This window comes from Papaver somniferum, chromosome 5 (assembly GCF_003573695.1).
Source record: "Papaver somniferum cultivar HN1 chromosome 5, ASM357369v1, whole genome shotgun sequence".
NCBI lineage: Eukaryota > Viridiplantae > Streptophyta > Magnoliopsida > Ranunculales > Papaveraceae > Papaver > Papaver somniferum.
In genome coordinates this window covers 143,563,549-143,635,637 of record NC_039362.1, presented here as the reverse complement: position 1 = coordinate 143,635,637, position 72,089 = coordinate 143,563,549, and the positions used below count along the sequence as shown (strand labels likewise).

General features: G+C 37.5%; 3 protein-coding genes and 1 pseudogene across 3 annotated transcripts; 1 reads left to right on the top strand and 3 right to left on the bottom strand.

Moving 5' to 3' along the window:
• Window positions 1–22,174: 22,174 nt before the first annotated feature.
• Window positions 22,175–23,501, bottom strand: LOC113277922 (annotated as a pseudogene).
• A 1,746-nt stretch (window positions 23,502–25,247) lies between these two features.
• LOC113279778 lies at window positions 25,248–29,471 on the bottom strand. Its single transcript, XM_026528445.1, has 8 exons — window positions 29,434–29,471; window positions 28,504–29,174; window positions 27,420–28,422; window positions 27,233–27,329; window positions 26,654–27,147; window positions 26,455–26,545; window positions 25,594–26,370; window positions 25,248–25,517 (listed from the first exon to the last, which is right to left on the bottom strand). The coding sequence occupies exons 1-7, from the start codon at window positions 29,469–29,471 to the stop codon at window positions 25,840–25,842; spliced, it is 2,925 nt and encodes a 974-aa protein (XP_026384230.1). The 3' UTR covers window positions 25,248–25,517; window positions 25,594–25,839.
• A 927-nt stretch (window positions 29,472–30,398) lies between these two features.
• On the top strand, window positions 30,399–33,657 carry LOC113283034 (aspartic proteinase Asp1-like). Its single transcript, XM_026532170.1, has 9 exons — window positions 30,399–30,828; window positions 31,223–31,340; window positions 31,674–31,903; window positions 31,981–32,211; window positions 32,428–32,569; window positions 32,668–32,865; window positions 32,985–33,057; window positions 33,144–33,231; window positions 33,330–33,657. Exons 1-9 carry the CDS (start codon window positions 30,611–30,613, stop codon window positions 33,466–33,468), a joined length of 1,437 nt encoding a protein of 478 aa, XP_026387955.1. The 5' UTR covers window positions 30,399–30,610; the 3' UTR covers window positions 33,469–33,657.
• On the bottom strand, window positions 33,478–47,904 carry LOC113283033 (kinesin-like protein KIN-7E, chloroplastic). The gene is made up of 26 exons (XM_026532169.1): window positions 47,578–47,904; window positions 47,360–47,457; window positions 46,686–46,775; window positions 46,258–46,310; window positions 45,207–45,272; window positions 45,065–45,118; window positions 44,029–44,088; window positions 42,897–42,975; window positions 41,518–41,585; window positions 41,348–41,410; window positions 41,098–41,202; window positions 40,834–40,938; window positions 40,523–40,630; window positions 40,294–40,440; window positions 39,371–39,553; window positions 39,004–39,174; window positions 38,271–38,486; window positions 37,486–37,626; window positions 37,272–37,397; window positions 37,036–37,086; window positions 36,898–36,945; window positions 36,575–36,808; window positions 35,717–36,406; window positions 35,407–35,496; window positions 34,768–34,831; window positions 33,478–33,800 (listed from the first exon to the last, which is right to left on the bottom strand). Exons 1-25 carry the CDS (start codon window positions 47,811–47,813, stop codon window positions 34,811–34,813), a joined length of 3,303 nt encoding a protein of 1,100 aa, XP_026387954.1. The 5' UTR covers window positions 47,814–47,904; the 3' UTR covers window positions 33,478–33,800; window positions 34,768–34,810.
• Window positions 47,905–72,089: the final 24,185 nt, after the last annotated feature.

Sequence of the window (72,089 nt, the reverse complement as noted above, 5' to 3'; positions counted from 1 at the left end):
GAAAGATAACAGTAAGTGCGCGTGTCATCCATGGTGTACATGCCAAGACCACCATCTTTGATGGGAAGAGTAGCCAATCTCTGTTAAAAAGGCCCAAAACCAGCTCCATCTCATGTGATTAAAAGCCTCAAATATTGGAACAAGTGGTCATCAAAGAGGTCAGAGGATTTTTGCAGAGCTTCCGGGTTAGTAGTACGCATAGCAAAATAGAGCCTGAAAACACTGATACAATTTCGGAGTAACAACATCTCACTCTGGGGATCCTTGAGCTTTTTGATAGCAAACATTAGCTGGATAGTCTTATTCACCCTATTAAGTGTCATGTCACTCATAAAATCCAAATCCAAACTCATAGGTCCACCCAAAAGCTTAACTCCCTTGCTAGGCCTACCAATATCCGGGGGGAAAACACCCACCTCAATGCTGCGTGGATCAAGTGTAGGCCAAAAGACCTCAGTTTTCTTGATATTAATATGAAGACCCCTGCTCAGTCCTTCGGATTCAATAATACTCAAGACTCTAGCAACCTCCATCGTATCACCAATGATAGTGACATCATCGAGGTATCAGGCGTGCATATAGATCTTACACCGCGAAGCAATGGACTTCACAAGAGGGTGAAGTGTCAAAGCAAACAAAAGAGGACCGAGTGGGTCACCTTGTTGAACACCGAGGGCTGAAGACTTGATGTATTGGTCATAGTAAAGTTTAGCAGGCCTGGAATAACAAAATTCTACCCAACGAGAAATACTCGGACAATTAATGAATCCGAACCTCTCTAATAAGATAAGAGCTATTCACCATGTTGAACGCATTCGAAAAATCAATAAGAAACATTGAAATACTATCTGGATGACCCTTCAATTCCAACAGACTATTGAAAGCATGGAGAATACTTTCTCCCCCCATCGGAACTCCAACACCAAATTGATAATCCCCCAAGTATGATTGCATGTCCTTGCCAACTGAAAAGGCGACCACCTTAGAGACCAAATGGAGCCAAATAGTACCAACTGCAATTGTCCTAAGACCACCTCCGAGCTTGAGTAAAGGTGTAAGGGGTTCACTAGCGATGAGATCTCCTAAAATCTTAGGACACTTACCTTCCAACCAAAGGTTGACAACCCCAGTAATCGAAGCCACCTAACCGTCAGCTACTGGTGCTGCTGCTTCACCATTTATGGCATCGATTAAATTTTGAGCTCGCAGGCCATCACGACCACAAGAAGTACCTCTAGGAAAACTCTTAATTGCACCAACGACATCCCTTGAGTCAACCATTATTGGGTCACCAATTGCAACATCATCCGGAATAGAGGGTGGAGGAGCTGCAGGGTGTTTATATTGTAACTCAGTCAAGGTAATCTCGTTGCGAGGAGATAACCCATTTGAAGACAAGGCGCGGATAGCAGCTGTAAAGTGCCTATAACCAATCTTATTTCGACAAGCACTTAAATTAGCCAATTCAGGCTTCTTTTTGCTGTCTTTTTTAGTTGAATATTGCTGGCATAGGAGGCGTAGAAGCTTAGTGATCAGCATGAAGCATCCCATAGGTTCTTTCCAGGTGAGTAAAGCCTATTGGGTGGTTGCAATTTGAATCCGCTTCCTGTTGGAAGACTTCTCTTCAGCATATCTAGTGGGTCTATACAGATGGGAAGCAACAATAGGCGGATCCAAGCAGACAACTCAGTCGGTCTAGAAATCACATTATCAAGGCAAGTCTTCAAAGCTCTTGAGAAACCTAACCTGCACTGAAGTGGTATGTTGGAGACCGTGGTAAAACGACGCTGGAAAACAGCGTTGAGCAGGTCAGGCGACAGCGAGAAGGACTCATCCAGAACCGGTTGCAGAGAAGCAACAACCTCGGCAAACTCAATTGGATCAACACTTTCAACACTCCTAGCTACAGATTCACTAACACCAACAGTATCGATCAAAGCAAAAACATCATTCAAAGCTCCACCGTCAGGTATAGCAATGTCGTGTATGACTGCAGAAGTTCCAGGGCCAGCAATGGCAGCGTGACGAGCACCTTCTACACCCTTGCAGGTGGTTCTCCAGGCACGCAAGGTCATGCACTGACTGCAAAGCCACATACGAGTCTGATGAAGAACATTTTCCCATGCAAAAGTGTGTTTGTTTTTGAAATATATTTTATAATTAGTATTATCATGTTATAGGGGTATATAGTTTATTAAAAGAATAAAAAAGTTATTTGACTGATATCATATTCTAATCAATTTTATCAATTAACATCACAATAATCATAAGGTTTCACTATATATATGCTTAAATATCATTCATGAGTTACATATAACGTAACTTATCAACTAAGTCACATCTCATGAATATTACAAGGAATAAGTAAGTTTGAAACCCCGGTAACAAGAGTCATAAACATGTACTTGGTTTGTGGATGGATTTTAGAATCAAAGATATCAATGGAATCACGATGGAAATGAAGAACACGCCCTATGAATATCTTCTCTGTCTTTTTTTTTCCCACTTGATTGTTACCCATTTTAGAAGAAAAGAGTAAAACTATACATGTTAGTTATTTTGTTTTGTCAATCGAATTTTACTTTGTTTATGTTTCATTTTGTAAGTTTGAGGTTTGCAACTTAATAGAGTTGTTAAAAAATTCTCTGAAATATATTTCGAAATTTATCAAGTACGAGCTTGAACTCGAATATTTCCTTTTTGCAATTTTCACCATATATTGAAGCATACGACATTTTTTCAGTAGGATTGGATTGTGGATAATATGAATAAACAGAATAGTCATATTGGACTTTGTCTTGGGATTTGCGTACGTAGGACAGATTAGTTATAAGCGCAAAGATACTGAAGGAACTGAGTAATAAAAGAGTGTTTACTTGGTCTTAACTATACGAAATTGTTAGTCAATTTGCACAGTTTCTTAATTCTGAGAATATTAAAAACTGGACTAGGTCCCGAAATTTTCTTGCCATGCAGCTTAGCCCGATAAAAAAATATTATATGTCGTGCCATTATTTTACTTTCCATTTGTTATAGTTATAATTAAGTAATTACACTTATATACGTTAATCAACTTGGTAACAATCACATGGTTAGTTCGGTTCGCACTCTAATTATTTACCAAGTACACCTTATTGAAATAATATTTTGGCCATTATTGAATCAGTAAGGTTATGTCAGTGTTTTTGCATAGGTTTATATCGAAAAGATTGTGGTGTACTCGGTACCATCGTCATTTCAGAAGTTGTTGTAGTCAATGTAAATGACAAGAAACCCTTAAACCATTAATTTATTCTTTCACTATGGGAGTATGAAGCCTTAACGGTATTGAATTAGACACATGAAGGAGACACGCCATCATTGATATATAGGTTTCAGTTCAAGTGAATCTCATTCAATGATAGACGCATTTATGTGTCTAATTCGATATCAATTTTCTATGTTGTTAGTACCCATTTTTGTACTTATTTTGGTATTTTATGTCTTTGTAGATATTTTTGGAGAAATAAGCAGTTGTGAAGAAATTTTCTCTAAAAGTGGCATTTATACCTGCGGAGAAAAGTACTAAGACACCCCAACTCTGGCTAAGGGCTTCCTTGAAATGTGTTAAAAATGCCCCAGGAGGAGTGTTGAAAAACACACAAGGAATTTGCTAAAGACACCCAAAAAAATTCTACGGGGTACCTAATTACTAAGGGGAACCCCACTTACTATCGGCACCGCAGCGGGTTGGATAAGGGGTATCCTTATTCCTTGTTTGAATTCTGGAATTTGGCGGGGAAAACTGGTTTCAAAACTGTCAAACCTAGGGTTTGGATTTTGGAGGTCTTATACTGAGACTAAATCGCTGAAACTTGGTGGGATTTATCTAAGGGGTTAAACAGGGCTGTTAATGAGTTTGGATATGTTAGAAATTGGTTGGAAATTCGGCAAGAAGATAACAGAAGTCACGGGATATTTCTGTTTGAAATTGAATGTGAATCAGAGAGACTAAAGTGATGATATTAATTGGGTTTGATCTAATGGACTAAAAAGGGATGGTAATGGTGTTCGTTTTGATTAGATCGACGATTGGGAGGAAAATAGGATTTTGTTCGGGATTGTTCATGTTCTCCGGCGAAGTCACCTGGTTATGATTTAAGGTACATTATTTATATGTCCCTAGTTTTAGAACCCAACAAATATACCCTTCCCCAAAATAAATATATCCTACCAATTTTAGGAATTAAAATCAGGAATTATTAGATTACTGAAATGCCCTCCCTATATATTTCACTTAATACTAGATCGGACACATTAAATCTTCATTTTCAGTTTCTCTGGTTCGCCGTCTTCTCTCACTCACTCTCGATCTGCAATAATCCACTAGCCGTTGCAGATAAATCGATCCACTAGCCGTTGAAACTGAAAATCAACCATATAACTACGTTTCTTCTCTCTCTGATAACAGACCACGATCTGAAAAACTGAAAAAGAAACTGAAAATCGACCATATAAATTAGGTTTCATCAGAAAACCTAACCGATTTCATTTTCGTTTCATCATCAACGTTTCATCATCAAAAACTTAATTGAACGATTTGAAGATTGCAAAATTGAACAGGTAAAACCTAATTTTTGATATCAGATTTAATTGATGCATGTATGTTTTGGTCTTGATTTTGTTAAATGATTATATGCTTCTATTTGCAAGATTATTACACTGCGATTTACTGATGGGTTTGATTTTGGTCTTGTTTAGTTAGTTTTGAGTTTTGGTTAATGTTCTTGGGAGGAAATGATTTCTCGTAAAATCTGAGTATTTTGAGTGTGACTAAAACAAGCATAATTTGGTGATTTTAAATATTTGCTAGTTATGTTGATATTTCTCTTCAAACTTTTAGTATTATTTTTCTCAGATGCAAATTTGTTCAACTTGTGAATGTAAGAATGTTTGAAAAATGTTATTATGGAGGTTTAGATATTTTTGTTCAATTTAGGGGATCAACAGCAGTATTTGATCCAAATAAAAATTGGATCAACAGTAGGAGTTGATCCAATTTAGGGGATAAACAATAGCATTTGATCCAAATAAAAATAGGATAAACAATACAGGTTGATCCATTGTATGCAAATTTGTTCTATTGTTAATGGGTGAAAATGTGTTTCTGAATGATTTTTAGATATTTTTGTATCAACAGTTGTAGTTGATCCAAAATGAAAGGGATCAACAGTAGAAGATGATCCAATCTAGGGGATAAACAACTACAATTGATCCAAATAAAAATAGGATAAACAATAGAAGTTGATACATTGTATGCGAATTTGTTCTACTGGTAATGTGTTTCTGAATGATTTTTAGATATTTTTGTATCAACAGTTGTAGTTGATCCAGAATGAAAGGGATCAACAGTAGAAGTTGATCCAATCTAGGGGAAAAACAACTACAGTTGATCCAAATAAAAGTAGGATAAACAATAGAAGTTGATACATTGTATGTGAATTTGTACTACTGGTAATGTGTTTCTGAATGATTTTTAACTATTTTTGTATCAGTAGCAGTAGTTGATCCATAAAACTTAAATGGTTGCTAGTTATGTACTTTTCTACTATGAAAATATGAATGCTAACTATAATAGTTGTTGAACTCAGGTTGAGAAGACATAATGCATAGGAGATCACCAAGGATAATAAAGAAGAATCAAGATGAGAAGGGAACGCAAGAGATTAAGCAAGAGAAAGAACCAAAACGAAATGCAAAGAACAAGAAGATAATTGAAGAAGAGGAAACAAGAAAGAGGAAGAACATGAATACAAATGAAGAACAACAACGAAAGGTGAAACAAAAGAAGAAAGTTGAGGAAGAACCAGAAAAATCAGAATCCAAAGAAGAGGAAGAGCAAGAAGAATCATATGATCGAGAGTCGGAAGAAGAGGAAGATAAATATCAACAAGAAGCAGAAAAGGGAAAACTGAAGAAAGTCGTCAAAGGTAAAAACATAGATTGTATATTTGTGTTGTTATATCTAACTATGTTCTTTCATATATTAAAAACAAAATGAAAATGATTGAGCTTCATGTATGCAGGCGGCTCAAGGGATAAAGCAAAACCACAACAAAAGGAGAAAAACAAGAAGGTAATTGAGGAAGAATCGGAATCAGAATCCGATGAAGAAGAGCAACAACAATCAGATGAAGAGAATGAAGGATCGGAAGAAGAGGAAGTGGCAGAAGAGAGCAAACCAGAGACAAAGCTCAATGGTAAAAATATTGACTGGTATATGAAATATGTTGTTTAAAAATCGAAAATGAAAATGAAAATTATTTGAGTTTCATATATGCAGGCAAGTCAAGAGCCAAATAAAAGAAATTCAAAGCAGATCTCCAACCATTGGTTGAAATGGGGAATTTTCTATGCAAACTATTTGAAGTAGAATGTGCAAATGATGAGCAGAAACTTATGCTTGCACGAGCACCGAAGGAATCTCCTTTTTGGGACTTAATAAGCCCATTCTACGTAACAGACATAACTGAAATTATAAGTGATAACTGGTTGAAGAAGATTAATCTTGCAATGCAGCTGCTGATGGGTGCATTTAATAAAGAAACCAGAAAGTTCAAATTTGGAGAATCCGAAGAGTACTCTCTGGAAAAAAGAGATTTCGCTTTGATATTCAAGATGAGAAGACTGATAGAGAGTGAAGATTTGAGGCAGAAACTGAAACCGAAGAAAGGACTTGACTACAACGAATTCTTAAATAAAAAGTTCAGACCAGAAAGACCAGCAGATTATCCAGATGCAATATTGAAGAATGAAGTTGTAAGCAAACTGAAAAGGGCAGTAGCACATGAGTCCGATCCGGAGCATTTTGTGAGACTTTTCACTATGTGGTTATGTACGGTTTTCTTATTCCCCAAATGCTGGAATGACAACCTTCCCAAAGAAATTGTTGCCTCATATCTTACTGATGGACATAGTGTCATGGACAGATCACGTGGTGGAACATTTGATTTCAAACTTGAAGAAAAAGAAATCGGACCAATTAACTATCGCTGGTTGCACAACTCTCCTAGTAGTAAGAAAAAACATTAATTTTGAGAAAGTAAAATGTTATAGAGAGTGAAATGCATACAATTGGATAAACCTAACCTTGTTGTTTATATTATGCAGTGTTGGTTCTGCGAACATACCGATAAGTACATCGACGAAAGGAAGAATTTTGAAAATGCAACTCCGAGATTCCTGCGATGGAACCAGCACAAGTTGTTCAAGAAGCTTGTAAATGATTTTTGCAAAAAAATCAACAAGAAGGCAATCGATATGACTTGGTTCAACCGTCCGGTAATTTTTTTTACTATATTTATCTTTACTATTACAAATGTACCACTTTTTTGTGGATCAACAATGGAAGTTGATCCAAGTGAATGGGGCCAACAACCAATGTTGATCCAGTTTTAGTATCAGTTTTTTGTGGATAAACAATGGAAGTTGATCCATGTGAATGGAATCAACAACCAATGTTGCTCCAGTTTCAGTGTCTACACTATTTTGATTTCCTCCAATTATCAGTTTTTTGTGGATCAACAATGGAAGTTGATCCAAATGAATGGGGTCAACAGCCAATGTTGATCTAGTTTTAGTATCAGTTTTTTGTGGATCAACAATGGAAGTTGATCCATGTGAATGGGATCAACAATCAATGTTGATCCAGTTTTAGTATCAGTTTTTTGTGGATCAACAATGGAAGTTTATCCATGTGAATGAGATCAACAACCAGTGTTGATCCAGTTTCAGTGTCTACACTATTTTGATTTGTGTTGATCATACTTCACAGTTTCATCAAGACTTTGTTGATCCAGTGTCTGCTGAGGAGAACTATTTAATTGACCTATCGGCACCTGCAAGAGATCTGGAAGAAGAGAGGCATAAGATAAAGGAACTAGAGGAAGAAAACATCCTTCTTGATTTTTACAACCATGAGATTCATTACATGGGGAAGGCTCAAATTAAAATGTTTTTCCACAGCACGATATTCTTGAGAGAGCTGTATGAGAGGAACAAGGACAAACTAGAGTTGCAAGCTGGAGAACCGGAGCAACTTGCTGATATTGACAAGAACATAAAGGAATGGAAGGAAGAGGAAAGGATTTTTCAGGAATCACTGAATAGAAATAAACCACCGTATACAGGGAAGGAATTTGAAGGTTTGGAAGTGGAAGATTTGTTCACACGGCAACAACAAGGAGAATCATCTGGAAAAGGAAATCAACATGAAATGAACTCTGCGGTGAATAATAAACCAACAGATGGGAATGAAACGAGAGTAAACATGGAAGTCGAAGATTTTGTGGCTGTGAACAATGAAGACACTCAAGAAATGAACGATTCGTTGGGAACCGAAGATGGAACTCAAAGTACTTTGGGAACTCAAGACACTTTTGGAACTTAAGATAAGTTTTGGCAGAAGGGTTTTGAAAGTGGAATGAAATATTCGAAAAAACCAACAAGTAGAAAATCTGAGGAGAGTTGAAAGAACGGCTTTCATGTATCTAGAGAACTAAGGAAAGCTGATGACTTAGAGCTCAATATTGTGGTCGAAAACGTTGCATAGCTTGATTCAGTGGTCGAAAACATTGCAATATCTGATGGAATAGTAGAAGAGAAAGGTGACACACAAATGGAAGAGAAGAGTTCGTCTGTTGAGAATAAAAATGATGACATACAAATGGAAGTGGTTGTTTTTGACATTCCTCCACTTTCAACCATAAATCCTGATGAAATTTCTGGGTATGTGCATACAGGTACCACACCGAGTTTCGGTGCAATAATGAGTGAGGTAGATCGTAAGGCAACACAAGAAACACAAGAGGTTTAAGAGCAAACTGAAGATGCTGACAATACATCAGGAGCTGCAATACGCGTAGGGTTGAAGCAATTGTTTAATTTGGATGCAGTTGAGGAGAAAACTGAAGAGGAAACCGAATCATAGGAACAATTCGATGATACAAAAGCATCAGAAAAACAGCAGGTCAGTTCTCTTGTGAAACGGGTGAAGAAGGGAGAAAGGCCAAAGAGAAAGACGTATAAACTTCGAAGTCAAACACCTCATGCTAAGCGTAAAAGGGGACAAAGGAAAGGTGGAAAAGGAAAAAAGAAGCAAGAGGGGGAGAAAATAGAAATAATTGATGTCGACAGTCAAATTGACCTCACACCAGCGGAACCCAAAAGACTGATGAAGCCAAAAAAACTAAAATTGTGGAAAAAATGCAATGACAACGAAAAAGAACTCATCGAGCCATTCTTTGAGAATGCAACTGAATGGTATGTACTTCAACTTAGTTTACATAGTTTGTTTTTGGGTTATGCTAACTCTTTTTAATAACATATTCATTTGTTGTTTATTTTGTTGTTGAAAATGCAGCGAGAAAGCTTACAGTTTTTATTTCTGCAATCATGATTTGGAAGTATTCATATTGGGAAGTACATACAGTGTCTACTAAATAATCAAAACATTCACGGTGAGATTGTTGATTACTACATCAACATGCTGAATTCAAAGATGGAATCGCCGGATAAACCAGATTACAAGAACCACGTCATTATCTCAACAAATGATTATGTAAGTAACCGAAAAATCTTGGTTTGTTCAAATGCATTGTCCAATTGATTGTAGTTTTTGTTTATAATGTAGATGATCCATAATATGCCAAACTAATATATTTGAAAAAATATTGATACAGCCGATATTGGGGATCACAATAGCCATGAAAAATATGGCAAAGGTAGAGAGATGTGGGATTCCGGAAAAGCTGAGGAACAGTTACACATGGAATGTTGAAGACACATATCTCATTATACCAATGTGCTTGACTGACAAGGACGGTGTTGAATACCATTGAGTGGTGATGGCGTTGGTAAAAGGAAAATGGACAGTGTACAACTCTGCAAGCGCAACCCGGCTTACAATTGGCAATATCTTGTGATGATAGTACCACTGACTAAATGGCTAAATGAAATGGGCCACAGAGAACCAGAGACAGGTGGTGATATCGAGACAAGATTTTCATATTACACTGTACCAGCACAAGACGGATGCGACTGTACATTGCACACTTACATCTACATGAAGAATTTGGTGAAGCGCGAAAACTGTGAACACCTATCTGAAATCGCTAACTTAGATGAGAAGTTGAACAAGAAACGAGTGAAGATTGCAGCAAGAATCTTGTCAGAATTGGGTTCATGGAAGAAACCGGAACAACTTCCTGATTCAGCTACTGACTCTATTCAAGAAATAATCCAATTGCAAGACTCAGTTGAACCAGTAGTTGATCCAGTAGATGAACCATTAGCTGAACCGTTAGAGTGAGATTGATGTTATAGTCTGTTCATGGTCTGTAAAGAAAATCTAACTGTAGTTTTAAAAATACTTATGTTAGTAAGTAAATCTTATTGTAGGTCTGTTTGAATTATTATGAACCATTATGAATGAATTAGTATGGATGTATTTGTTGTCTGATTATGAATGAATGTTACAGGTATGTATAGCTTGAGGAGTTTAGTAGCAAATATAGATAAAACCATGCAAATTTTTTATTTGTTCTATTTGTGAACAAACATTGTTGATCCAATTATGTTGGATCAACAACCATTGTTGATACAATTAAGTTGGATCAACAACCATTATTGATCCAATTAAGTTGGTCTGATTATGAATGAATGTTACAGGTATGTATAGCTTGAGGAGTTTCCTAGCAAATGCAGATAGAACCATGCAAATATTTTGTTTGTTTTGTGTGTCAACAACTATTGTTGATCCAAAACTGTTGGATCAACAACCATTGTTGATCCAGATATGTTGGATAAACAACCATTGTTGATCCATTTGAGTTGAATCAACAATGGAAGTTGATCCACAAAAAAAGGATCAACAAATGCAGTTGATACCATTTATATAAGAAACAATAAACCTGTAAAATCAATAAACCTGGAACCTGCCAACTGACATATATTTGAGAAAGAAAAGAATAAAATTTATAACAACGGTATGTCATTAAAAAAAAATAACAAGTGCAAACCAAAAAATCATAAAAAAAGAAAAAGAAACACCAAACTGGTAAGAAACCTAAAACAAGTTTGTTCAGAATACGAAAACACCACAAAAACTTCAGAACAACATCCTCTTCAAGAAGTTGATAATCCTGGAATGAGACTCCTTACGAAATGTTGGTGCACGAGGAGACAAAGGAGCTCTGCGACATGTTCGACGGTTGTGAAAGGTCAGCATCCCACACTGGCCACACTTCCTCTTCTTGCGCACCTTTTCACGAGAACCCATGTACCTAACACATTTAGGTCTTCCAGCTTGTTCTCGACCACCAGTGGGAGGAAAAATATACCCCTTTTCATTAATTCCAGGTGGCTTCTCAGAGTCAGGAATAGGATATATGGGTCGAGAGTACAACCTTCTATAGTAATCAGAAGTATAGTAAGGGATAATGTAGTTGTACGGTTCATCATTTCCAATCTGCAACATTGTTTTCATTGCATGAGTGCAAGGAAAGCTATGTTTTTGCCACCATTTGCAGCTGCAAGTTCTAGAATCCAAGTCAACAGTATGCTTCCCTGTTGGAGAAATGATCTCAAATACCTTCTCACATGCTCTCCGAAACTTGTATGAACGGCAGTCGTTTATCCTCTTGTTAAATCTTGCTTGAATACGAGGAGTGAGCCTTGTAGTCCACTTGTTAGACTCCACTAACGTCTTTTAATTCTGCTCCATTACCTCAGCACGAATAACATCAACAAGCTCAAGTCCTGGAAGCGGCTTATCATGCTTAATGACATTGTTAAAACTCTCAGCAATATTAGATGTGTTCTCACCCAAACTTTCTCCTAGAAATGCATGAGCAGCCCAATTCTCGAATGGAATATTCATCATCCAAGCAACCACTGAATCCAACTTTAGATTACTCATACTCTTCGCAGCAGCATAAAAAATTTTCCTTTGTTAACGCAGTGTAACACTCTTCGAATAACTTGACCGCAGTTTGTCTACTCCTTCCCTTTGGAACAGGAATATTTCCTTTCATATGGTACAAACAAAACGAATGGAAAGCATTTGGGAAGACTTCAGGCACACGCTTCAAAAGGCCGATTCCACGATCTAATATGATGGTCACTAGACGATCTTCACGAATAATACTCTTCAAATTGGTTAAGAACCATTGCCAGCTCTCACAATTTTCACTTTCTATAATTCCAAATGCAACTGGATAGATTTCTACAAAAACCAAAAAACAAAAATAAGTGACCAAAAACAAAAATAAATGATCAGTAACTAGTGTCAACAAACAAAGTTGATCCATTTAAAATGGATCAACTTCCACTGTTGATCCAATAAAATATGTGTAAGCAATCATAGTTTTGGATCAACACTCACAGTTGATACAATAAATATGTGTAAACAATCACAATTGATCCAATAAATCTGTGTAAAATATCACATTTGACCCAATAAGAGGTAGCTAAAGCATGAATTTCAATGCAAACCAAAAAGAAAGCAGTCTAAACTAACCTAAGCTACATATAGTATAACGTCGCACCTCACGAGGGGGTCAATGTAGAATGTGAGAAACCTAAAATAAAAGTTACATTTATCAAAAAAATGAATGCATAATAATGGATCAACAGTAAAAAGTTTAAACATTCATGGATACAAAATGAAAAAAAGTAAAAAGTTAAAAATCACACCTTGGTTATCAGTTTTTCCGCAAGCAATCATAAGACCACCTTTGAACTTCCCAGTGAGAAAGGTACAATCGATAAATAGCATCGGACTGCAGTAATTGTTGAAACCAGTTATAGAAGCTTCAAAATCCACGAAAAACCTTTTGAACCGACGCGTCACACCATCATACTCAAAATTCAGGACGCTTCCAGGATTGTAATGTTCAGTGGCATCTTTATACCAAACAAAATCTGAATAAGACTTGATGTCATCACCCAAAAGAAATTGCTTGGTGAATTTTAAACCGTGGTATGCCTGACTATACGTGAGGTCAACTCCATATTCCATTCGGAGTAAATCCATAACATCAGAAGCAGTCTTCTTCTTCTTAGATGCTCGTAAATCATCTGCCAATATATCCTTCATAAACGATTTTCTCATCCTAACTTTTGATGGGTCTGAACAAGCTAAACTACATGAATGCTCTCCAATGTATCTCTTGCACTGAAATACACCTTTTGTATTTGCAAGGAGAGAGGCGTGAAACCTCCAGCGATAATTTTCCTCCTTTTTGAACTTGCACTCCACAGTGTATCGTACAAGGTCACTCTTCTTCAATTTGTATTTGCGACCACTATTTATTTCATACTTTGTAACACAATCCTTAACTTCTTTAATACCACCTTCAAACAACTGCCCTAATCCAGTTAAGATGTTGACCCAAGCATCAGACTTCTACAGGACCTTTTTGATCAAACACGCATCATCAGTGACGTCTTCCACTACAACTACCTCATCGCTTGAAATACAACTTGATGATGATGAAGAAGTAGGAGCAGGAGCAAAAGAAGATGATGAAGAAGTATAATCAACACAAGTCCTTAACTGGATTTCAAACTTCAACAAGTCAATCCCTTGTGAGCTGCAGTAGTGAATGAAAAACCTCAAGTCCAAATCGTGATTGATGACATTTGAAATCCCTTCTACAGTGTAACCAAAAAGAATGAGGTCTTCAGGAACATAAAGCCACTTTTGTTTCACCACACTTATCATATCCTTGACAGTAGTTGATCCAGAAACAGGATGCGAGACAATCTGATTGCAAAATTTGAACTCTGCAACAACCATCTTTGGACTGCAACAAACCATAACAGATAGTGGTATGCAGATAATATGGATCAATAATCACAGTTGATCCAATAAATACGGATCAACAATCACAGTTTTGGATCAACAATCACAATTGATCCAATAAATTTGAATCAACAAATACAGTTTTGGATCAACAATCACAGTTGATCCAATAAAACTGTGTAAGCAATCATAGTTTTGGATCAACAGTCATAGTTGATCCAATAAATCTGTGTAAACAATCACAGTTGATCCAATAAATCTGTGTAAAATATCACAGTTGATCCAAAAAGAGGTAGTTAAAACATGAATTTCAATGCAAACCAAAAAGAAATCAGTCTAAAACACCCTAAGCTACATATAGTATTACGTCGCACCTCACTCGTGGGGTACGCCCCCTCATAAAAATTAAATTCAATGTAGAATGTGAGAAACCTAAAATATAATCTACATTATCAACAAAATGAATGCATAATGATTAACTGCAATCTACCGAAGAAATAAAAACACAAAATACAAACATTTTGTGTTCAGAAATTTGGATCAACAACAACAGTTGATCCAAAATAAACTAAAAATCATCTTATTTTTGTATCAACAGTCAAGGTTGATCCAAAATAATATCAACATCTCATCAAAAACATAATCAGTAGTGTCTAAATTTCATCACAAACAAGATTCTTCAAACATTTCAGCATAAACATAAAACCAAAGTTGATGAACAGATCTAAGAAAAAAAAATCAAAAATCAAAAAATCAAAACGTACATGTTTAAGAGATGAATAAGGATCTCGAGATCAAACTATATCAATATCACCCAATCAAATCTAACAGAATAATCACGAAATCAATCTTCCCACATAAATCACGATCTCTGCAACATCAACAAAAAACTGAAATCAAAATTAAGGACATATAAATCTATGAAACGAACATGCAATCATCAAAACAACTTTATTAATCTTCAAATAAACATCAACATTACCAATTTGTTTCAGGAAAACAGATCTAGTGGTTTATGTTGATTAATAATAATTGAAAAACGGAATGAGAATCTCTGATTCTGTCAATTAAGATGAAGAATATGAACGAGGAGAAGAAGAATTCCAATATCTGTTTGCATCTCTCTTCGATTCAGTGAAAAAAATTCAAATTTTTTTCACGATTTTCAGCTCCCATCTCATCTGAAACTCTCTCTCTCTCTCAATTAGTTTTAATTCCCGTTTATAACTGAAATTTGATTTTCTAATTGAATTATATAGTAGGGGTATATTTGGAAGGCACTAATTCGTTATTGGGCCCCTGATGGGCTTGTACAAGGAGAGGGACATATTTATTATGTGATAAGGATATTTGTATAACCCATCATAAGAGGGACAATTATTCAATTACCACTATGATTTGGACGAGTTTTATATTGGACTTTCTCATGGTTTCGGGTTGGTTTAGGCCTGTTTCGATCAAACAGGCTTGGTAATGGAATTTGAATCGAAGAGACAAAGTTTTCCACGTATTTAAGTAAAACAAGGAAGAAGAGTTTTACCGGGTATGATATTCTAAACTTGAGAAGATTACGTGTGGCTGGAGGAATTAAACACGGCTTGGAAGGTGATGGCAATATGTTGGGGTAATTCTATGTACAACAGATGCATGGAGTAGGAATAGAAGTAAAGAATTTCCCGTAAAGAGTAAGAAAATACTCCCGAGATGATCATCATTATTGTAAGAAGATACGACATTAAATCGATAGTTTTCTCACATGTTTGGTATATAAAGGCCTAGGGGATGTCAGAATATGGGGACAGAGAGTTTTGGATAAAACAGGGAGCTACAAACGAAGAAATCAAGCTCTGCAGCAATTTTGCTGCTGCTTCCATTGAAGAAAAGAAGAGCGAAGAACATTGACTCTCAAAAACAGTCGCAGAAGGCAGTCATATTCAACAACAAGCAATATCTATCGTTTACCGATCCACTCGCAAATCGCAATAGAGTTTTGGCAACTGTACTTCCTTGGTCACTGAAGGTCAAAATCGTTGTAAGCAATTTTCATTATTTTTAATACAATGATTAGTCGATTTTCTTCCATATCTCTTCATATGAGTAGCTAAATTAATTTCTAGGGTTTTGGAGGAAGCTATTTCTCTATGAGTAATTCTTAATAATTATTTTCTTTGGAATATTTACTCCATTTAAAGTTTTTAATTGCATAAAAATTTTCTCTTCTTGTATGCTTCATAATAACTGTTTTTGATCGTCTTCGGCGGTCGATCTTTTATAAGTGAAGGAAAATTAGACTTTAGATTAACGACGAAAGTCATAAATTGATGAGATTGTAATTTTATATTCACCAAAGCATAAGATTGGGTTCGAAACTGCTTTGATATAATTAGGAGTATTATGTCCAAGTATATTTATTGAGCTTACATCATAAGAAGTAGTGGAATCCAAACCCTAGATTCATCTCTCCTTGGTAACGAAAATCAAAATTCATTAGTTTTTCTTTTATTAATCTTAAACCAAATCTCTATAAAAAGTCCGAGCAACGAATCATTTTCTTAACACTTGTAAAACTGCATCATTCAACATGTTTACTTATCCGATAAACCTTTTAAATGTTCTACATCTGGTTGATCAACCCTGTCTAAGTCGTATGAGTGAATAACCTCCCCATGTAATACTTCAGTGAATTTAATAAAAAAATATCTTTAGTAACAATACCTCTACATCAAGACTCTCAGCTGACTGGTAAACGCCTTCTTGATCAACATCAAGGGTGGATACCCCTCCCTTGTTATTGCTACTTACTTTGTCAACATCATCAATTCCATTATAAAGAAACTCTACATTGAGGTTGAAGTTCCTAGGTGACCCACCAAGTCCTTCCATTCTTATAGAAATCATTAGTTGATAGTTTTCATGGTTATAACACTCATCACAGCTATTACTAATGTCATAACATCGCTCAGTCAAACTCATAAGTGTTGGTAGATCAAGCTTGTTGTCATATTTAGTTGATCAAAACTACAACTTAATTTATAGTCTACTAGATTTAGTCTCAGACTTGGAATAAATCATGGTAGTTGAATATCAGAATTCCACCAATCGACTTTGAAGATTGAAGAATTGTGAACAATAGCGTCAACGGAAACTTAATCAACAAATGTATCGAAAGGCTGACTATCTGATTCGCTCAAATTATTCTAACATTATATCTACCGAGACATGTCATATAACTTTATTATTATGATGAACGTTGCAAAGAATAATTAAAAAAATATAGAACTTGTTGCATGATGGACGGAGAATAATTCATTAAAGAAGATTGGAATCCTTCGGGTTCTGAGGAGTATGTTCCCAAATCTTAACTTGAATATTAGGTCAAATACAGTGTAGCCTTTTTTCTTTTCTTTTTCTTGTTTTACAAAATGTACCCCGTTTTTGTTTTTTTTTTGAAATTTACAAATTTAATCTTGTTTTGACTTTCTTTCTTTTTTGTTGAAAAAATGGTAAACGACAAGTTATCCTCCACGTGGACAGTTAAACATACCTAAAAGGACTGTTTAGTTGTCGTAGTTTTATTGGACTTAAAGAAAACTTTTATCGAACATGTTATTTGCAGACTAATGGTGAGCAAGATATAAGTCTTTGTTGATGTCTTAAGGCTCTTTATTTTTCCAATTTTCCCTGCAAATACGAACAAGATACAAATCCAACAATTATAAACATATACAAACTCTACAAAACCACCTATCTAAGACATCCATCTCACAAAATTAACGGCAATAGCTCCTCTTTGAACTGTTTTTTTAGCTTAAAAATGAAAACTAAAAAAAGGAAATAAAAAAAGAAAAACTCATCAATAACTCACCAAAAAGAAAAAGTAGATTTGAGAAACTTGTTTTGTAGTTGAGAGTGGATTCAAGACCGATCCTAAGTATATGACCGATCACATGTGAGGACAAATCCCAGGACCAATCCGGACTAAGTGAAATCCAATTCTATATTTTCGATAGGTTTGATATCTTCAGGTTTCTGCAAACATCAGAATGTACACGTATTGAACTTGGAATGTTCGTAACATGTCGACCAGGTGATTTGAACATGTGTTAAACTCATATATCTTAATGTTCAAGTATTTTATTTGATACTCAGGGGAAAATTTTGGACTTAATTTTCAATATTTTTTAGATATCAAAAAATATATGCTTACCATATCCCAAATGTTTGCATATCTCTAGTTACTAATATCCCAAATATTTGCCTATCTCTAGTCACTATATTGGTAAAGTATATCATGTATGCTACTTAATATTAGTTGTCAACTAAGAGGGACATCAGTTTATTAGTTGAAGTACAATTATTATTATTTTCAGTTCGGAAATAATATTCTTTGCATATCTTTAGAAATTTTCGGAATTAATTATACTTTCCTTTCCAAACAATATTTTGTCATAATATTGTAAACAATGAAGTCTTGTATTCTTACAAAATCATCCATTGAACACACTACTTAATTAATTGTATGGCAAACCAACTCATTGATAGAGAAGAGTAATCTAATTAAATTAAATCTCTTGCATTGCCTTCATTTAAAGTATTTTTTGGGGATCAAGAATCTTTTAGTAGTACTGTTGGTGGGAAATGAAAATCGTATTTTTACATTAGTTTTCGATTGATTGATTTGATTGACTAACGGTGTAATTATCCTTGATATATCAAACTTGTATATTCTATTATCCTTCTCTTCTGATATAAGTAACTCAAGTTTTTTTGAGGATTGACTATTACAGATATAGCGATTCAAGATTTGTAGATAGAATTTTTGATCAATCAATATTAACATAGTTCATTCTGTGTTTGGTGTACATCGGTTACTTTGAAGATTGAAGACTTTTGTTTTTCTGGGTTCAAATCTTATGTATGTTGATAATTAGTATGAATTAAGTTTGTGCAACGGTTACTTTGAAGACTTTCATTTTTCTGGTTTCTGATCTTTGTAATTTTTCTTGTACTTGATTATTTGGGATCCTAACAAGTAGTTTATCTCAATAGACTTAAGATTTGTTATAAAGATTGAAAAATTGTCTAATTGTTTCCCCTCGTATAGTTGATTGGATAGAGCTTGTTTACTGCGATAGATTATTTCGATAATCATTGTCTTGGTTTGATTTTTGACCAAACAAGTTTATATTGAATAAACGGAAGATCCTTTACTCTACATAAATCTGTGACCAAATTGTGATTTAGAAGATTCATAAATGAGTTTGTTACTGAAACATATTTATTCCTTTGATGTTTCTGAAAATGAGAGGGTGCCAAGTACACCACCAATTTTTTTGTTCGACAACCTGTATGGACAAAATCTAATACAATTGCAAGCACACCAACATAATGATCCTTGACAATATATGTATATAAAGTTTATATCTCTATATATTCTCATTCAATATGTATATACAAAGGAGTCCATGAACCTGATTGTTAATAAGAGTACTTAGACGATCCCAAAAACCAATATCCAAGATCAATCTAGTCGTATCCAAATAATCCAATCGGAATTCTACCAAGTAATTCAAATTCTACAAGAAACAAGTCTCGTAATCGATTAAGATTGTATGAACATATATACTAAGATAGAATACGTACTTCTTGCGTAAAATTTATTATAATGATAAAAAACATAATGCGGAAAAGGAAAAACACAAGACACCAAAAGTTTTGTTAACAAGGAAACCGCAAGTGCAGAAAAACTCCGGGACCTCGTCTATATTTGAACACCAAACTGTATTAAGCCGCTACAGACACTAGCACATTATCAGACTTCGGACTGGAATGTAGTTGAGACTGAATTTACGTCTCTTGAACCTCACAAGGCTCAACACAATTGATTCACTTAGCTGACGTCATTGACAGCCTAAGAGTTGCTTCTACCTCAGTGAAGACTTTTGATGCCAGTCTTCCACTAATAGGTAAGCTTATTTAACTTTCCTTTAAATCAAAGATTAAGGCTTGGAAATATGTTTGCGATAGACAAGTATAGCAAACCTAACAATCTGGAACACTTAAAATCACTTAGATGAGAAACCTGGATCTTTTACCACCTATCAAGAACAATCTTCAAAAAATCACTTAAGAACAATCTTCAGATATCTATCTTGAGGAATCACAAAGTCTGGACTAAGAGAACTTTGCGGTTTCTATATATCTTTCCTGAAAGATATTACAAGAACCTCGATAACAGAAAAGCAAGATCTGGATACATGAACTATCAAGGTAAAGATACTCGGACCTGGATTCACGAATCCCCAAAGCGAAGTCTTTCAGTCGTAAACCTAATTATTTTTCTCAAAGGAAACCTAGGTTTATAGAGGACGACTCTAGCTATCAACTAGGATACAAAGTGTCAGGTATGGAATTTCCCAGTTGAAAGAGCATCTGTATATACAGTGGTCTTGATTCAAGAAAACACTTTTGGTCTTGAAAATACAATAAAAGAATATATACAGTGGTCTGGTTCTGGAACCGTGTTTAATGACTGTTCGGTTTGGCAAGTATGCCATTGAACAATAAGCAAATTGATGTTCATTAAAACACCTAAGAGTATAATCATGATGCACACACATAAGTATTTAAGTGATCAATGAAGTCTTGGAAGTGTTTAAGAGAGTCATAGCAATGCTAAACATATTTAAAAAATAATTCTTAATTTGAGCATCTGCTAAATTCTGTTGGGACCATTAGTGAAACGGTTCGTGAACTGTAAGGCTAACTTTCACGAATGGAAACAACATTCTTCTTCTGCAGTAGAATAAGCCACAAAATTCTGCAACTTGTTATTTTACGCTCTGTGACCTCCCCAATCACCTCTGTTAGGCCCCCAAACTCTTTTATATACTCGCAAGACCCCAAAATCTCTTCAGTAAAAGCGAATAATCCTCTCAATCAATTATGCCATTCTCGGGAAATATTTTTCTTAATTATTTTCTCCACGTGTCTGCAGCAGCTGAGAATCATCCAGTCACGTTACATACACGTTCAGAACCTGTTAAACACACTCTATCCTCAAGCAACTCCCAAATATATCACAACCAAATTCTGATAATCTCTCTAACTATGTTTTCTTGCAAACCACATAATGATCCCTTTTAATCGAAATAAAACTCACTACCATCCCTAGCTCGGTGAAACAGGTTGATACGAGTCCAAGTCCAATCAAAAGACCACAAAAAAATCGTTCAGAATCAAATCAAATATTTCTGCATTTAAAAAAGACTTTCCCGCCAAAAACAGTTTGAACCTGTGAAGAAGGATGTTCCCCTATCTAGTCTTGGTGTGCCTACAACAATAGGGGTGCCCTCATCCATTTTTGGGTGCCTTTATCAATTTCTTCGGGTGCCTTTATAACTTTTCCTGGGGGTGTAAACATCACATTTTGCAAATCCTTAAAATTTGCAATATATACAATTGTATTCCAACTCGTTTCACTCATAGTATGGCAACTAAGATTAGCTATCATACATCCATGTACTTGACTTATATGTAGAAATTATAGATACCCAAAACTTTGGGATTTGTTAAGCATATAATTTGATACCAAAATTAGTATTGAAAAATCGGTTTCCAGTTCTTTGAGTATCATGAATATACCTGAACAATACGATATTTGAGTTTAACACATGTTCAAACATTATGTCGACACTTATGAATATTCTTGGTCTAATTTGTGTGCATGTCGATGTATGCAGAAACCCGAAAACAACAATAGACTAGTCGAAATTGTAGAATTGAATCAGACATAGTCATGATCGGGATCAATGCTTGCCACAAAGATCAGTTCTATCCAGGAATCGGTCCTGAATATTTTTCAGATCCTCCCCAAAATTAGCAAGGGTCCCCATTTTTAGATGAGTTGCCTCCCAACATATGTGAGGATGGGGTTTTTGTGTGGTTTAAAACCTCGATTTGCTTAGAATTTTTATATAAAATTTATGTTATAATTGAATGATGGAAAACATCAACATATTGACCCTGTTTTGAGGTTCCATTATACTGTGTGTAGTAAATTAAAGGAGTATTACAAAATACTTTTCTATTTTGAAGGGAAAAAAGGCTACTACTAATAGATTACCTCTTCAAATTGAGATTCGACGAAACAGGTGAAAGGAGAACCAGCATCGCACCATCCAGTAACATTCTCATGTATCAGACTGACACAAAGTAGGTGCTACAGAAATTACACTTTTAGGTACAGCAACAAATTTCTTCCAAGTTTAACGAAATTTCCTTAATTCTTCGCACAAGAAAATAGATACTCCATGGAATATCACTGGCCACTGGGCCTTTCGAGGGATATGCCAAATAGTTGGGGATTTGAGCCAGGATTACCACAAAGTTGTGGGAGACTGCATTTGCCACAGGAGTTTTATTATTATTTTAATTGCCATAGGAGTATTCACAAAATCAAAACATTACATAACAACGAAACATCCAGAGGAGGTCTAATTGTTCAAAGTAAAAAAAACATTTCCCTTAAAATACCGTGTCTTCCAGGGCGCATTCCTCCGCAGTGAGTGGAGGGAGTTGCCTTGTCTTTCGCCTCACATTACACTTGTGCCATTCGCTCTTGAAGTGTTCCCGGTATTGCTTGATGTCTCCTAATATGAACACATGGCACGTATTGCATTTGTTCAGCTTCACCTCGACCACTTCAGCGTTTAGCTTCTTCTCAGCAGCACCATCATTAACCGTGGAAATAGACTGTTTTTGTAATCTCTCACTCAATTTGATGACATCCAACTCTGCTGTGTGATGACATGGTTCAACGACGTCCTCATTACCATCGTAGTAATCAACATTGGCATCCTTCTCAAAGTGCACTGACACTGCAAGTATTTCCACCCTACCATGATAATTCCTAACCAAAGCATCACAATCCCGGAATAAACTAGGTGCAATCTCACAAACCAATGCCACCAGCTGATTTCCATACTCATCTTGCGAAACAATTTCTGCATTCCATGCATTGAGCTTTTCCATCAGAAAAGGCAAACTCTCTTCAGGTACGACGAGCTTTAACCTCATTGGTGTTCTTTTAATGGGATAGTGCTTCTGAAGCTCACGGATAACTTGTATGGCCTGTTTCTTTGGTTTGTCATGCGGATCAACAGAAAAATGGATTTCGCGCATAAGCCGCTCAATCATACCAACACTATACGGACGTTTTGTCTCTGAATTAATCGTTTTCCCCATGACTATGGTTGCAATATTCCGGAACTGAGTTGATAATTGAGTATCTCTTTCCATCCCTCCGACTTGAAGCTCTCCTTTCAGCAAAATCTCCATGCAAATCGCTGATATGTCGTCTGTTCCAAAATCCCACGACAAATAACTCGAGTTAGCTATTACTCCTTTTAGACAGTATGCGACTGCAATACTTCATCTACATCTTTTTCTGCTCCAGAACGCCATGAGAGGACTTTGTTCTTGAAACAAGCAACCTCGAATCGCTTATAATTCTTCGTGTAACGAACAACCGCAATGTTTGTCAGTTTCTTTTGGCCTGCTGGTTTTATACTATTTCCCTTTCCTCGTTTAGACATTTTGTCTGTAAGAAAGAGTGCAATAACAAATAGCTAACAATTGAGCAAATATCTTCAGTTGATCTTCCTCTGCTCCCATATTAGACCCCTCTTTATATAGACTCCAATTGTATCTGGAAGTACTAGATTAGGAAAAGGAAATCATCTGAGAGTTAGGAAACCAATTAAGTCTGGGATAAGGAAATCCTAAATTACCATAAACCCAAAAATAGAAAACTGTTTAGGCCTTTAGGGTTTTAATTCTGTAGAAGATGGTAGTGGACCGGTCGGTTGGACTGGCAAACTAGTAAATTCTTTTAGAAAATTTGAACAGAGTAACTCGTCCGGTCTGACCAGTGAGTCGATACCGATTGATCCAAGTGAGTTTTAAGTCGGTTTGAACTTTGAACCAGTAATCCATTTTTCTTCTAAAATTGGGTCCAAGAGCGTATCTTAGTGGTATCCCATCAACTCCAGTAAGGAGGAAGTCAGGAATCCGATCCCCACACTAGATAATTTAGTTGTACAGAGGGGTTTGACGTGGTTAGGTATAACAGTGGGGCTAGTCTAGCTGGCTGGATTTGGCCTTGTCATTTAGCTGCCAAGTTTGGTTTTCCAAACATCAAATTACACTTTGTTTGTTTGGATTGGACTTTACTAGTTAAATCCGACTTATCGTGGGATGTCATTTATTTTTTCATTATTCTGATGTTGACTCATTGTTTAACTCGTCTCATATATCTAACTCGCAAAATAGAGAATCATCAAGCGGTATGATGGTTTTTATGTTCCCGTCCACTGTGGAGGTAGGGGTATGAACCCCATAATTGCCGGTATCCACCCCAATTTAAGGAGTTTGAAAGTAGTCTATGGACCACTAGTCTGAGTTAAATACCAGTGATGCTAGGAATGCAAAAACCCTTACATGGTGTAGGAACTAATAAAATTAACATCGATGCTTCTTATTGTCACTTTTCTCATAATAGAGGATATGGTCTAATATTTAGGGATTTTGCAGGTGCGCACTTAGTCTCGAGGTGTGTGGTCTTCAATGGAGCTTCTGGGTCTGAACATCTGGAATGCTTTGCAGTCTTAGCGTCTATCAAACCGGCGCTCAGTTGGACTTTAAGAAGATTATTATAGAGGCAGATTGTCAGGCTCTTATCAAGTGATCCATGGAGAAGAAGCAGATGTTCTATGGGAGTACAGAGGCATAGTTGAGGATATTTCTTTTCATTTAGCTTTGTTTGAGAGTTGGTCTTGTTTGCACATAAATAGGTTAGCTAATAAGTGTGTCTATGAATTAGCAAAATATGCTCGTAAAGAAGGTATCTCAAACACCTAGTTAAGGGATCATCCTAACTTCTTGTTAAACCTTATTCAACATGGCAGTGCTTAAGCAATATATTGTTGGGCTTTTTAATAAAGTAACCACCTTTTTGAACCATATTTAAGAAACTGGCCGTTTTTTTGAAAAAACGGATTTAGGTAGTTAACTGGCTACGTGGCAGTTAACCTGCTAGGTAAAAGACGACTTAACCCTCGTCTGAGTTCGTAACCAAACCAGTATCGAGTCAACTCGGTGACTCATTGCAACGGTCGGATTTGTAACGATTGGATTTGTAACGGTCAGATTTAGCTTCATTCATATAAATTAGGCCCTGCAGAGAAGAACCATAGTATTTGTCATACTCAACAGATCAAAAAAATAAAAATAAATAAGACATGAGACAAAATGAAGTAAACTCTCCAGGCAGCAGTAGCAGCAGCAAGGTAAGATTAAGATTAAAACAACCCCTAATTTCATGTTCTATCTGTGCATAGGGAATTCATGATCCAAAGGTATGTCCTTGGATTTATTCCAGGTGCAAATATATACCATGTAATGGTATAAGGCAACTATTGTGTTCAAAAGCAAAAGAAACAAACGAAAAAATGTTTTTGAAGTGTTCAATTCCAACCTGTCAGTACTTTGAATGGTTTGACGATGCCATCGATCCTGTCAAATGCAAGATGGTGAAATTACCAGTAGAGAATGGTTGTTACGCTTGCGGAGAATCTGGTCATTGCTTCAAAAACTGCCCACTGCAAAATCAAACCTGCAGCAAATATCACTGCAAATCAAAAATGGAGATGAAATTTTGCAAGAATGAACACAACAAGAACATAGCATACCTCACTTGTACAGATTGTGACGGTTTTAAATGGGTCTCAGATGAAGTCTTCATTGCTGCAAAAAACAGAATTATGCATTCAAGTTTACAACTTAATGCTATATGTAAGGAACTCAACAATCTGAAAATGTAACCTGCAAATGTACTAATAAACAACCATCCACTTTTGATTCAGCATTAATTCAAGTCTACAAAAGAAAAAAATATTGTCTTCTTAAACACAAAAAATCAGAAAACGGATCTCAAATCATTTCTTCTTAGCCTTTCCATTTCCCCTTCCCTTTCCTTGTTTTATATTCTGAGATACAGATCCAATGCCAAAGAAGTTCTGATAAAGGTTATTTATTGTAGAGGGTGGAGTAGAAGATGGTGCTATAGATGGCAGACTCATAGGTGTTGTGGAAGCTGGAGTAGAAGATGGTGTTGCCAAAGGCTGACTGCCAGGCCCTGTAAAACATTCACCAACAAATGATGCCGTTCTCTTCTTCTTGTTTGACTTAGCTGCACCCCTAACTCCGGTGGTCTGACTTGGCTCTATGTTGCTGAAGGTGAAGCTTTGTGCATCACATTCAGTCCTTTGCCTCTTTGCAGTTGGATTAGATCCCACTTCACCACCAGCACATGTTCTTTTGTTGTGGTTAGTAACATTTCCACATTTCCCACACCTCCTTTTTGTCTTCTCAACACGAGGTTCATCATAACTTCTTACCCTCTTGCTCTTGGGTCTTCCTGGTTTCCTACTGTGAGGAGGGTTCAAGATCTTCTTGTTCATGTTTGGCTGCAAGAAAACAAATGCACTTATATTAATGTAGTTGAGAATATAAATAGGGCATATAGTTACAAATTTAAGAAGAAAAAGTACCTGGACCCATTCACTTTTATCATCTAGTGGTGCAAAAGTTGGTGCATATGTGGCCTTATAGTTCTCCACTGAATAGTAATCACTGCAGTACCTGCTCAAGCAGAGTATGTAAAGGTTAGTGCTAGATACATTTAAGGCCTAGAAATTGCATAAATAAGTTCTGAGACAAGGTACAGATTTAAAAAAAGAGAAATCTTACTTTCTCCATTGTGGCCTTATGCTATGCAATGCACTCACTGCATGCATACAGGGGAACCCCCTCAACTGCCACTGCAAACAAGAGCAAGTCTTGGCAAGTATGTTCACTGTGAACACAGAATTCTTTGGACTAGTCACCATATATAACTCTCCAGCCACACAAGGGTCAACACCATAGTCAGTCACAAATTCCAACATTTTCTTAATCAATGTAACAGCAGTAGGAACCAAATTACCATCTACCCATGATGCAGATTCAGTCCTCCTATTGTACCATGTACCCATCACTAAGTTAGCATACATTATTCCTATCATTATAATTGGTTTATTTCTCATCTTGTTGATCATATTGTTAAAAGACTCTGAAAAATTGTTGTTCATATGTTCACAACAGTGAATAGGGTTAAAAAAGGCCCTGGACCATGTAGCAGGATCTTCTCTACTGAGATAAGCACCAGCTGCAGCACTCTGTTTCACAATATTGTCAAAATGTTCCTGCACAGCCAATCAAAAACTAGCTAACTTGACTGTCAAATAGTGCATAAAACCAATAACAAAGAACTGTTGTGAACTGTCAAACCTGAAAATGCTTTTCTTTGTATGCTTTTGCTGCATTCCATAAAGAACTGTATAATTCAAGACCCTTGTAATCCTTCTTGAAATTTTTGTATAAATGTCTGCATTTTAACACATTGCAATTAACATAAGGACTTTATCTGATCTGACAAACAAAAGAAACAAGAAACAAAGTTAGACAAGAAAGTTACCTCCAACAGTATCTGTGGTGATGGCCAGGGAACACTATACCAACAGCTTCCAATAAACCTTTTTGCCTATCTGAAATGAAAGCCACTTTCACTGGATGTGCTAATATTGCATCCTTCAAATGCTTCAAAAAAATGATCCAATTTTCCTTTGTTTCAGCTCTGCATACCATAATTCCTAACATTACTAACCCATTCTGTCCATCAAGTGCAGTTGCAGCCATCAATACTCCCCCATATTCCCCTGTTAGATGGCAGGCATCAAGCCCTATAACTCCCCTGCATGCTTTTCGCCAACCCCTCATTGCAGGTTCAAATGAGAGTGTCATGCTTTCAAAGGTGTTATTCACTGTGTCAAAAGTGAACTTAGCAACAGACCCATCATTGCATTTTGTAAACATCTTGCAGAATGCTGGTACTTCATTGTAACTTTCTTTATAGTTCCCATATAATGACTCTAAAACTAGATTCCTAGCCTTCCATGCACACTGATATGGTATATTTACTCTCTTTTCAGCTAAGAAGTCTTCCTTGATTTTATAAGGGTCTGGAACAACTTTTTTAGGCTTATTCTTCATCTGATCAAGAACAAAATCCTTTACAAAATGAGGATCAGCAGATCTATTCCTATTTTGGGGATCCCCTTCACACTTATGTTCCAAATTCACTTTCCTAAGAACAAAAGTCTTCTCACCCTCTTTCTTGCTAGCATACACAAACCAAGGACAATCATGTTCTGTTTTAAACCTACACTCAGCCTTAATTCTAGAGGGAGCACTTCTATCCAAAATATATTGACACTTATTAAGAACACAATAACCCTTGAGATGTTTCTTAAATGCTTCCTTATTTGCAAATCTAGTTTTTACCTCCATTTTGCTAGGATCTACTGGAGTAAAAACTTCTTCTTCAGGGAAAAGATCTACATCATGCTCACCCTTCATGTACTGACCAAAATCATCATCAAAGTCATCCATGTAAGCAGGTCTTTCATCCACATCCTTACCTTCACATTCAAGATCAACATCAGTACCATATAATAAGTTACAAATTATAATAAATGAAATCAGTTATAAATGAAATATACCTTTTTCTTTGCCTTCTTTTTCTCCTTCTTCTTCTTCTTCTTCTTTCTCTTCTTGTTCTTCTTCATCTGACCCATACTCAATGTCTTCATCACTGGCATATACTGGAGGAGCTTCTGGATTCTCAATTGGGTGACATTCATCTTCTTTGGTGTTTTCCAGCTGAATATTGTCCACATCTTCAACAAACTTAACTTCATTTGTAGCTTTTGACTGACTGCAACCACTGCTACTAGCCTGAGAATGTTTGGACATGGGCACATCCATGAAACTCAGCTTTCTTGATGCACCTTCAACTGATTTATCCACACTATTTAGCCTTGGGGATCTTCTAGGGGTGGTTCCCTTACTAACTGTCTTCTTCTTTGGTGTAGTCTTTGGAGTCCCAAACACTGTGTCTTTCATCCCCATCCACAAACATATACATCCATCCTCATTTACAAAAGAATCCTCCCAAAAATTATCAAAATCATCATTGTTTAACAATGGCAGTGGCAGACATTCTTCCTTAAACCAATATAAATTAAACTTCTCTTTAACATCCATAGACAAACCCTTATACACCATATACTTAAGTGTCATCAAGTCTGTTTCATCTCTATGGCAATCAGGAAATACCAAAGTCTCATTCTTTGGCTCCGCATATACACTGATATTCCTAAATTTGAACTGACTGCAACACAAATGAAACAAAATCAGATATAAACCTATGAAAACCCAATGAAAACCTAATTAAGCAATATTACTTAAAATCAAACACCCAATCACGAAAATTAAACCCCAATTAAACAATAAAAATTTGGTTTCAAATAAACCCTAATTACAAAGGAAAAAAAACAGAAACCCTGAAAATCAATCGATCAATTAAATTAATTAACTATCAATACAATGATTTTCATCATATATTAAGTCACGGGTTTCGTTAATCTTACCTTGATTCAGACTGTTCCAATCCCGGTTTGTACCTCATCTTCACTGTATCACCACTATCTCTGAATCCCTAAATATGTATAACTTTTCTTCCAAATACACTCTGGTCTTTCTGCTAACATCTATGTCTTCAGCAAAAACAACTTCTTCTTTTCAAACAGCTTCAATACCTAACCCTAGTTTCAGAACGAGGGAGAAGAGAACGAGGGAGAAAGAGAACGAGGGAGAAAGAGAAAGTGTGGTGAGAGATTACACCACACGGGTCTTTAAATGGGCAAGGGCACAGTCGTAAATTCTCCTACCGAGTTTGACTTATTCAACGCAGCTGACCGATCTGGTGGGCCCAGGTGTCAACTCTAACAGAAAGGCCAGTTTCTAAAAGAATTTAAAAGTTTGGCCGGTTTATTAATTATATGGTTTGAAGCAGGACACTTTATTAATTTGCCCTATATTGTTTTGTTTGTATAAAAAAAAGGACCACTAGTATAGGGTTTCAAAAAAAAAAGGAAAAAAAAACTCGAAAACATTTGAATCAAATATAATTTTGAATGACTGAACCTGGCTAGTTGGACATATATCTAATTGAAATCACATATTATTTAACAACTTTTGAGTCAGATATAATAAATCATTGTACAATTAGACACATATCTATTTAAAATCGGATCATGATTAATATTTTTTGAATAACATACAATAAATCAGTTCCAGAATTCACATATGCAATGAGCGAATTCAGATCCAGGAAAAGGAAAAAAAAACAATATATTAATTTCACAACTACCACCGTATATGAAACCGAACTATTATTTTGAGATGGAAAGAGTATTATTTTAACAGCCGCCCTTATCTTTTCCAAATTACAAAAGCCATAGATTACATCACAAAGACCCTTGAGTTGTCCCTTTATGCTAGGTGCACTTTACTGTTGCCTATATTTACGAGCCTCGAATTATTTGCTAGTTTGGTTCTTCCTTCCGTGTTCCCGTCTTCAAAGTAGCCTACAAGTTTGTAATAATGCCAACAACATTTTTATTACCATATTTGAACCAAACGCGGTTTTTGTTCTCTGTAAGTCTGTATCAATCACTAGGAAACAAATACTATTTGTTCCCTTCTCTTCTGAGCACTATATAATAAAGGATTCCACATTTGATTTCTCTGGTATTCAAGAGAGAGATGAAAGGAGAGGGTAAATGCAATATGGGAGGGATGAAATTGGTGGTACTGTACTTGGCATTGGTTTTGGTTTTGGCTGCATTTCTTCCAGGTTGTTTTGTAGTTGGAGATCAAGAGTTGAAGTGGAGGAAACAAGCTAAATCTAATTCTTCACCATTTCCAACTCTTGTTGGTACTTCTGCTGTTTACCCTGTTCTTGGAAATGTCTATCCTGTTGGGTATGTATTTCAACAACTATCTTCTGGTTGATCTCATTACTAGGTAGAAAATGAAAAACTAGAGAATTTGATTCTTGAATTTCATCTGGTTTTTGTTAATTCGTGTTGTTTCCTTCTTCAATTTCATTTCTCTAAGCTTGTTCTTTGAAATTTTGGTTAATAAGGGTTTTCCTGATTCTTAAAACCCATTTTAATTAGGGTTTTATTACTGTCTTTCTATGATTATTTTTGTTACATTTTTTAAGGTCATTTTTTTTTTCAGCTAAAATTTCTCATATCCCATTAATTTAGACTAAGATTCAGCTAAAATATCTGGTCCTTAAGATATTCTAATTTTTGCTGCTCATTTTATGTCATTTCTTATATGTTTTTGTTCTTGTGTTTCGGTTTGTAGTTATTACTATGTGGACATCAGAATTGGATATCCACCCAAACCATTCTACCTTGATATAGACACAGGCAGCGATCTTACATGGCTTCATTGTGATGCCCCCTGTCTGCAATGTCCAGAGGTGAGATCTTGTTCATTTAGTTAATCCTGTCGAATACGTTGGCACCTGACTCACAGATCGTGGAAAATGAATATGCAATAACTTTGTGTCGATAAAGAAGTATATGCAGGTTAACAGCGTTAATTGCGTACTCAATCTAGGATCATAGCAGTATCATCATCATTGTCATCGTTGTTGCAATTATGTTTTTTACTATTAATTAGAAAGATGGATACATTTTTATTGCTACCTATTATCTTCCTCAAATTTAGGTTCGTAAACCATCATAGTCTATACTAAAATGACATCTGCTTAAACGGACACACCATCTTTATTTCTCTCTTTTGTGAACAGGTTCCTCACCCATTGTACCGTTTAATCGAGAACAGCCACATCCTCTGCCCAGACCCCATTTGTGCAATTGTGCGCGCTCTCGAAGATCACCAATGTGAGAAACCAACTGATCATTGTGACTATGAGGTTGAGTATGCAGATCAAGGTTCTTCTCAGGGTCTCCTTGTCAAAGATGTTTTCCCCCTTCGCTCTTCCAATGGATCACTAGTTGGACCCCGCTTGTTTTTTGGGTAGGTTAGCTCTACAAATCATGTTTCTAAATCATAGAAATGGTTGTTTCTCTTCAGTAACATGTTCTTGTTTGCAGTTGTGGATTTGATCAAGAGGGCTCTAGCGGAACTACTTCTCCTACAGATGGAGTGTTAGGTCTTGGCAGAGGGAAAAGCAGCGTTGTTTCTCAGCTTCAACGTATAGGGATAGTAAGAAATGTTATTGGCCACTGCTTCAGTAGCAATGGTGGAGGCTTTCTCTTCTTTGGAGACGATCTTGTACCATCTTCTGGAGTAGTTTGGACACCAATGTCACGTGACCCCAAGAAGTATGTAGTTCAATTTCTTTTCTTCTATATCCAATTTTGGTCTCCAATTTTTGTGGGTGAATCATGCCTAAAATCTTAGGCATCTAAGATGTTCAGAAACACACTGCAGTGACAGCTGATTACGTTTAAAATGATTGAACGAAAATATAGCCTTGGATGCATCTGTTGACATTGATCTTACTAACGATTTTATGTTCAATTCTTTTCTATTTTCAGCCAAAATCACTACTCGCCAGGGCCAGCAGAACTCTTTTTTGGAAAGCAGTCTATTAGTGTGAAGGATCTTCATGTTGTTTTTGACAGTGGGAGCTCCTACACCTATTTTAACTCTCAGGCTTACAACGCTCTCATTTCTTCTGTAAGCTTTAGAAACCTACAGGATCCCAATCTTTTCCAGAGCTGCCTGCACAAGAGGACTGATTCTTGACATTTCATTTTCCATTGTTTGTTTTTCAGATAATGAAAGATTTAACAAAGACACCACTGAAAATTACTGCTGCGGATGAGACATTGTCTATTTGCTGGAAAGGCGCGAAAGCATTCAAATCCATTACCGAAGTCAAGAAATACTTCAAACCAGTAATCCTAAGCTTTGTGAATGGCAAGAAAGCACAGCGAATGGAAATACCCCCTGAATCTTACTTGATTGTTAGTGTGAGTATTATCCCTAGTTGAACACTTTTTAAGTTACTTATTCTTTATAAATATTATTTCAGATGTCAAAGAGAACATATAGTGTGCTCCAAATCAATGTTTTGCGCTCTTTATTTCAGGAACACGGCAATGTCTGCTCAGGGATACTTAATGGTACTGAAATTGGATTGGAAGATCTCAACCTTATTGGAGGTGAGAAGGAAACAGACATAGATGACAAATGTATCTTGCAGAATTAGATTCCTAACTACAATCTTTTATTTTATTTTTCCTCACAGACAACTTTTTCCAAGATCAAATGGTGATATATGACAACGAGAAGCAGGAGATTGGATGGGCCACTGCAAATTGTGACAGGCTTCCCAAGTCTGGAATTGCCCTCTTGTGATTTTCCTTTCTAATATCCCGTTAAGGATTCTCATCATCCTTATTCTTTTCTTCTCTCTTTGTTTTCAATCTGACAGCATTGATCGTGAAGAAGAAGACTTATCTCAACTTGATACCGCCAGTCTAGATATACTAACAGAAGATTATGGTCCTGAAGCTTCTAGTTTCCAAAAGGAGTATGAAGAATCACATAAAAAAGATGAACTACGTAAATGAAGTGGGAAGTGGAGCAGCTCTCTCACATAGGAGGACAGTGTAAAAATGGGGACATGAGCTTTTGTTGTTCTGCTTTACATAAAAAGTTGTACATGTGCAAATAATTGTCAGACATTGTAGAATTATGTTGATTACATATAGTAGCAAAAATAAATAAATGAATGAAAATAAAAAATGTCAGTACATGTTGTTTTGGTGTTTTGCCCCTAATTGAGAGAGATGAAAAGGAGTTAGGTACTACTGAACCGAGTTAACCGATTTAGTTGGTGGATTATTCTGGTTAGCTTTATACATGCATGACTGTACAGTTGCTCATCAAACCTCCCAAAACCCTGCAGCAGAAGAAACATTCATTCATCAGAACGGTGTAATTCAATTGAAAAAAAATATCCATTAGAAAACAAAATGATTATTTTAATGACTAGAATGTTATTCTTGGTAAAAGATGAACATATGAAGCGTAAAAGATGAACAGTCCAGGCCTAAAGGGTAATCTTTAGGAAAGGAATAATTCTTGGTAGACAGTATGGAAAGAGTTTATGATCAAACCTTGAAGATTCTCTAGGAAACTTTTAAGAGATGCAAACCATGATAAGTAAAGCATCTTATAGAGAATCCTTGTGGATTTAATAGTTAAAGCTTTAAAGATAAGTAGGCATCATAGTACTTTCTCCCAAATGCATATTCTTTGTAATAGGGCTGCCATAAATTGGCGTGAGCCTGGAAATTCTACTTTCTGAGGCAACGAATAACTTTTCACATACAAGTAAAGAATGCCTTTACGCATTCGTACTATGGTGATAGCGAAAGAAGCAAATTCCACATGGTTACTGCACGGTCTAAAAGCAAATTCATAAACGTAAGCAAATTCATAAAGCAAATTCTAAAACAAACACATGGTTTTGAGCTGTTGAGCAAGCCAAGTAGGGAAGATATATAAATCACTTCTGACCAATACAGAAACTGACACCAACACGACTACGCAACATATTGCTTGGTTTCCAGGTGAAGCCCAAGGAATGTAGATGTGCTTAGATATGCAAGAGTGTTCTTCACATTTCTAGGAGTTCTTACTGTTTGGGACATCTCATGTCTTGGAATGTAACCGTTGAATTCATGTTATAATGATGATTATAAAAATGAAGGCAGTTCCATGACTTCCATCATCATTTAGAAAAATGAAGTATTCAAATGAACTCAAACAAATTTAGTGGATATTGTTCATAAATACTAGAATGTAAGAAGGCTCCCGCCATAAAATAAATAAAAAAAATAAGAAAGGAAAAGAGAGAAAGAAACCTTATTCCTCTAAGTGTTGGTGGTGTAGTGTAACCTTGAAATGCTATAAGACATGATTTGCACACTACACATGTTAAACCAGACAAGAGTTACTTATTATTATCCCATCAAATAACAGAAGACAAATTCCTCGAATAAGTATTTACATAATTTGAAAAATCAAGCACGGAAGAAACAACTATATCAACAAAAGTTAACAGAATTTATCTGGTTAAATTAATCAACTTATTTGACAAGTAATAATAATAATAAAGTTATCTCCGGAACATAAATTGAATATGTCAAAGTAAACGATATTCATGATATTTTTCTTTAAATTGGAAAATCATGTATTGTTTCCTTTTTAAATGTAGAGCACAATATCTATCAAATAGCAACAGTCTATATAATACTTAAAAAGGAGTGAGACTAGGATGAGATGGGTCCAATCTCCTAATTTAATCAATTTGAATTCAGAAGTGAAGTTTAAATGAAAATGACAGTAAATCTACTCCTCTTTAGTGGAACAGTATTTTACACCATTTTTTCTCTACCTAGTGATACATAACAGAACTTACTAACTGTTATACATGAGTAATGGGAGCCATGAAAAGTATTTTCAGAGAGAAGGAAAAAAGAAAGTGGACAAAGAAACATTACCTTCGCATGACAAATCTTTGTGATTGCCTCAACATGAAGGTCCTGAAGTTCTTCAAGAGCAGCAATATCTAGGCCATTGAGATCTTGGCCCTGAAAATGAATCAACTGTATGAGTACTTTGTATCTTTGCTCTGTTTCTGACAAGCAAAGTGACCTCAAGAAAGTATCACTTCAATTAGATATGCATGTCAACATTATGTTAATGAATATTCTCCTTCAGCCAATGGCTATTAGAAGACACGATTACTATACCAAAACACAAAAAGAACTTAGGTGTCAGAATGATTAAAGGCATTCTAGACGTTTGTACCTTTAATTTGGAAATAATGCTTTCTAGCTCTCTACACCTTCTCTTTTCTGTTTCATAGCCAGCTCTTGTTTCTTCCAATGTACTTAATTCCTCCATGTAGCCACAACTTACGCCAGGTTCGGAAGTTCCATTTCGGGCATGATTTGAGGAAGGGTATTCGTTTTGTGCGCTTTTGAGGGGAACATTTATTTTTTGTTCCCCCTCCAGGTACGAATCTTCAGGATCAATGCTAGTTTTCCTCATTTTTGCGATAAGCAACCACATGTTTGAAAGTTCATTTTCTAAATCTTCTTCATGTTGCTTTGCTTCATCCAATCTTTTCTCCAGCTCGCTTTCTCTTCTGATTCTCTCAGATAAAGCAGCCTCCAAAGAAGCTTCTCTTTGGTATCTCGCAATAAGCTCGTTCTGCAACTCCTCAATTAACATCCCATCCTCTGGATTTCTCGATAATGCATTAGCTCTACAGTAAGCTGATTCTTTTGCTGCAGCCAATTCGCCAGTCAATTTTGCGTTCTCATAGGAAAGTTTAGTTACTTCTTCTGCCAAATTTCTAAGCTCAATAGCAGCTGCTGAAGCCAACTCCTTGGCATATGAGGCTTCCTCGGCCAGATTTTGGTTGTCCGTTGCAAATCCATCCCTTTCTTCAGTAAGCTTCGCATTATCTTGCTTAAGATTCTTTATTTCAGCATCCTGATTCAGACACAGTGAAATAAACATAGATGAGTCTAACATCAGGATAAATACAAGTTATCCCAACCCAGAAGTACATTGTAACGTTGATCAGATAACTAAAGAGATCATCAGACTGATGAGTTACTTATGAATGTAACATGGATTAAAAAAAGTGGAAATACTAACTTGCTTGAGGACTTGAGAACTCAAAGACTTATCAGTATTGCACTTGCACCTACTTGAGCCTTCTTCATATGAACCAATTTCAACTTTTGATTCTCTATTTTCTCGAGACTGCTCTGAGGAACAATTCGTGGATGCAACCAGATTACCTGCCTGGCCAGAGTTGTTAACTAACAAAGAATCAAGCTGTTGTCTTAGCAGAAGCACGGTTTCCTGCATCTCAGCATTCTCAGACATCTGATAAAATTGAAGATAAAGTGAGCATTAGCACTCAGCAGGTTCATACTACATATGCAAAAACATGAAGATCATCTGTAGAATCCAACCTTCATCTGCAACTGTTCTTGAAGTATTCGGTTATCTGCTGATTTAATCTTCATTGATGACAAGACATAAGAAGTATGAATCAATTAGTAATCATAGCTAAAACTCACAAAATAACCAAGAAAATGTGATTCACAAACCTCAAGATCGAATGTCTTTTCATTTAGTTGAGTAGCAAATTTTGACAGTGCCTGAAGAGTGTAACTTATTCATTAGAGAAGTGGTACTATGACACATAGCAAATAACACCCAACTGACTTTTATTCAGGTACTACAAATGGGAACCTTAATACAGTGTATGTCCTAATTGAAATGTTGTCTCTGCTAATTAAATAGGAAACATTTTTTTTTTATCTTAACCTGCGTATCCCATTACCTGAGACATCTCAATGTTATTTGATGCACGTGGTGTAGACTCAATAGACCCAAGCATCAGTTGTTCAAGTTCATGCATATGGCCCTGCTTCTCACTGATTTCATTCTTAAGCTTCCGCAATTGGTCCTGTTACAACCAGCCCAAAATTTATGAAATCATGCCAAGATTTAGAACTACGGCCATGAAGTTAGAATGAAAGAGGAAGATCGCATGCCTGAAGATGCAAATCTTCGGGGTCACTAGCTGCTTGCTCTGACAACCTTCTAGAAGAACTGATACACAAGGCTAGCTCCCCTGCTAACGTTTTTACCTGCTCGCGGAGTAGATCCATTTGATCTGTAATTGTAGTTCCAGTCTGCAAAGATGTTTTTAAGTAAGTATGCAGATACCTGTAATCTGGAAAAATGATATATGTGCAGAACCTATATCCTTTTGACTCAGTTTAATTACAATATAACCATATTCATTTCTGATGGACACGCAGTTTGGCCTACCAAGCAGGCCTAACCCTGTTAAATTGGGATAGGGTGGAGAAAGTATCTCCTTGATGAATAGTCTCATGAGGGCCTTCATTTCACTTTGTCCACCTTGAATGAGTTACAAGTATTTATCACCCCAAAGAGAACAAAGTAGTATATAGTAGAAGTTTCAATCCCACATTGACTACGAGCTACATATATTCCTTAGCAAATTATCCACAATACACTTTTGAACAAACATATTTCTTTACTATTTGAGACCAGTCTCATCCTAGATATTTTATAACTGGAAGCTAATAGATAAAACATAATAACTTTTGAAGATATTTCAGTCTAACTAAGTTAGTGTAGGTGCCCTCCCTCGACCATATAAGACTTGCCCGAAAGTAAAATTAGCAGTCAATTTTAGTCCGTGTTGACGAAATTTTTGGATCATGATTTGACAAGTCGAAAAAGAGATGCACATTTTGATAAACAGCACTATTGACAGGATAAAGTAAAAATAGAAACTTCCCCTCACCGATGGTACAGTTGCACTAAACAAGTCACCCGCTTGGTTTCTTTCACGAAATGTGTCTGCTACCGAAGGATCATCCCCTCTTCTGCCAACAGACATTCTCTGTCCATCCCTCATGTCAGTCACTAATACTTTATGTTGTGATGACTTCGAAGACGTTGCTGGTGAGCCACCAACGGAGCTTTCACTAGATGATAATCCAGAAAGGTTCTCCGGCTTCTGAAAAGCAAGTCATAGTATGCCAAGAACCCATTAGTTTCTAACATGCCACGCTTCAACATGAATCTACACTATGGAGATATATTAATATTAACATCCAAAGTGATTAATGAGCTTAGTGATGTCAACTTAACAAATAGGATTAATTCATCTAATTTCTTTCCCTTTGATAAGCTGTAGAGGATCATGGTTTTCCAGATATTTTCAAAGATAAAAGGGCCTAAAACTATCTCAGGAATGTCCAACAAATGCAAGTACAGTTTTTTTGAGAGGTTATAAAATCTTTGCCACAGGTGGTTTTTTGAAATTACTTTGTTACACCAACTAACAGGAAATGTTGGATGTCCTCGTAACTAAAGCTAAAAATGCCAACCAGTAGATGGTTGACCAATAAAGTCACGAACCCTATTTCTTATAATCTTGTCCTTCCTCTTTTCTCTTTCCACCCACAAAAGCTGACCTGCATATCGAATGCAAAGAGCAAAAATAATAAAGAGAAGATATCTAGGAAACTAACCCGCTGTTTAAACCATCCAAGCATCCCATGCCTTTTGCTCTTCTTATCACGTTTGACCAACTCATCGACATTGTTGGCATCATACCTTGCTTCTGCTGAAAATTCTGAATCCATACTAGTGGCATCATCGTCAATAATGTACTCTCGTTTTTTATCCGGCAAATATATTAGCTGCATACAAAAAAAATAAAAATAAGGCATAACAAAGTAGAAAACAGCTAGCCGGCTATTCATTAAGTTGTGAAAGAGAGAAAAATCCATTCCAAAAGTTTGATTTTCTTGAAGATAACTATATTAAGTGTTTAGAATACTCTGAATAAACATTTTAATATATTGTACAAGAAATGTTTTGAAGCAACATATTAACCTCGTCTTCTCCCAAGGAGTGTCTTTGTCTATAACCCGTCTTTTGAGGGGTACTTGATGATAAAGTGTTTTTTGTGGAAACCAAGATTAGCTTTGTCAGCCGTTGAATTCTCCCCATTAAAGCTGCCTTAGCTTGCTCCTCCTCTTCTAATCGTGACTGCAATTTAACTTGACCAGCTTCGGTCTTTTAAATCAGAGAAACAAACAGTTAGAAAGCAAGTGATGGACCATGGAAGTACCAATTTGTATTGCCTGGAATACCATCGATGCATGCCAAGGAGAGTCAAATACCAAAAATTGCTTCTTTATTACAGTGAAAAGGGCATCTATGTACATAACGATCTTGCGAGAGAACAGTGAAGCAACAGTACTGAGGTTGGCACATACACAAATTGCGAAAAAGACAGACTCACACATGCTCCAAATATTAGTTTTAGATTCCATAAATTGACATTTGTAATCAAATAATATCCAGTATTGCCACATATACAAACAAGTTTACAAATCATAACAAGCCCATGCATCAACAGAATACAATCTTCCAAGACCAGATTAGAATACTATAGGGATCTAAAGCTGCAAAAGGATCACGAAGTATCACCAAACAAAACAAAAACGGTGTAGTTGTTGTCCTAGTGATACATACATTAAGCTAAGTAATCAAAATGCCTAATATATAAAAAAACAACATGAGACTTCACAAATGAAAAGATAGGAGACTCTTTTTCTAGGAAGGTATATAAGGTATATAAATTAACAATAAGAGAAGATGCACAAAAATGGGAAACGTTAAAATAGTGCAAGTACATTATGTTCCAGATTCTGATAAACTACAGTAGAGTTACTTATCTACTAAAGATTCAGTCAATTAAACTGCACAAGCAAAGTAGATCACATATTTTCATGTATATTTAATGAACCAACCTGAAGCTTCAGACTAACAAGATCTTCCGGGTTGGAAGCAACAGCATAAGGTTTCTCCGTTGCTCCCTGCTTCAAGTGCTGCAGCTCTTCTTTTAAACTAGTAATTTCCTTCTGATACTTTTTAATTACAGATTTCTCATCCAGTATCTGGTAAGAGCAATAATTACAGTCATTACACCAACCCTTGGTTAAAGTTCTGCCATTTCCATAGTAATTACTAGAACATCACCTTATTTTGAGAAGCTTTAATTTCCACATGCTTGCTACGATGGGCAAATTTAAGTGTGTTGTGTGTCTCCTCGGTATTGCTTGAGGCAGGAGTGACAGTACAAATAAGCTACAAAACAGAGGGGTAGAAAGCAAGTTAATTTACATGAAAGAGCAATTGCAGGACACATAAGAACTGCATACGTTTAAGCCTCTAGATACTGATCGCAAAGTGGTAGAAGATGGGAATAATTAAACGATGACATGACAAAATAAATAGATATACAAATACAAATATACTGTATATGGTTTACATGTAATGTTCTAACTTACTGAAACCCGTCCATGACCACTAAGAGAGGACTGCAACACACGTGTCAGTTTAGAATCTCGATATGGAATATGTGTAGATTTGGCATCAGTTAGTTTGGATATCACCTGCAAGGAAATCCATTAAGCGGGGAGATGAATTGGTTCTCTTGATAGTTATTTAAGTAAACAGAAAGAAGGCTCTACACCAACACATAACTCGTGAGGTTAACCATAGACACCATAGGTTTGACATGATGAAACAAAGATCAAGAAGACATTTCTTACAGTGCCAAGTGTAAGCAAGCTTTTATTTATGTATGAACCTTCTTTTCTACGCAGCCCAATCGTTTCAGCTTTAGAACTTTCAGACCCTGCAAGATCAATTAAATTCTGCAAAGGAGAACCAAGTTTGTATAACACAAACAAAATCAAAACTTACAATGAGAAGACATTAGGAAAGTAGATGGTACTGTCAAATTGCACGCAGACGACACAATTAAAAGGATGACTCGTTTGCATAAACAAAGAAGTTTACCAATTGGGATAAAGCTACATCTTCCTCCATGTGATTATCACCTCGCGAACTGCTTTCGATTGTCTGAGAAGCAAGTAGTCAATCATAAATTAAAAAATATGAATATCAACCATCTAAATATGCACAGAATACAGTGTTATCAAACACATGAATACGAGCTGGATAATTACCAACGTGAAGATAGTGTGGCTCCGACTGCTAAGTAAATTATAATTATTAGAACCGACGTGTCTATGCTCTGCAAAAAAGTGGGACTTGGCAAATCAGCATCTTAACTTTCAATGGCTCAGTCTAGGATGAATTGAGAGACAGACCACCGAGGATCCAGACATTTAAGGGAAGAATAAATATAACAAAACAAGATGTGTTCAATACATAGAGAAATAAGATATGCATACAGCTGGCAATCACCATACATAGTGCTTGACAATGTAAATGATATCATTTGCATACTGGCACCAGTTCAGCCTCATCGATGACTTCATTACTACCTCTCTTCGGAGTCAATGCAACATATAACTTGCTTTATTTAGTTACTATTTTTTTCCAATCTTCTCAATACTATTATACTACTCACATTTTTCTATTGTGGCCTCTATGTTTAAGAAAGTTGTCTCTCATTTCTGAATGTTCGGGTCATAATAATAATCACTCTTCCAAAGGAGTATTGTTAATAAGGAAAAAGAAAAAATAGAAAAGGAGAACAATGTTAAACCAAGACCTCCAAAAAGAAAAGAAAAATATGCAAATCTGTAGGTAAATAACAGATACCTGTCACTCCCCGTAAGACAGCGTATAAAACAGGTGGCTGAGGCTAGAGCCCCGCATTTAACTAGAATGTCAGCACAAGGAATCTGCTGCATATAAAAATGTGAGAGAACCTAAACTGGATAGTCTTCAGGTCTACCAAACAATTTTCCAAATGCACAAGGAACCTTCCCGTAACAATGGGATTTATTTCTCAAGTGCCACACCAATAAGAATCGAGTCACACTCCAACTGCACTCGTCTTAGGTTACGAGTCTTGGCCATTCCAAACTCTTGAATAGCCTTGAACTCCGCCGCTACTGAAGTATTGTGACTAAGAGGGGTGGCAAAACATACCGAAATCGTTCATACTCTCTTTCTTAATATAGGTAAACACAGCTATTGACGCCAAACTGGCATTACCAAAGGTCACAGTTCACTAACAATCCTGAGACAACATATTCCAGATTTGCTCATTTTTTACCAATACCTTCTTAGTCTCCTGTCTCTTCGTACTCAACCACAAAAAAGGAAATTCCAATAGAAGTGATTGATGGTTGTTTTACAGTTTGAAGCTTTATATGAAAAAAGCAAAATTCATGTGAATAGTGGTGGTAAGAGAAAACTTGAGGACATTCTGAAGATCTATATATCAAGATAAATAGAGTTGATGTTGTCATCTAAAAAGAGATTGATTTTGATAGTAACACCAACTGATAAGAATCAAGCTAATAAGGAAAAACCTTTAACTAGACAACTTCAATGCATGATTTTGGCGGTACTAATTGTCAAATTGAATTACCTTCACCAGATGCTATCAAAGAAAGAGCATGTGCAGGCGACAAAACAACTTCTTCTTTCATTCCTTCTACATAAGTTCCCTGCCCAGAAGAAAAACTTAAACTACTAAGAACAGATAAAGTTTTGAATGGAACTGGTAGGCAACTAAAAACGGAGTTGACACGCAGGAACACATTGACAAACAGCACACTCCTAAACAAATTAAGGGACTAGGATTCAACGTCATAACACCAACATAATAACAAATAATTAAGAGGAGTACCCGCATTTTCTACTTATGGTTACTCGGATAACCTAGGTTCTAAGCAACAAATATACTGATGGACAAACATGGTACTTAATTTATAGAAAATAAAATCCCCACAGTATTTTAACTATTACTTTAACCATGGAATGCTGGAAAGGCTGTGTGGAGGAGTGGCTTTGAATGCTGATGTTCATACTTCAGCATAACGGAGTATTTATTAAGTAAGTTTAATTAAAAGTTAAAACATAACATCGGTTTGATCTCCATAGAATAAATATGGATATATCACGGCTTTGTCGTTTCTAACGTACCAGTCAAAGTAACACAGGCAGTCCGTGGATGATTGAAGGTTCAGAACTATTCTCAAATCTACTAACAAGGGCTGAAGGGGACACAAGCCATCTAACCTCAGAAAGTTGCACCAATGCGAAATTAAAGGAAGGTCTGTGTGTTTAACTTGTCATCCATGAGGTGTTTGGCATATCTTTCTTCAAGAGTTATGCATCATAGATGTCGACTTGTCTCCATCATTAGTACCAACTAATAACCTATGCCTATGACGTGGTTCCCACATGGCTCCAATTTGGTGTTCTTATACTTCCTATGAGACTAAGCAGTCTTCATAATCTTCATCCATGAAGTGATGGTGTGGATTTATTCCAGTGGGATTGTTGGTTAAGACTAAGATGAAGGCATACAACTCCAGTATTCTTAGTTCATATTCTTACTGTAAACAGAAATTGGCATCTAATCTTACTTAGATCTCCGTGGTATCCACCTTGGTTTACTAAATATACGTGTACAGCAGTCAGCAGAAATGAAAGCAAAAGCAAACAAGCATTTAATCTTACTGAGTCAGACTTCTATATAAAAAATAAAATAATACCTGAGCATCTTCTCGTATTCGTAGGTTCTGCCCAGTTGGATCAAGCAAGTCGTTAATAACCTGGAAAAGCAGAAATACCCTATATTAGGGGGGGAAATAACACAAAAAATATTTTAAAGATGCATGTATGAAGTTGCTCAACTTTCTCCAGCAATCTCATGGAAAAGGTACTACTTTCTAGTATGATGGGATTGTTAAGGGTACCACCACAAAAATGACTAATAGATTTGAAGGCCAAAAACCATTTTCTCCGCACTATGTCGTCTTATATGCTCAAGGTAAGATGATAAACACTGAGACAACAGACACAGAGACTTGGTAACACTTCAAACTGACACCATTGAGCAACATATAGTCCCCTAAGAGCGTCCACAATGGACGACTAAACCCAAATATTTGGTCCAAATACATGACGTAGTGGAAGAGAGTAAAGATCAAAAACCAGACTAAACTCAAATTCCAGACTATATTTGGTCTGGGACCAAGACCAAAACCAAATTTGGTCGAGCGGAGATTAAAAATCCGTCTGGCGTGGGGCGTTGGTATAATAACCGTTTGGAGTGGGGCGTAAGTATAAAGTGCGCCTGATGGTTTCAAAATGGGGGGCGGACATTATATGTGAGCCTGATGGTGGGGCGGATGTTATATGTGAGCCTGATGGTGGGGCGAACATTATATGTGATCCTGATGGTGGGGATCACATTATATGTGATCCTGAATAAAATGGGGCGGACATTATATGTGAGCCTGATGGTGGGACGGATATTATATGTGCGTCTGGATCAGGCGGGGGTATAATGTACGCTCGACTAAATTTTACTCGTGCACCGTAGCGTAGCAACACGGACTAAACCCAAAATTTGGTCCTTTTTTTGATATTTGGTCTTTGGTTTTGATCGTACCACTGCAGTTGCTCTAAGAGACAGGTATCTGGGACCAACCAGTAAAGCTTCCTCTAAAAGTCTTAATAGATTACTTCATAAAATATTTGAATCTTCTTCAGGGTAGCAAAAAGTTACAATGTAGTGATACTGACCTCATTGTATATCTCCAGATACGAAACACGAAGAAGAAACTCCCTCCCAGGTGTCTGAGCCATATTGTAACCACTGTCAGACAAGGCGCAAGTAAATGCATGGATGATGCAACTATCAGATGATACACACTATTTACATTACCTCTTGTATAATCCCAAAGACATCCTTCACTGCTAATGGAATGATTCCAGGTGATTTTTGTTCTCCCTGTAGAGCACAAAGTCAACCAATTAAAAAAAAAAGTGTAAGCTGTACAGTTACAGCTCTTGGCATCTATAGAAGGAAATCAGACAAATATAAATAAATGGATAGTCCTGCCAGCATAAATGTGGAGCAGCAGTTAGATCAGAGTCAATAGGACTAGAAACAAGAAATTAAAAATTAAAAAATCACTATGAAAACAAATTCACTTATAAAAGATTCAAACTCTTAAGGAATCCCTTATACATCAACTTCAGGCTCAGAATAGGTTTCATATGGAATGTTAAATCAGTGAAAGAACAACTGATATTGGGCATTTATGCAGCTGATTCTAATAAACCTAGAAATCATTTGACGCACACTACTGACTGTTCTTCACTAGTTGGTGCCAATGATATATAATTTACTTTTGCATTAACAATTACTAGTGGCACAGACTAGTCACCCTTGTCCAGAAACTAAGATATGCAAGATCAATCTATCTACGCGCCCTGCAGAATAAAGAAATAAACAACTAGTGCTAATAAAATACAAATTCTAGATATGTAAACTTTAACTTCCTTCTATAATTGCGGACAAATAACATATAAATCTACAATTATTCTTATACACCACTTCATTGGCAGATATGCATCTACACACCAAAAATATGTTCATTATATTTCAAATTTTAAGTACAAAGTGTCTAGGAAAATATGATACACAATGAAGTTGCTGTGCAGTCGTTAGTTTAGAGGATTATACAACATCAACAAAGAGCTATCAAACAGTTCTTTTGGAGGTTATATGCGGTTTGGATTGTCATGGGCCTGGTTACGAATCTGAAAAGAATTTGGACGCAGAATCTACCTTGCTTAAGATAGAGATGCACCAATAATTTGGACAAAATACACTTACAGTATACATGCTTCCAAGCTCTATTATTTCAGAATTATAAACATTATTTCCAGTTCAAGATTAAATCAGATAAAGACTAAGAGAAGTGACTAACATGCATCGTATGAGTCTTTCCACTACTAGTAACACCATAAGCAAATACTGCGCCTGCAAAACAGAAGAGGAAACATCATTAGTAATGTACCAAGAAAAACAAATGAAAAATCATGCCAATGGAGCATGGATGCAATAAAAATCAATCTTTACTGCATGAAAGGAAGGAATTGCAACTAGGATAAACCTCAGGGGCGGGAACTCAGACCAGGCCGTACTTTCTGGGAGCATGGGTAGGACCTATGAGTCACTGGGGATGTTGCTATGTATGAGCGGAGATTGTCTAAATCGAATCACTATATGGCAAGCATGGCAGGGTACTTGCCAATGGGGAATTATATCAGCTACGGAAACATCTAACAACAAATCATGATACCTATCTCATTGATTAATTAATCATTAAGGAGTACTTAAGGAAAAAAGAATCACCGTTAATTCCTTCCATGGCGCCACTGACAATTTGCTGGGCGGATATATCATAAACTTGGCGTGTAGTTGTTGCTGGACCAAATACCCTATCTGCAAGACAAACAACAGGTAATGGTTCATCGTTGTTTTTCCTATTCCGATATATGCAAAAATGGTAGGCTATTTACTATTCCACAAAGGAAACTATTAGATAGCGGAATTTGAAATTGGTAACCACGAGGTCCCCAACTGATCAAATTAAGTTATCTAAATGCAGCTTAAACTAGCAATTCGACTTTTCCCTTCTAAAGGCAAAGCAACAACACTCAAAATGTAATGCATCAGTGAAACAAAGAATAGTTGCACTAAATGTATTAGAAGTTCACAGAGATTTGAAACGAGAAGGCTCAGCATGCCTGAAAATGGTACATCGGTATTTGACCCATTATTGGATCAAATCACTAGTCAAAAGCACTACTACATGAACTTAAGATTAAGAAAACTGCCAAATACAACCCAAAATAAGAAGAAAAAAAATGATTTGGGATTCCAAACCTAATTTGACTAGTTTTTTGATCTACTGTATTTGAATACACTATGAGTACCACTCACATTAGTCAACTCAATTAGAAACTCCATAAACACAAGAAGAAGATGTACAAGTAGTAAAGGAAGTGGTGAGATTTTCTACTTACCAAAGGCATAAGCAATTGAAGTATTGTACTCATTTCTAACAGTGTAATCTCCATCAGCATACCAAGCAATCTCATCCCCTTTCTTTACTTCTCTAGCACTAAAAGAGAGGGAAACATACAAAATTTGAAAATCAAAAAAATGAGAAAAAAAAAGAAAAAAAAATCAGAAATCGAAAACAAGTTAGACTCAGTCAACGAGTGAGTGAGTGATTCGGTACCTGAGAGGTCGAAACCTAACAGTGACAGTGACGTTTTCCTTCGGCTTACTGATTTCAGAAGGAGATGGTGAGAGTTTATGTGGTGGACGAGAAGAAGAAGTAGAAGAAGGAGTTGTAGGACGAGCACCAGCAGATTTTGAAGAAGAAGGCGGAGTAGCAGCCACCGGAACTGGTGGTTTTCTTGATCGGAAAGGGAAGATGGTGGTGGTGGATCTCTGAGACCTCGACGAAGACATTTTATTTTTGTTTTTTGTTTTGTTTTGTTTTTCTGAGTAGTCCGTCCCACAGAGATATTAGACTACCAAATGAGATTCTGATTCTCCAATTTTTTGCTAGTAAAGAAAAGAAATGGTCAGCATAAAAAGGGTGGGAAATTAATTTTAGCTTTTAGTGCGAGAGAGAATCACGATTTAACTCAGGAGTTTGGAGGGACAGTTCTCAGTTCAGGTGAGTCACGTGTTTCTCACATGTGCCGTCGTCTTCCTTATCTGTTTGACTGGACAGTATTGGGAACAGCTAGCATAATAATAAACCGTTTAATAACTTCATTTAAGAACAAGTACCACCAACTGTATTTACCATCGATTCCATAAAAGTATTATTTTCATCCTTGGACATTTTTACGGATTCTCATCATCCCATAAGGTAAAAAAATGATTACTAAAAAGAACTAAAGAAATGCATGTGCCTCTTGTCATAGACGAACACAAAAATAACATAACAAGCAATCATTTTGTTTACGAAGGAATGATCATGGATTCATGCACATGTTTCACTTACCGTACGTGGGATGAAACATAACAGGCATTCATATTTAGTTCCACCAAACAGTGTGAGTTATCAAAGCTTTCGTCTTTTGAGCTGCATTGACTGAAAGGTGTTATTAAGACAGGTGTGCCTACTTATCCCTTTACCTTCTTTTTTTTCGTTTGTTTTTTGGTCATCAAAGTATCCGTGATTTGACAGCATAAGCAATATGAAAACAAAAATAGAATATTATTTGCAATGCCACAGGATCCGATTGATTTGCTAATGTTTCGAGTCAAATAAGTAGGTGTAACTGTTGAGTTCTATGGCGGTGAATTGAATGGAGTCAGTTATTTCGATCTTGTTACCCTGAAAAAATATGCTAGACGTGCTCGACTCGGTGAGATCTTTGAATTAGATCGTGCTACTTTGAAATCCGATAGTGTTTTTCGTAGCAGTCCAATGGGTTGGTTCACTTTTGGCAGTCTCATGTGGCGAAGAGCCGACATCGAGGTATCAAACCTTCCCGCCGATGTGAACTCTTAGCTATATGATACATATAGGATTAAACCGTCAATCACCCTTTTGTCTATTTTGTCTAACAAATCTTCTTTTTCATAAAAAAAGGGTGATCGATCTGATTCATGGGCGTTCCTACGAGGAAACACTTATGATACTAGAACTCATTCCTTATCGAGCATGTTATCCTATTCTTAAATTGGTTTATCCGGCAGCAGCAAATGCTAGTCACGCAGTAACATTATCTAGCAAGCGGTAACGGAGAGTAATGGTAATAATGTCAACGAACGTGTAAAGGCTGAAAGAGTATACCTCAGTTGTGTTTCCTTGATTCTCGGGATATGACGTTAATGTAGGAAATTGATTACCGGTGGTATCCTCTAAGACGATGAATCCAACAGATGAGAAGCAATCTTGATTGACGAGATTCTAGCAATAGAATTGACAACTTTGAATTGCAGAGAATCCATATTTATGAAAACTTCAAGGATAACACATATATCACATCTTGACCCCAATCTTTCTGATGCGAAATCCCTACCCCAAATCAGCAATTTTCCGTGGTGAAGAAAGCCTCCTTGAGTTGTTTGAATAATCAATTTAAATGTTTAGCACATATAACTTATCATATTCTTCAAAGCCGATGGTAGTGATATTTTCTTCCAATAAATCAACTTCACGCGCAACTTTGAAATCAAGTTTAATCTTATTCGAATCATAACAAGACTTCGAAATCAAAAGCATACCCAAAATAGTAATCACTAAAGAAGATGGGAGAATCGTTATTAGAGAACAAAAAAAATATAATCACAATGATAGGTTTTGCAATTCAAAAAGGGTTTGCGGCGCAGCTTGTTGCTCGCTTGCCTGCTATGTAATTTATAATCAAAAAAAGTAAAAAATAAAAAGGACGACGAAAGAATCACGACAAGAGTGAAGAAGGAGAAACACTATTAAAGTGAAGGAAAACATCACCAATAACGTGAAGGAAAAATCCAATAAAAATGACGATGATTAATACTAAGGCTACCGTACCTTGATCTAACTAGCTTATCTGAAAAATTCAGATAAAAAAGCCAGCTAGTTAGGGCTAACAAAAGAGATTTCTTGGAGTTTTTTTATTTATCTAAGAGAGGAGAGGATAGACTTTATTATGCAATAAATTGTAATTCAAAGTTCCTAGCATGAAAGGCTACTACAAGGGTGTTAAATTTCATGGGTCGTAACTTTTCATGTAATTTAGTACCCGCTTATGGAAAATTCACGTGTGACTAGAATTTTTTTAAGCAAATACTTGGGAAAGCAAAAGAAATATTAATATGAAATGTCTTGGAACACTAACTTCATAATCACTTTTTAAAAAAAAAAGCTCTTATTATGAAAGCAAATTTTTTACTTCTGACTTTTGGGATTGACTTCTACTTTTGAAGTAGCTGAAGTGCTTATGGTATTGAAACTATCCACTTGTTGTCCGGCAGGGGCTTCTACTTCTAGTATTGGGAAACCACTTTAAAAGTTGGTTTTCAACATTTTAAAACAAAAAGAATGAAACTAGTATAAAATTGTGAAATAAAACAACTTTATAAATCTCTTATAAGTCAAATAATATACAATAAATTGTTTATAAATTGCATATAAGCCATGACACCAAATCATCGCCTATCGAGGGTGAAAGAGTACGCTGGACAGGTTGGGTCAAATACTGGTCTCATGTGTGGCCAAGAATATTGCGGGCTATATATTTCGGAACTTGGGACGACTCCAATATAAGGAGGTGAGATTTTAATACTCAATTTTCGACAGTGGTTGACCGAATGGAATAGAAATAATAATATATGCTAAACAAACAACATGCTTTCTCAATATAATTTGCTCCAAAGTTAACAAAAATGTTTGCAGTTAAGCGTGCCCGCGAGTAATCCACAAATGGTGACCTGCTGGGAAGCTACTGGATGACTGTAGCGGTTCACATTGGAGACTTCACATTGTCGGATAACCGAAATGCTAAGTAGGGAAATTATCAATGGAGGGTGAGGTCATCACGAATGATGTCAGAGCTGATGACAGGTCACCTTTTGAGGGTGAGGAAGTATACTCGACGGGATGGGTCGGGTACTGATCTCATGAGTGGCAGAAAACGTCAGAGATCTGGGTTTTATATTCCGAAGCCGAGGATGACTCCCATTTAATTTTTAATACTCCGGTTTAGTAGGTAAGTTTCTTGAATGGAGTACGAATAATGGTATGACCTTTACTAATAACATGGATTTTCAGCACAAGGATTCAGAGTTGGCAAAAAAAATTGCAGTTAAGCATGCTCGGCCAAGAGTAATCAGAGATGGTCAGATGACCTCCCAGGAAACTTCGGATGACTGTAATGGTGCCAAATTAGAAAACCACATTGTCGGATAACCACAATGGTTAAGTGAAAACTATATCGGTAGAGATTTGGGTCATGTAAATGGTATTCCACTCGAGACGGGTCACCGACCAAGGATGGGAGGGTACACTTGACGGCTTGGGTCAGGTGCTTGTCTCACGAGGTGCGCGGAACATTTGAGATCTGTGATTATATATTATGAAACCGAGGACGGCTCCAATATAAGATCATGGTATTGTTATACCTCGATTCGTCAAGTAGAGTTCTACGAATGAAATATAAGTAAATGTTTGTCTTTCATTAACAATGAGGCCTTTTCAGCACAATTGGCTCCAGATTTGGCAAAAAAAATATGCAATTAAACGTGTTCGGACGGGAGTAATCCTGAGATGGGTGACCTCTTAAGAAGTTGTTTTTGGATGACTGCAACGCTGCATGTTTAAAACACCACACTATCGGGACAGCAATAGCTTAGTGCAGAAATATATATGGTATCAGAGCTGAAGACAGTCATCATAGAAGTTTTTATAGAATTTTCTATGTAACAAATTGTAATGCAAAGTCCTTAGCATTTAAGGCTACCACAGGGGTACTAAATTTCATGGGAAATTAAAATATCTTTTACCCGTAGATTTGTAACTTCTCATAGAATTTAATTCCCGCTTACAAAAATCCACATATGACTAGAATTTTTTTACGAAAAAACTCGAAAAAAAACAAAAAAAAATATTAATCTGAAATGTTTTGGAACACTAATTTTAGAATTAATTTTCAAAAATAAAAATAACTAGAGGTTCTTGTTATAAAAGCAAACTTTTTACTTCCGAATTTTGGGATTGACTTATACTTTTGAAGTAGTTGAAGTGCTTATGGTATTGAAACTACCCACTTGTTACCCAATGGGTGCTTCTGCTTCTTGTATTGGGCAACTACTTAAAAAGTTGATTTTCAACTTTTGAAACCACAAAGCAAGAAAATATTATAGAATTGTGAAACAAAACAACTTCTATAAATCGCTTATGCTTCAAATATTATATGATAAAATGTTTATAAATTTCTTATAAGCCATGATACCAAACCGCCACCTATCGACGGTGAGAGAGTACGCTGAAGGGGTTGGGATAGATATTGTTCTCATGAGACATAGTGAATGTTATCGGCTATATATTTTTAAACCGGGAACAACTCCAATCTAAGGAGGTGAGATTGTAATACCCAATATTCGGCATTGGTTGGTTGAATGGGATATAATTAACAATATATGCTAAAACAAACACCATGCTTTCAGAGTTAACAAAAATGTCTACCGTTAAATGTTCTCAGGAGTAATCCACAGATGGGTGAACTGCTGGGAAGCTGCTACTGGATGATCTTAGCGGTGTCCGTTAGAAACTTCACATTGTCGGATAACCGCAACGGCTAAGTAGGGACAGTATCGGTGCATGGCCGGATCATTATGGATGGTATCAGCGCTGACGAAGGCTAGTTCATCGAGGGTGAGGGAGTATCTCGACAGTTTGGGTCAGGTACTGATCTCATGAGTGGTAGAATACGTCAGAGATCTATGTTTTACATTCCAGATCCAGGGATGACTCCAAATTAAAGGTGGTGGTATCGTAATATCCCGGTTTAATATGTAAGGTTCTTAAATAGAATATGGATAATGGTATATATGACCTTGACTAATAATGAAGCCTTTTCAGCACAAGGCTCCAGAGTCGGGAAAAAAATTACAGTTTAACATGCTCGGTCGGGAGTAATAAGAGATGAGTGACCTCTCAGGAAACTTTAGATGACCTGATAACCGCAATGGTTAAGTGAAGACTATATCGATGTAGAATTGGGTTATGTAGATGGTATTACAGTCGATACGGGTCACCGGACGAGGATTTTAAGGTAAGTTAACGGCTTGGGTTAGGTGCTTGTCTCACGAAATGCAGGGAACATTAGAGATCTGTGATTATACATTCTGAAACCGAGGACGACTCAAATATAAGATCATGGTATTGTTATATCTCGATTCAGTATGTAGGGATCTTCGCATAAAATATAAGTAAATGTTTAACCTTTATTAACATCGAGACTTTTTCAGCACAGTTGATTCTACAATTGGCAAAAAAAAATACAGTTAAGCGTGCTCGGGCATGAGTAGTCTTGGGATGAGTGACTTTTACAAAAGCTGTTGTTGGATGATTGCAACGGTGCACGTTGAAAACGGTACACTATCAGTTAACCGTAATAGCGAATACTATCAAGACACACAGAGTTCCCCATGCTACTCGTTTCTCTTTCCATTTTTAATGTAGGTATGGTTACAAAAAAAATATCCTCAGATCAACCCATACCCAATCCGCCTATCCACTGAGTGCAAACATATTTGATGGTGGATTAGACACATATGACATATCTGAAATCGATAAAATCTATTATCATCCGGTTTTCAAGCATATTGTTGTAGCAAAATTTTCCTACAACACTCCTCAAGTTTCGTATTTCAAGATGAAATTCTAGTCGTTAGATGATTCAAGAATATTCCTTGATATTCATACCTAATGATAAAATGTGAACAGTTAGATAACTCAAAAGTATTCGCCGGTAAATGCAAGTGGGAGAATACCTGGAAGAACACTCTGATGCCTTAATGAGTATGATCTTTATGCAGGTTTTTGTGGAAAGAAAAAGGTTTATAAAATATGTACCTTTCCGGTTAGAATTCCTCTTCTATTATAGGTTGTAAAGGATGTATATCCAGTCAAGTATCCATCTGAATTCATTTTGACTATGTACCTAGAAAAAAAATGCTTTTTAGGATCATCCTTATCTTAAGGATAATTAAATTACATTCGATAATATAAATAGGGCGGATCGGGGCACATGCTTGGACGAACAATTTTGTATACCGTTTTGAAGCCGTGGATTTGAGCATCTACGAATGGTTGAGATAATCAGAAAGATATACCAAAACCACTAACATTGTTATTGCTCGGTCAAAACCACTAACATTAACCAAAACTTCCCTAACCCATTTCATCATCGTCCCCAATTTTATAAACAAGAGATATCAGACAAACAAACTTCAATCAATTCCATATATTCGTTTTTTCATCTTCTTAGAAAAAAAAAAAGAATAAATATATAATCATCATCATCATCCAATAAAGGAAAGAAAATATTTATCAGCAAGACAAGATTAACCATATGAATCAACCCCGAGAAAAATTCCCATGATCCAATTTCCCTAAATTTTCATATTTAGATAGAGAAACTAAACCAAACTATTCATGTTCTCCTCAACATGCAGTCAAAGAACATAGTAGACACATTGATCCCAGTAAGTGTGACGGTTGCTGAAGTCCAAGAGTGGGAAAGTGGAAAATCGTGTTAAAACAAGTTACTCATCATGAAGAGACTTGGTTGATTGTCCACCCACTACTTCGTTAACTCCTTCAACCGCTTGTACGACTTAATCACATTCTCATCGTGGATGAACACACGTGTCGTAGGACATCAGACCAAAACCCTAGTTAATATCCCCCATGTGACACGATTGATGTCTCGTGATTGTGGAGTCTGCAAGGAAGACATGTATTTAATTAGTCAATTGTTGACTTGATAAGACGATGAGTCTTTGTATTGCTGAGTCGAACATGATTTACGAATGTTCTAGAACTCATGAATTGAACGTGACTGTTGAGACAGAGGTATCATTGTCGAATGAATGTTAATAGTTTTAAGATGAGAAAATATTGCTCATTTGATGAATCGTTGAATATTGATAGTTGAACCAATATTGCTAGTCTGAGAAAATATTGCTCGTCTGATGAATTATTTGGCAGCGGGACCAAATAAAATATTTATTTAAGATACTGGTAACTGGACCGAGTATAATAAATAAAGTGTTGATCACGGGATCAACATAAAATTATTAGTGTTTAAACCTGCTCGAAATCATGAGCATTGGATTCAAAACCCTAATTTTGATCAATTGCTGATCAATCGATGATTTATTGAAAATAAACTACGGAGTAAAGGAGGGACCGGCTACATGGGATGATGGATCGACCATGTAGCGCCCAGATGCTCGAGTGAGCCATCACCAAAGTCTCTTGAATACCAGTTGGTGAAAGAGATGATTAAATGTTGGTTTAATTATTTATTGAAATAATGTTCGTCTGAGCCTTAAGTGATAAAACCTAATTATGACGGAATGAGGGACCGACCAAGGGGTCATGGAACCGGCCCTGGTTGGTCATGGGACCGACTGACGATCGTTTGATGAAATTCCAAGTTGTTTGGAAGATTTTGAACCTAATATGAACAAATTAGGTTAAATTATGAAAATATGTGGGGACCGGCCTCTTGCAAGCCAAAGAGCCAACCTTGGTCGGTCAAGGTAATATGCCCATGTTACCAGAGTGTCCGTGTCTGAGAATTTTGATATTTTCTGATGTGCATTTGAGCAACAATTGGGAAAATATGAAGAAATCATGGTTCTGCTCAAACTGAGGAACTTCATAAGATCAAGGAAATAATAATAATAAAACAAGGAATTGCAAGGTGTGTGACCGGTCATGGCTAAGGCATGGCCGGCCGGCTGATGAGTCCATTCTCATGGCACCTTTCCTAATTTTATATTATTTTCATGATTTGAAGGAGATATCATGAAATTAAGGATTTTGTTAAAACGAAGGAGTTTCCATGAGATGAAGGAAACAATAATAATAATAAAATAAGAGGGTGTGGGATCGGGCATGGCTAGGGCATGGTCGGCCGGCTAGTGGCCCGGTCCCGTGAACCTTTCCTAATTTTATATTATTTCTTTGATGTGAAGGAAATATCATGAAACTAAGGAGTTTCATAAGATGAAGGAAATAATAATAATAAAATAAGGAATTAAGGTGTGGGACCGGCTAAAGCTAGGGCACGGACGACCGGCTAGTAAGCCCGGTCTCGTGACACTTTTCTTAATTTTATATTATTTCCTTAATATGAAGGAAACACCGTGAAACTGAGGAGTTTCCTTAAAACGAAGGAATTTTCATGAGATCAAGGAAAATAATAAAATAGGATAAAATATGGGAAGAGACGTGGGTCCACGATGACATGTTCGGCCGGCCCGTGGGCTTGGTCCCTTAGCGCCTCAATTAATATTTTATTATTATTATTTTCTTTCCTATTTTGCATAGGTTCATCGTTCCTTCATAATTTCTGAATGCTCGTCCGTGCATTCAGGTGCTCGTTAGTCCATTATTGCTGAGTACACTTGCACCATTTTGGTCGGGGCTTACTCTATAGTGGCTCAGATGCCCGCACATTGAATATAACCCATGGAATTCTCCTGTGAAGAATCATGAATTGAAGTAATGAAATATTATGAAGAATGTAGAATATTTTCTAGAGATTCAGTTAACGAATCTAATGACTAGAAATAGTTAATTGATGACTATATACTAGCACGTTGTCTAGGATCATTAATTATTCGAGAGGTGAGCGATATGAGCTAGTTGAAGCGTCATATTTATTTATTATGCATAGTCAGGGAAAACGTTGTTGCATCCTGAAGATGTTATTGCTCTATACCAGCAGACACGCTGTCTAGGAACCGTCCAATCATTAAGATTCTATACACATGTCTTTTATATATTCAGGGAAAACATTGTTACGTCTTGAAGACGTTATCGCTGTATACTAGCAGGCAAGCTGTCTAGGAGCCGTCAGATCGTTCGATTCTATATAAAAGTGATTACTGAAATTGCTCAGTATTCATGAAATGTGTCGTTGCCTCAATTGAGAGACTTCATATTCATGTATGCTCTGAGAGACAATATACTCAGTCAGAGGTTCTTGTGGAATGAGTTTTCATGCTTCAATGAGAGACATAAATCTTAATATTCATCTGACTACTGGATCAGAAATATATAAGGTTACGATTTTATCCTTTGCCAAAATCCACCATCAACATTAAGTCCCCTGCTTAGTGAGGGACAGACATATTCCTCAGTCAGCACTGGATGGTGATTTTTTTTTAGTTACAGACAAAATAAGTAATTGAACTTAGTCATAAGATATAATGTTACCGGATTTTCGATTGTACGAGTGAACCATGGATTGAACGAAGATCCCAGTAGCATGATAGAGCATCGTCTAATGAGCGTAGATTGGTGTAGCACCGCTGATTTGGTGATGGAACCTTGGTCAATTTAGGATTCACGGGTCCGGGCACAAGAAAGGAAATCCTTGTGGAATTAGGTTTTGGACGTTTGTTCGTTAGTTTAAGAAAAGAACAATAATCCCTGACTTAGAAGAGATTTTTTTTATAGACATATGTCTAATGATAAAATTTTGTTTATGAGCTTTGTTGAAAACCAAAATTTTACCTTAAAAGTGTGAGTTTTCACAAAATCGAAATAAACCTTCGTTTCAAAGACGTACTATCGTACGAGGGAATTTTCTTTTTAATACGAGAATATTCACGAAAAATATATCATATATATATTTTTTTATTTACGTGAGTAATTCACATTTTATTATTTTGTTAAAATCAAAAATTGATTTTGAGTAATCTTTAAAAGTAGACAATTATATGTGTTCAAATATTGTCTTGGTGTGAGTTTATCATAACTCAATGGTGAATGTTCACATGGTGGAAATTATGTTCATGACTTCATGAAAAATCAGGCTTCGATTTTTGAAAACTAAAGTTTTACTCATTTTGTAGGTTTAAAGAAACAAGCGAGTTTTGAAGTGTTAACTCTTGTATCACAATCACTACAGTTAGTGGAATCATAAACATGAAAGTGTTATGAATTACCATTTTTGCGTGTATTGTTACCATGTGTTTGACTCCACACTTTTCGTAACAGATAATGGTAGCCCCTGATTATACCCATGTCTCTGCTTCTTCTGGGAAACAATCTGGAAACACCAAACCAAAGATGGCGCCCTTGCAAATGTTCATGCCAAGGTGAATCGTCCTGATACGAGGGAGTTGATTCGTGGTACGCCTCTCGATCAGTTGAGGAAGAACATAGCCGAAGATGAAAAGCTGGATGCTTATCGACAGAAACATCGTCTGATTTTGGGAGCAAGACTAGCGGCTGAGGACGAGCCATGATCATTCGTCGATGGTGTAACTCCTATTCAGATGAAGTCGAACCTTCCTAGGAACCCATTAGTCGTAGAGTTGAGCCGTATCCACCCGGTATGGAGGTTGAACGTTTAGTCAAGATCGATTTCCAGAACGTAAGGAAAATGACTATTTGGATGCAGTCTGTGATGATTCTGAATTTCATCTCGAATAGATTTATGAGGAAAACTCTGAATATAACGAGCTTGAAGAAGATTCTTATCGCGAGGATGATGACGAATCTGACGATCAATTACTGTAGCAATTGAACATCATTTTGATTTTGTAGGTGTAGATGTTCGCTTGATTATTTTAGATTTTTTTTACTTCATGAATATCAAAAACCTTTCTTGTCTCTTTGACTCTGATTGAATGAAGTGGACGAACGTCCATATGCATGGAAGATCACGATTCTTCTTCAGAATATTTTAGCTGGTTCATCCAATTACTGTGAATTTTGGATATGTTGTAATGGACATCTTTATGGAGAGAATGACCTGCCTTTAGATTTTTCATCAATTGCTCCAAGCTGCCGCTTTGCGCAAGACAATGTAATATTTCAATAGACGAGCTTGCTGCAAAGACATCTATTTGCTTGCGTCTTCGAAACTTATGGACCCATCATGCAGGGACTGCAGCATTACAATGGCAGACTATCAGTCCCTAGTATTGGTGGGATCTTCTCTTCGTTTCTTCTCTTTATTCGTTCTTATTTATATAAAGGTGGAGATATCGAGGTTCAAAGACTTTGTGGAAATACCAAGGGGTACGTCGTTCGACTGTGAGTGTTATCAATCCCGTCTAGAAATTTCTGCTTGCATGTCATCCGCTCTGGAAGTTGCTGAAACTTCATACGATGTCGGAATTTGATAATTGACCCAAACTTTCGTAGCTAAGAGATTGAGGAATCATATTCAAAAAGAATCATTCAGTTTGGAGATGTCTAGAGCATTCAACGACGCGTGCACATTCATAACTCGTAATCCCGTGCACATATTCAGATTTCATAAACCTGAGTGTGGAAGCTATATCTTTCTACTCGTATGTCTGATTGATGCGCCCTTTTGGTATGTTGTAGTAGATACGTAGACGAACATTTTTTGTCAAGGAAGTATTGTACCATTCCTCACTAATTGCTACGTTTTTATAAACCCATGGTCTGAAGTGTGTTGTATCTCATTTATAGAGGTGATGAGAACATCTTGTAGAAGACTTTAGCTTGTCCCCGTCCGTCGTGCAAGTTTTGGGAAGAGATGTTAACATGTTTTCATGTCTACACGTCTTGATATGAGTCATTAGTGCTTGGAGAAGTATGATCCATCGAGTAACACTTCCAGACTTAGGTTGTAGAGAACGGATAGTTGATGGAATGGAATGTTGCTCGTAAGACTGTTGTAAATGCTGAGATCAGAATGATTACGCTCCAGAGATCCTTGTTGATGCTGATACCATGGATGGAGTTCCTATAGAGATCAGTTTTGATGTTGATACCATGGTTGAAGTTGCTTTAGAGACCGAAAAGTTAGAACCATGATTATCCTCCATACGGTGAGCCTTTACATTCACGAAATTGGTGGGTTGAGCATCCATAAGATGATGTGCCGGGAGTTCAACCCAAATTCTCCTGAATAGTATGACTTTACTGTGAACTGGCTTCATCAGTGAATCGACGTTGTTGCGGCAGATAGCAGCAGTGGTGTTCATTTTGGATGTGATCAGTGAAGATAGGAAGTTCCTCAGTCGTGCAAGGGCTTGTGATGTAGAGAGATCCCGTTGATGAAGTTCCATGGAATCACATCAGGTTGTAATAACTTGTTATGTGGATAACATTTATTGAAATAGAATCGATTTCTCCAATAAGATCAAGTCTCCAGTGTATGTTGAAGGAGTTTGTGCCATCCATGGATGAATGATGTTGCATCTGCTTCAGAAGTCTTATCATGGGATAATGAAGACTTATCGATTGTAGTTCAGTTACACTTTGACCATCTTGGTATTAAATCAGTGTGTCGAGATATTCGTGTTGAAGCTAGAGGCGCTATCATAGAAAGTGTACTCTTTGATTGGGAGTAAAATTTGACGGCTTCTTAGATGCTTGAGCTTTGAAGAGTCACATCCCTTAAGAATCGAATATTTTAGGTTTGATCGTCTCGTCTCTGAGTATCTTCTGTTGATTCAGCATTCCTTTCATTGCGGTAGTGGGATTCAACACTTGTGCAGACATCAAAGATTTCTGATTTTGTGGCACACATGGACACTCCTGCAAGGCTATGGAGAAACGCCCAAAGTGTTCTTTTCCGTGTTTGTACATCATCTCAATAATGAATGTCTCAGTGCTAGATTCGGAGAAATGTCAGATTCAACCACTTGGTAAAAAACTAATGCGGTGAAGCTACCATTTATAACGTCTTGCAGAGTTGCTAGCAGAATTGAGTCCCCATGTTAGGATAGCATGTGAGGAAATAAATGACATAGACATGGATGGAATGATACTTGGCTGAGTGCGGAACCTCTTGATAAATGTCTATGCATATTTTGCAGGTTCTTGCTTCAACCTCGTCAAAGTTCGAAATTCCTCCAAGTGCTTTGATGATGAAATGTCCGCCAAATCTTCTGAATCAGAACTTTATTCGTTTGAGAGATGTGCAACTAAAGGCGCTTTGTAAGTATCCATGTTTTCAACGTGGATCCATCTGAAGAACATGTCATATCTTGGATCTTCCTGATTATGTGAAACTTGGTTTCTGTCCAGGTTGAACTTATGTTCACTTAGAGAGCGATGTAGCTACAAGTATTTCCGAGCGTTCCTTCGAGGTATCTGATTGAGATGGGATCACTTTCTTATCGAGTGATGCTTGTGGCTCAGAAGGTTTTTAGTGGAATGATGTTGATGGTGGTGTCAACATCGATCAACATTCTTCCGAATTCATTTCCTCTGAGATGGAATGTGGTAAGCAGTCCCCAGTCGTGCATCTCCTTGTCTGTGGATGAAGGTTCAAGGAGTATTTCCAGGATGGACAGACGTCTGAAACAATGTAATTAGATGTTGCGAACATGTCTTTCATTTGTGCCTTAGACAGATAGAACAGTTCACAGATATGCTCGATCAACGATTGAACTGATTCTTTGACTGATTGTTCAGAGAGTGTAAAGGTTCTGATTGGGAGATAATTCTTACATACTCCTTCAGTCCCCAGTTGAAGCTATTGTGGATCAACCTTCTCTTTGAAGATGTGCTTTTAAAATTCTGCAGTCACCTGTGGATGATTGACGAATCTGTGAAAGCGACAGTAACGAGGATTTTCCATGTCCTCTTTAGTTGGTTCTTTCTTGACATAAGGTAACTTGATTGCACCGTCTTGGACCCAGACATCTAGTAGTTCAATCACCTTTTCAATGGAAAAAGGGAAATCATGTGCTTCTTGATCTGTTCCTGTGCGTTGGGTAGAAGCTTGTGCGTCTCGGGTTTGATTATCCTTTGTGCTTTTGAAGGAGCTGAGGAAGTATGCTTGCGTTGTGGCTCGGATTTTCGTTTGCTCCCTTCTGCAACAATGTTTATGGAAGGTTGGAAGTTGTACTGTTTGTTGATCAAACGTCTTCTACCTTGAGTTTCTCGTGGTTCTTCAGCTTTTGTAGCTTTAGCTCTCTCCAGTAAAGCAGGTGCGATAGTTGCTGATCTCTTAGCTGCTTCATGAAGTTTTGAAAAGGTCTGGAACCGGAGATTTTCCAGTAAAGCTCTGTAGACCGGGATCGTTCTATTGATGCACAAGTCTATAAGTTGGTGCTCTGTGACATTTGGGTCATGACAGTCCAGGGCTTGAACTCTGAACATTTTCACATAATCATTAGGATGTTCATTGCTCCTTTGAAACATCCTTCCAAGATCAGAGAGGGTGATTTTCTCTGAAAAGAAGAACAATTTTCTGTAGAAAGCATTAGCCATTTCTCCCCAACTTGTGATACTTCCTGGTGCGATGTTGTTGTACCAGGTTGTTGATGGTGGTTTTTAGTTCAAGGTTAAAATTGTAAAACCGTGTATTTAATGCGCTGTCATCCTGCAAAGGAATAAAGTCCATCTAAAAGTAATGAGTGCCCAGACCTTTTTACTTACATATGTATTGAGTAATTCAACATATTTATGAAGTTTATTCAGAATGGTGTGAAGCAACAACCCATGATATTCTGTAAACTTTAACCTATTTGCATTATTCACTAATGCATGACCTTCCTAGTGTTTTCCTATGTTGTGTCCTCAGCTGAACTCTCAATATTGGCATGACATGACGATTATCGTTCACTCGCAGCAGAGTAGCATGAATCTCCCGAAGTGTCAGTATTGAGATCTGCATGAAAATACTCACACATGCTGCATCACTCTCTGTCAAAGATACTTTCGTATCGACGCACTTTTAATTAAAAGTTAGCTCGATCGAACGTTTTTAAATTCCTTAAATCTTGACTGTTCATATCAGTCTCAACAATAATCACGACCACAAGATTTGGCCGCGCGATTCAGCAAGCCTAGACTACTCCTGGCGGAACTAGGAAATCACCGTATTAACCACCGGTGGGCCCACTAGTTCCCTAGTCGATCGAGTCTTATTTTGTTCATTCACAAACGCTTCAAGCGTTAACCCAAACATGGGCGTTCGCGCTACTTGAAAATAATCTCAAACGAGCTAAGACCGGCCAAAACGGTCTTAGAAACATCACGACCGTCCGACTTAGCCGGCCTAGTTGGACGGCTTAGATCGCATCTTGAACGATCAAAGAAGCGTCGGCGTGTTCACCGCCGACCCACCTACACCCATGAGTGATCGACTTGCTCACGGCAAGCCAAGATCATATAGAATCGTTCACCCAAAGTAGGGTGAACGCGCTACTTTGAAACCTTAATTGGTGTTTGCGGCAGTATGCTACTATCGTAAATCGATCATAACCATCCATCTTCGCTAGCCACATTTAATGGCTTAGATCCAATTTCAGACGATCAAATAGGCGCCAACATGATCGTCGTCGGCTCATCTCCATCCCCAGCTGATCGAATTACATGCGGTGATCCAGAAGCACGTCGAACCGCTTGCCTAAAGTAGGGCGATTGCGCGCTTATAAAACCCTAAATTGAATAAGCGGCGTTGCACAACTGCCGCAAATTGATCACAGTCGTCCATCTTTGCCAGCCTGGTCGGACGGCCTAGATCTAATTTCAGGAGGCCAACGAGATGCTTACACACTCACTAGCAACCCATTTGTACGTGTATCTAATCGGCCTGTCCAAATCAGTGGCAAACACCATAAATCGTTTGGCCTAATGTTAGGGTGGCCGCACGGCTTCGAACCCTAAAATACGATCAATGGCAGCATACAACTGCCGTGGATCATCTCGTCCGTCCAATTTTGCTACCCGGGTCAGACAGTTTAGATTGGATTCTAGGTGGCCAACAAGGTGACGCTGTGATCACCGGCCACCCCTCCTCCAGAAGGAGTGATCGACCAAGCGGTAGTTCACCCATAGGGTTCTCGAACGATCACCCATAGTTGGCCGGTCGTGCTACTTCTTTTAAGACGCTCAATTCGTGACTGATTCGATCGAGCTCTAAAACAACGATGCTTCTTGCCCATCAATTATTTTAAGCTGCTTGTTTAAAAGCGATGCTTCATACACATCGATTATAAGCGATGTTTTATAAATATTGGTTTCACAAAAAATAATTTATTATTTGACCTAAAAGAACGGTGTGCTGCTTTCAACGACGAGTCTCACGACTCGACCCACTTACTCGAGACATCAAACATGTCACAAACTGGGGGATGCTCACTGGGGTATTGATCTGGCGGTTTACAACTGTTTATGGGTAAAAAGTTTTTCTGCTGGTTTTGGTAAATTTGGGTGTGTGGATGAGAAAAAAATGCACTGCACGGGATCACTTTAGATTCGAGAGATCAATCTGTACAATCCTGGCCTAAACCAAGAAATGGTCGTTCCAGTCTTGCTTCGGTCACAAAGTGAATGAGAAAGGTTAGTCTTAGGGCGGGAAGCGAAGAAGGTGTTGAGGCCAGAATGGTTAATTCTGAAGGTGTGGCTATTTTATGAGTTGTATCATAATTTGGAACTGGCTTGCGGAATGTAAGCTACCAGTTCTTTGGTGTTTTTATGGATACTGTGTTGTTGTTCTGACCAAAAATTGTTGTTTTGTGGAAATAGGTAAAACCTATTTACACAAGTCATATTGAACGCACCCTAATCTCGTAGAAAGTGGGAGTGATTGAGTAATGGAGAAGTGGGATTATGTGTAAATGCCAGAGACCACGTTCCCACCATGTAGGAAACTGGTTAGTTTACACCCACTACTTCTTACCACCACTAACTTCCCTGCTTTCTGACACTTTCTTATAATGGGTGTGTTGCACGCCACACGCTGTAAACCGCCAGACCAATACCCTGATGAGCATCCCCCAGTTTGTGACATGTTTGATGCCTCGAATATTTTCTTGGAAAACGCGTAGAAGATTGCTATGTGTGGCAAGTGAAAGTCAGGAGACTTGACACAAGAGAATAGCACGTGATGCTATTTGGATTGTCTTGGTTGGTCGCCCAAAACTTGCCACAGGCCTGTCAATTCTGTGACGAATTTGGAAGGCTGAGATCGTAACTCATGAGAAAGGGTGGCCATTGATTATGTCCACATTCTGTGGGCGCCTAATAGTAGCACAGTAGCGTTATGGGCACACGCCAATGGCGTAGTGGCATATAGCGGCATGCTAATGACATAGTGGCGCCTGGCGTAGCCATGGCAGCTATTTTGGCATATTGTCGTTAGACCCAAATATGGCTCCGACAACATTGGCCCTGTTGTTACATCGAACTTTAAGGCCTTAGGAGAATTACCTGACTTAGTTGGCGTGGCAACTTTAGCTAAATTAAGGTTTGGCATATCGAAACCCTAATTAGCGCGTGTGGCATGGCCGCGACACGGTGGCGTCTTATGCAATCGGCGCCATGGCCACATTAAAGGAATTAGGGCAAGCCATAACATGGGAATAACCACAGGCACAAGGATGGACACATGTGGTTATAGAATGGCGCCATTTTTAGGGTTTGGCGGGTCCCACATGGATTGTGGCATGTTGTGTGGCCAAAGTGGCGTAATTGGCCGCAACTGGAAATTAGGGTTTCGACCAATGCTACCAAGGCAGAGCCGTGTTTGGAATACCCTAATTGGAATATGTTATGGCGTTTGTCCATGAACAAGAGGTCGGTTAGCACGTTGGCGCGCTATTTATGGTACGTTGCCACGTTCGGCATGCTTTTGTGGCAAAGTGGCACGTTCGGCATGTTTGGCATGCCAATTAGTGTTTTGGCGAGGCATGGCATGTTCGACATGTCACTAGCATGTCGGAGCGGAACAACACGTTTGGCATGTTTGGCATGCCAATTAGCGTATTAGCGCGAATTTTGGAAAGCCAATTTGGCATTGTGATCATCTGGCGCAACCTTGCCTATTTTAATACTGTGGAAGGTTTAGAGCGACCTGATTGGTCTATTAAAAGAGGGGCCGGCCAAGTATGAGTGCAACCACACTTCTAGTATGCGTATGGAGGATTTAAAGAGACCTGATTGGTCGATAGGAAATAGGGACGACAAGTATGGGCCCAGCCACAACTCATGTGCGTGTGGCGGGAATAAGGGCCAGTTCGAGCAGCATGGGGTGTGGCCACTTGCAAGTGGCGCCGGCTGGCCTGTGGAATGGCCACACCTCCTTTTGTTGCTTCTCCTATTCCGCGGCTCCTATATTCCTTGTTTTCTGATTGTGGGTTGGATTTTGCACCTACTAATCCATGGCGGATTAATTTCGACAAGCAAGGTATGATATACTGCGCACGGTGCAAAACCATAATTTTTGCAAATTAGTCAGGGTAATATCTAAATCTTGTGAATTATCACAAAAATGATTGAATTCTATGTGTTGACACAGAGTTCTTTAAGTTCATTGCTAAGAGAGCAGTATGCTTTGTGATTGAATACTCTATGCAAGGACCTTAGCCTTGATACTTGGAAATTCGTGCTACTCTTCTGTGAGTGAACATAAATTGTCATGCCATATCAATATTAAGGGTTCATCCAGGGAACACAACGCAGAAAGCGTTCAAAGAAACATATATTAACTGAATAATACAGGCAAGGTGCCAAAATTTACAGAACATCTGGGATTGTTGTTACATGCACCATTCTGGGTAAATTTCATGTGAATATATTGAATTGCTCAATAAATGTGCCAGTGAAAAGGTTGGAAACCCATCAATTTTACATGGCTCTGTCTCTTTGCAGAGTGACAGTATATTAAATGCATGAAATTCACAACTTCATCCCTGAATTAAAAACCACCATCTATATTAAGTCCACTGCTTAGCACGTAAGAGTGGCTTGCGGGGTAAGCATGAGATGGTGACACACAAGGATAAAAAAATCGAAAAGGCAAGACATGAGAAGATTACTAGGAAAATTCGATTGACCTTTGGCAAGAGGCATGAGCAATCCGCAATCTTTGTGCTGACGCACTTCTGTCTTGGCCACGGAGTACTAGTGCCATGTAGTGTTGGTGTATCGAGCCTTGAATACAAAGATGAGTGTTGAGGTGGTGGAGCCGTCAGCACTATAATGTATTGAGGCAGTGTGCATGACCACACAGTAGTGAGTGTTGAGGAATTTGTACGTCTCAACACTAAGAGGAAAGATGTGTTGAGGCAAGTTTCCTGACAACACAGTAGTGAGTGTTAAGGAGTTTGAACGTCTAAACACTACGAGGAAAATGTGTTGAGGCAGTTTTCCTGGCAACACAATGGTGAGTGTTGAGGAGCTTGAACGTCTCAACACTAAGAGGAAAAATGTGTTAAGGCAGTTTGCCTGTGAACACAATAGTGAGTGTTGAGGAGTTTGAACGTCTCAACACTAAGAGGAAAAATGTGTTTAAGCAGTTTGCCTGGAAACACAGTGGTGAGTGTTGAGGAGTTTGAACGTCTCAACATCTGGCAACACAGTGGTGAGTGTTGAGGAGTCTGAACGTCTCAACACTAAGAGGAAAAATATGTTGAGGCAAGGCAGTTTGCCTGGAAACACAGTGGTGAGTGTTGAAGAGTTTGAACATCTCAACACTAAGAGTAAAAATGTGTTGAAGCAGTTTGCCTGGAAACACAGTGGTGAGTGTTGAGGAGTTTTAACGTCCCAACACTAAGAGGAAAAATATGTTGAGGAAGTTCGCCTGGCAACACAGTGGTGAGTGTTGAGGAAGTTTCACGTCTCAACACCAAGAGTAAAAATGTGTTGAGGCAGTTTTCCTGGAAACACAATGGTGAGTGTTGAGGAGTTTGAACGTCTCAACACTAAGAGCAAAAATGTGTTGAACCAGTTTGCCTGGAAACACAATGGTGAGTGTTGAGGAGTTTGAACGTCTCAACACTAAGAGGAAAAATATGTTGAGGCAGTTTTCCTGGAAACACAGTGGTGAGTGTTGAGGAGTTTGAACGTATCAACACTAAGAGAAAAAATGTATTGAAGCAGTTTCCCTGGAAACACAGTAGTGAGTGTTGAGGAGTTTGAACGTCTCAACGCTAAGAGGAAAAAAATGTCGAGGTAGTTTGCCTGGCAACAGAGTGGTACGTGTTGAGGAATTTTCACGTCTCAACACCAAGAGGAAAAATGTGTTGAGGCAGTTTGCCAGGCAACACAATGGTGAGTGTTGAGGAGTTTGAATGTCTCAACACTAAGAGGAAAAATGTGTTGAGGCAGTTTGCCTGGAAACACAATGGCGAGTGTTGAGGAGTTCGAACGTCTCAACAATAAGAGGAAAAATGTGTTGAGGCATTTTGCCTGGCAACACAATGGTGAGTGTTGAAGAGTTTAAACGTCTCAACACTAAGAGGAAAAATGTGTTGAAGCAGTTTGCCTGGAAACACAGTGGTGAGTGTTGAGGAGTTTGAACGTCTCAACACTAATAGAAAAAATATGTTGAGGCAGTTTTCCTGGAAAAATAGTGGTGAGTGTTGAGGAATTTTCAAGTCTCAACACCAAGAGGAAAAATATGTTGAGGAAGTTTTCCTGGCAACACAATGGTGAGAGTTGAGGAGTTTGAACGTCTCAACACTAAGAGGAAAAATGTGTTGAGGCAGTTTACCCGACAACACAATGGTGAGTGTTGAGGAGTTTGAACGTCTCAAAAATAAGAGGAAAAATATGTTGAGGAATTTTGCTTGGAAACACAATGGTGAGTGTTGAGGAGTTTTAACGTCTCAACACTAAGAGGAAAAATGTGTTGAAGCAGTTTGCCTGGCAACACAGTGGTGAGTGTTGAGGAGTTTGAACGTCTCAACACTAAGAGGAAAAATGTGTTGAGGAAGTTTGCCTGGAAACATCGTGGTGAGTGTTGAGGAGTTTGAACGTCTCAACACTAAGAGCAAAAATGTGTTGAAGAAGTTTACCTGGCAACACAATGGTGAGTGTTGAGGAGTTTAAACGTCTCAACACTAAGAGGAAAAAAAAATGTTAAGGAAGTTTGCCTGGAAAAACAGTGGTGAGTGTTGAGGAATCTCAAGACCAAGAGGAAAAATATGTTGAGGCAGTTTGCCTGGAAACACAATGGTGAGTGTTGAGGAGTTTGAACGTCTAAATACTAAGAGGAAAAATGTGTCGAGGCAGTTTTCCTGGAAACACAGTGGTGAGCGTTGAGGAGTTTTAACGTCTCAACACTAAGAAGAAAAAATGTTTTGAAGCAGTTTGCCTGACAACACAGTGATGATTGTTGAGGAATTTACACGTCTCATCACTAAGAGGAAAGGTGTGTTGAGGCAGCATGCCTGACAACACAATAATGAGTGTTGAGGAATTTACACGTCTCAATACTAAGAGTAAGTATATGTTGAGGAAGCATGCCTAGCAACACAGTAGTGAGTGTTGAGGAATTTACACGTCTCAACACTAAGAGGAAAGGTCTGTTGAGGCGGCATGCCTGGCAACTGAGTGTTGAGGAATTTACACGTCTCAACACTAATAGAAAGGATGTGTTGAGGAAGCATGCTTAGCAACACAGTAGTGAGTTATGAGGAATTTACACGTCTTAACACTAAGAGGAAAGGTGCATTGAGGAAGCATGCCTGGAAACACAGTAGTGAGTGTTGAGGAATTTACACATCTCAACAGTAAGAGGAAGGATGTGTTGAGGAACACTAATAGGAAAGGTGTGTTGGGGAAGCATTCCTGGCAACACAGTAGTGAGTGTTGAGGAATTTACACGTCTCAACACTAAGAGGAAGGATGTGTTGAGGAAGCATGCCTAGCAACACAGTATTAAATATTAAGGAATTTACACGTCTCAACACTAAGAGGAAAGGTGTGTTGAGGCAGCATGCCTGACAACACAGTAGTGAGTGTTGGGGATTTTACACGTCTCAATACTAATAGGAAGGATGTGTTGAGGAAGCATTCTTAGCAACACAGTAGTGAGTGTTGAGGAATATACACGTCTCAACACTAAGAGGAAAGGTGTGTTGAGGAAGCATGCCTGGCCACACAGTAGCGAGTGTTGAGGAATTTACACATCTCATCATGAAGAGGAAGGATGTGTTGAGGTAACATGCCTAGCAACACAGTAGTGAGTGTTGAGGAATTTACACGTCTCAACACTAAGAGGAAAAATGTGTTGAGGTAGTTTTCCTGGCAATACAGTGGTGAGTGTTGAAGAATTTTCACGTCTCAACACTAAGAGGAAGGATGTGTTGAGGAAGCATGCCTAACAACACAGTAGTGTGTGTTGAGGAATTTACACTTTTCAACACTAAGAGGAAAGGTGTGTTGAGACAGCATGCCTGGCAACACAGTAGTAAGTGTTGAGGAATTTATACGTCTCAACACTAAGAGGAAGGATGTGTTGAGGAAGCATTCCTAGCAACAGAGTAGTGAGTGTTGAAAAATTTACACGTCTCAACACCAAGAGGAAAAATGTGTTGAGGCAGTTTGCCTGGAAACACAGTGGTGAGTGTTGAGAAATTTTCATGTCTCAACACTAATAGGAAGGATGTGTTGAGGAAACATTCCTAGCAACACAATAGTGAGTGTTGAGGAATTTAAACGTCTCAACACTGAGAGTAGAAATGGGTTGAGGCAGTTTTCCTGGCAACACAGTGGTGAGTGTTGAGGAATTTTCATGTCTCAACACTAAGAGGAAGGATGTGTTGAGGAAGCATGCCTAGCAACACAGTAGTGAGTGTTGAGGAATTTACACGTCTCAACACTAAGAGGAAAGGTGCGTTGAGGCAGCATGCCTGGAAACACAGTAGTGAGTGTTGAGGAATTTACACATCTCAACACTAAGAGAAGGATGTGTTGAGGAAGCATTCCTAGCAACACAGTAGCGAGTGTTGAGGAATTTACACGTCTCAACACTAAGAGGAAAGGTGTGTTGAGGCAGCATGCCTGGAAACATAGTAGTGAGTGTTGAGGAATTTACACGTCTCAACACTAAGAGGAAAAATGTGTTGATGCAGTTTACCTGGCAACACAGTAGTGAGTGTTGAGAAATTTTCACGTCTCAACACTAAGAGATTTAAAATTTATTTGATGTGCCTAATAGATATAAAACATTTAGTTTAAGTATAGTTACTTAGCTCTGTCTCCGCTAGGCATGTCCTTCGCACATGATTGGGCTTTAGGTGTATCAGGCTCTCCCGTGAGTAAGCAACGTGACAAAAATACCCATGTGTAGTTGTATTGAGCTTATTTTCTCATGGAAGATGTGCTTCCATTGCATTCGCTAGTTAGGCGGTGACTGTGTTTAAACTTCTAAACATGAAGGAGGCTTCAGTCCCCAAGTGTAGCTTACTTTGATTGCACCGCCTTGAATCCACGCCTCTGTGATTTGATACAAGCTTATTGTACTCTCCTGGATGGGATGCTTGGAACATCACATGAACGAAATATTCTTTATAGTGGTTATTGTTATGGTGAAGCTCTGGCTGGTATCAACAAACGAGCAGCAACGATTCTTGGCAGTAGTTGTGATCAGAAGAAACTTGGCTGGCTGCGATCACAATCCTTGACAAGAGGAGCGGCGACTATGGGAACAAACCTTGGAAGGAAGGAGTGGCGTCTTGTGGAGAGAACGTTGAAGCGGCTACGGGAACGAACCTTGGCAGGAAGGATGACAGACACATTTTTGTGTCTAAATTGTCCTCATTTATCTGTATTGTTGGTACTCGATTTTGTACTTATTATGGTGTTTTGTGTGTTTATAGATATTGTTGGAAAATAAAATTTGGTGGAAAAATCGGCTCGAAAAGTTTCCTAAAGCACTGGGAGGACACATGTTATTCAGACTCACACTGTTGGTTAAGGGGCACCTCAATTACTAAGGGGCGCCTTCTTTCTATTCGCACCCCAACTGTTGGATAATGGGAGACCCTTTCTTCTTCGTTTGAATTTGCTTTTGGCGGGAAAATGTTGCAGCACACGGCCAGATTTAGGGTTCGAGTTTTGATCATGTTCTGGAGAGATTCAAGGGCAGAAACTCTTTGGGTTTGTTTATTTGAGCTAAACAGAGATGGTAGTAGTGTTGGATTCAATCCAGTCAGACTAGATAATCGCTGAGAAGGAAACAAAGCTACATGTTCACGGAAAATACTATGAAACTACGGGATTTTCTGGATTTGATTCGGGAGATTTCTAGAGAGATTCAAACTCTCCAATTGATT

What these genes read in the sequence shown, in the direction of transcription:
- LOC113279778 (XM_026528445.1), bottom strand. Translation starts at nt 29,471, where the DNA reads ATGAGGTACAAACCGGGATTGGAACAGTCTGAATCAAG. An exon ending in CACCACAGATACTGTTGGAG is followed by an intron (nt 27,330 to 27,419) that starts GTAACTTTCTTG and finishes GTTAAAATGCAG; the next exon opens with ACATTTATACAAAAATTTCA. An exon ending in ACAAAGAAAAGCATTTTCAG is followed by an intron (nt 27,148 to 27,232) that starts GTTTGACAGTTC and finishes TTGGCTGTGCAG; the next exon opens with GAACATTTTGACAATATTGT.
- LOC113283034 (XM_026532170.1), top strand. Translation starts at nt 30,611, where the DNA reads ATGAAAGGAGAGGGTAAATGCAATATGGGAGGGATGAAATTGGTGGTA. An exon ending in ATGTCACGTGACCCCAAGAA is followed by an intron (nt 32,212 to 32,427) that starts GTATGTAGTTCA and finishes TTCTATTTTCAG; the next exon opens with CCAAAATCACTACTCGCCAG. An exon ending in AGATCTCAACCTTATTGGAG is followed by an intron (nt 33,058 to 33,143) that starts GTGAGAAGGAAA and finishes TTTTCCTCACAG; the next exon opens with ACAACTTTTTCCAAGATCAA.
- LOC113283033 (XM_026532169.1), bottom strand. Translation starts at nt 47,813, where the DNA reads ATGTCTTCGTCGAGGTCTCAGAGATCCACCACCACCATCTTCCCTTTC. An exon ending in TCTTTGGGATTATACAAGAG is followed by an intron (nt 45,119 to 45,206) that starts GTAATGTAAATA and finishes AATATGGCTCAG; the next exon opens with ACACCTGGGAGGGAGTTTCT. An exon ending in GAATACGAGAAGATGCTCAG is followed by an intron (nt 42,976 to 44,028) that starts GTATTATTTTAT and finishes TCTTCTGGGCAG; the next exon opens with GGAACTTATGTAGAAGGAAT.